Raw genomic sequence first — 72,089 nt, forward strand, 5'->3', positions numbered from 1 at the left:
CGTGGCTGTAATGCGCTCGAGCACAGTTTTAAAAGCTGTAAAACGGATGTTCGCCAGATGCACGAAGCACTTTGAGGTTTTGGCCACCAGATGGCACTAATGTGCACTGTGTCATGAAGCTTCGAGTAATGAACCATGTTTTGACACAGTTAGGAGGACAGATTCAAAGCTTCAGAGCTTCACAAAGCTTCGGTTTGCCATCACTGTCTCAGCTCTGCTCGCTGTAAAATGTCTGAATGTTTGTGTCCAGAGACAGAGCCGGTTTATGAGGAGCCTGGCCACTCCTTATTCCCCCCGTTATATCAAAAACAGGATGGCTAACCAGCAGAGGGCGCCCGCGAGTGAGTGCTCAATGAATGGAGCTCAACGGTTAAAAACGAAAAGTTAAAATAGTTTTTAATCTCTGAACCAGAACATTCCTTTAATTTTAGAGAGTAGGAGGATGGCTTTCACTAAAAAACTAATAAATCTCACCTATTTATTCCCTTTTTTCTACAGCAAACGCCTTTTTGGCAGCAGAAGGCGGGCTTTACTGCTAGAGCGTGATGATTGATTGGCGAGCAGAGCAGCTCATTGGCTGTTTTCGCTCACTGACGTCATGAACGTACACGAGGCACTGTTTTAAACTCTATAACTCGAGTTTAAAAGCTCTTAAAAATATAACAGCAGTGTTAAAATGTTTTATGCTGCTCTGTGTTCTGGGTATGAATGAATTCTGTTACATTAAAAATGTTTAAGCATTTATAAACTATGATTTGGCTCAAATGCTCCATATGAACCCGTTCATTTTGGACTCGCTCGGGAGCGCCCTCTAGCGTTGGAGAAAACCGAAAGACATTGCAGTGCGGTAATTCTCCTCTTTACAAGTTCTTTGGCGCTGTCCTCTCAGACCGGAACATTCCTCTCTCAAACATCAGGATCTTCTCCCAAACATTTTGGCACAAAATTAACTCCATAGGACACAGACAGACAACATGGAGCTCCATTTAAACACCAGCTATCATTCACTCTCTCACTGGGACTCTAGATGACTGACTGTCCACATTGCGGCTGTGTAGGATCCCAAAGTGTCCAACACTGGACTCTTCACTGTCTGACTGGAGGAGAGTCTGAGCTGAAATAGCTGCTCCAGCAGATCTCTGCCCACTACTCACCTTAAGAGTGACCACAGCCTGTTTCAGCTCCCGCAGCTTCTTCTCTTTCTGCTGGAGTTTCCTTTGAACCTCCTGTAACTGATTTCGCCGCCATTTTGGGGCGGTCAACATCGCTGCTGGACTGCATTCAGTACCATCACAGAGCGGCAGTTTAAGAAAGATACTGTCCAAAATTACACTATTTCAAGAATATTGCACTCAGAAAGTGTTATAGGATTATATAACAGAGGGAACGCAGTGATCCACACTCATGTCTGTGTGATGTTTATGTAGATATGGCCGTGTGGTTAATGAGGCACAGAGAACCTGTTGATGTGATTGTGTTTTCCTCTGGTTTTATATTAAGCTTATTTCATTTAATAGTCTATTCAGGATCTAAACTTTATGTAGTAGTTATTTATTTACAGTGATGGTTAAAGCTTTGTAGCTCGGTAAGTTATAGCATTCCTTAATCCGTGTAGATATTCATAATAGATTAGCGTTAGCACCTTCTCACACGAACCTGAAGTCAGATTCTTATTCGCCAGCTTCTTGTTCGAATTTTCCTGTTCCACCTTAAATGGTGCAGCTTCAGGCATTAGAAAGTGACTGCTGCACCATTTAAGGTGGAACGGGAAACCTCGAACGAGAAGCTGGCGAATAGGAAGCCAACTTTAGCTTTGTCCTTCTTACTGTGTTTTGGGGGTTTATTTTATTTCTATGTGTATTAAGATTAGAAGTGATTCACACACTGATGGATTTGCTGATGTGTCTGATTGTGTTTCTCGCGCTAAACTCTGTTTTTAGCGTCAGGTGCAGACTGAATACTTTCCTGCTGGTCTGGACGGCTAATTAGCTCGATCAGTTATTAAAGTAATAAAAGCTACCGAGAGCAGATCCGTGCAGCCTGGATTAATCTGTGTCTGAGGATTATAACAAAACAAACGTGGTGAAAATCGGTTGAGTAATAAGGAGGTTGTGGCTGATTTAATCCTGAGACTCTTCGTCTCTCAATACAAGAGAATTTGTTCACAAGAGGATCTTGACCTCTCCAACATGGCGGACGCTCAGACGTATCGTCTCAGATAGAGAACAACAGACAACGCGGCATCTAGGAATGTGTATCTGTGGCTCCCTCTGCTGGTCGTTTATGAAACTCCAGCGCTACAACAGCGGCCTAATGTTTGCGTTTCCATGGTAACAGTGTAGCTCCGCCTAGCGGGCCGTGTGGAGTAACGCAGCGCCGAGGCTGGTCTGATATTTGTGTTTACTAGTTATATATTACAGTATATTATTTACTGTTTACTGACATCCACTAGCAGTTTAGATATGTCTCGAGCTCAAGCCGAAAGCGTTATTAAAAACATAATCCGTGAAATCGCCCAGCAGTGCGCGAGCAAAGGACACACCGTGTCTGAAACACTGGTGGCGTTTATGGTAAGAGTTTCTCTCCGTAGTGTTTTTATAAATGACTACAAAAAAGTCTCTTCATTACTTCATCTTCCTCTCTGTTTTCAGTTTAATTTTCAGTTTTCCTGCTTTACATGCAATCTGTTGCCCGAGCAGTTTAAAAAAAATAACAAACATTAAAGGGGAGCTCCACCGATTTTTCAAAAAAATCTACATCAATAAATGGTTAAGATGTAAACAGAGTCGTTCAGAGTGGTTTGGTGTGAAACGCTCTGTTCTAGAGAAACTTACAGAGTCAGAACTGTTCACAGTGGTGGTGATAGGAACCAGAGGTCCTCCTCTAAAAGCTCCCTCACAGAAAGTTACTGCATGAAATGGTTATGAATTCACTGCCTGATGACTGAGACACTGTTTGACAGTTTTTTTGATAAAGTGTTTGCCCTAAAATATATTTTTATCAATTTATTTTATACATTCTTGACAAATGGATACATGCAGAGTGTTGTGAGGTGAGAAAGTCCCAGAAGAAAACATATTTTTTCAGATTTTCCACTGTTTTTCCATCAGCAAGTTTCCATATAAACTCAGAAGACTTGTGTAGGTTCACCGGTGGTTCTGAATAGTAAATAAAATGTCTATATCTGTGTTATAGTCATGGCGACACCTGGTTCCTATCACCACCACTGTAAAGACATCTGAACCACTTCACACCAAACCAAGTTTTATAACTCCATATTTTTGGTTGGTGGACTATTCCCAGTCCAGCAGCGACACTGAGGTGTTTAAAAACTCCAGCAGCACTGCTGTGTCTGATCCACTCAGACCAGCGCACCACACACTAACACACCACCACCACGTCAGTGTTACTGCGGTGCTGAGAATGACCCACCACCCAAATAATACCTGCTCTGTGAGGGTCCATGGGGGTCCTGACCACTGAAGAACAGGGTAAAAGGGGGCTAACAAAGTATGCAGAGAAACAGATGGACTACAGTCTGTAACTGTAGAACTACAAAGTGCACCTATACAGTAAGTGGAGCTGATAAAATGGACAATGAGCGTAGAAACAAGGAGGTGGTCATAATGCTATTCCTGATCGGTGTATATTCACATACATACATAAATATGTACATATATATATTTGAGGCGACTTGTTTTCACATCTTACTTTTAGGTGAAAGCTGTTGTTTTGGACCCCAGGAATCTCTTCAATGTTGACAGGACTCTTACAAAGCAAGATGTGCAAAAACTTATAGAGGTAAGTTTTCTGATCAGTCCTCTGTTAGACTGAACCACCTTTTTCATCATGAATTCATTCAGGTAAATCATTGGAGTGAAGCAAATGTGCTGCAGAGTGTGTATTGTTTCTGGTCTCAGCTGTGTGTGGACAGACTGCTGGATCAGACGAGTCCTACTTTGGACACCATTAAGATGCAGGTGTACTTTGACATGAACTACACGTCTCGCCGTAAGTTGTATTTTCCTTGCTGCGTTTTTTCTGTCACTTCTGTATTGAAAGTGGACGAAGTACCAAATATCTGTCCTTCATTAAAAGTGGAAATACGCTTAGTAAAATATTAGAAATACAGAAGCACATGAGCATCGAAAGTAGAGGTAAAAGTGCAGTTGTGTTGATTTATTTTGTTAAGGGGAGCTGTGTGGCTGCAGACTGTAAACTCTTCCTGTCTGCAGCCACTCAGCTCTTCTTAAAGGGCGTATGTGATGGAAGCCTGATTTTTGTAAGTAAGTAAGTAAGTAAGTAAGTAAAGTTTATTTATATAGCGCTTTTTACAACAGGTGTTGTCATTTTTGTGCATAGAGCAGTTTAATTGAGTGTATAAACACTGGTAAATTTCCAAAATGTACAATTCGATACAGTCCATGTGTGGAAATTAAGCTGAAAACAGCTTGTTTTGAATTCATTGTTTTTGTGATGTCACAAAAAACAGCACATATATTTACATATTTACATATATCCACCAGTTTAGCCTACGGCCTGCCCACTCATGCTGAAGTTATAGGAAGTGTTTCAGCCTGCACTGCTTTCTGAATGAGGCACAATACAAGGCAGCCAATCAGGACAGAGCTCATTCACATACATCAGCCTTAAAGGCAAAGTAACAGAAACAGCCTGATTAAGAGAGGTTGGAAAACGCTAATGTGGAAATGAATTATGACCATTTTTGCTACGTAAAGCCACACAAATGTCATAATTGGACGTCAGGTAAAAAACAATTTCTTGAAAACGTTAAAGTTTTAATATTTTGAGTGCTAATTCTGCTTTCATCGCTGCTTCTCGAACTGCTAACCCAGCTTAAGCAGATGAGAAGGAAAACGCTCTGAATATAAATACAGGAATAATACGTTTAGTCTGAAAGCCGTTCACCTCTCATCAGGCGAGTTTATAGAGGAGCACCAGAAGGTTCTGCAGGCTCGCCTGCTCCCCGTGTGCCGCGAGATCACGGACAGCCGGGCCAAGACCCGAGATGACCTGGAGAGCCTTTACCGCAAGATAGTGAGCTACGTGATTCTGTGCTCCGGCCTCGGCTCGGCCACCGACATCTCCACCGTACGAGAGGCCACAGGTGAGCACATCGGCTGAAATTTAGGTCCAATGACATTTCTTATTTAAACCCTAACCCCTCGTCTTTGAGTGTTAACTTGCCCCTTGGAACTGAGTTACAAGGGGTAGTGGTTAAAATCTTCTCTACGAAATGAGACCCTCAAAAAAAAAGAACATTACTTCATTAACAGCTACTAGATGGTTCTCTCTCCCCCATCACTTAGAACAGTGCGAGCCAGCACAGTTGTCTGTTAGCTGTTAGCTTTAACCTACTACAAATTATTCTGCAAGTACAACACATTGTATGAGTTCTTTAGTCATGAGAGAGAGGCATTGATTTGTGGACCCACAGTTGTTTCCTTAGAGCCTGACAGGTTATAATACATGACTGTGTGTGTGTTTTATAGCTGCCCTGCAGAGTGTGTTCCCGCAGACAGAGCTGGCCACCTTCATGTCTCTGCTCAAACGGGACAAAGAGCAGCAGCTGAACGAGCTCACCATGATCATCACAGGGATTCAACTCTTCAACAAGGACAGCGGCAAAGGAGGAGAGGGCATCGAGGACCGTGAGTCAGTCTTAAGGCTCATTTAGGCTCATCCTTTAACACGGACACGGACACGATTCCGTTCGTACTCTGCGTTCGTTTCGTCTGTATTTGTGCACGTTCTCCAAAAGCTTACGGATACGGACGAAGTGGAGCAGCACCACCGGAAGCTGTGGGGGGGGGCAATAGTTCACGTGATACACAGTGCCAAATATCGCTCATTTAGTGTGTTTACCAGCACTTAATAATCCGATAACTGCAAAAAATCAGATTTTGTCAGTAATCCAATCAGCGCGTTTACATGCACTTGAGTAATCAGATAATGGGGAAACTTCAGGTCTACATGAGTCAGACAGTAATCCGATTTCTGCTTTACAACCAGCCAATAAACTTATAGATGAAGTCGTGACGTGAACGTAATGTAAAACTCAAACTTCATACCGCAGCTTTGAAAAAAAAACAAAAACACATCGGACCACTTTATCTGAAAATATGAACAAACATCATCAGAAGATAAAGAATATTTAAATCCTTAATTTCATCAGGCATGTAGTTGGTTTCAGTGTTGCTCCAGTGGCAACGCTGCTCACTTATTTCCAGTACCGCCGTCTGGTTTTGGACATTTACAGATGGAGAAATCTGAAAGAAGTCAGAGTAAGAGTTTACATGTACTGAGAAATCTGATTATGATTGGATTATTGAGTGCTTGTAAACACACTCCTTGGCAATATAAGTGAAAAGAGCGCTCCTTCCACATGTCACCAAGTATTTAATGACCTCACACAGACACCACAGTCTACACTGGGGCCTCTTTCATCTTTTTCGTAGTTGGTACATTATTACAACCTTCATCATCATCTGTTGTTGTCAGGAACAGTGGATGTGCTGCTTAACATCCATGCCAACTTAAAGGGCGCATGGAAGTATGTGGGCAGTGATGGTTTCATTGTTTAAAAATGGATGTGTTCCTTTTTGTATGTAAAGGTAGTAGAAATGAGCCTTTACTTCCATCCTTCTTCAGTTCTGATTTCCATTAGCGACTAACTTTAGCTATGAAGGCAAATATTAGTTGGATATTTGGTCAGGCGGGGTTGGAGGTTTGGAGTTGCTATATATAAAATATAATGCAAATAGAGTTATATCACTCACAATCGTCTGCTGAAAGGTCATTACCAGCAAGCTAACTATACATGCTTACCAGCACCATCTGCTGGACAGAGAAAAGAAAGAAAACAGAAATAAAAGCTTAAAGGTGAACTGTACAGATATTTCTACTTTTCCGCACAATTAAATGCTTAAGATGTAAATAAAGCCGATGCTCCATTCTAAGGAAACCAACTGAGTCAGAATTGTTCACAGTGGTGGTGATAGGAACCAGACGTCCACCTCTAAAAGCTCCCTCACAGAAAGTTATATAAATAAGTTGCCCAGAACATTGTTTTATGATAGTTTTGAGAAGTGTAAAATTATTTTAATATGCCTTTATGGTGGAGATGTACATGCAGAGTTTTTTAAAGAAAAAATAGTTTGCAAAGAAAACTACAGATTTACCACTGTAAGCATTACTTTAAACAACTCTACTCTAACTGTAGGTTCACTGGTGGTTTTGGATAGTAAAAAATTGGGTATATTTCATCACCACCAGAAGTTTGTCTACAGTTAACCATTTCACATTAAACCATTCTAAATAACAGAGAGAATTCTCAACTATACAAATACAAATTTTGGAAAATAGGGTGGAATCCATCTTTTAAAAGTTTGAACCAAATAATCCAAAACAATCTTCTCACAACCATCTGAAACCAACATCTTGTCACATGTGTAGTGCCTGCCATCCTCAACGAGACTCTGCCTGCCGCTAGCAGAGAGATAGAAAGTGAACTGGAAGGGACCCAGAGGTTAGCCTGGCAGTACACCGCCCTGCTGGAGAGCTTCTCTGACGGTGCAGTGCATCCTGACCTGCTTAAACAGGCTCTCTACAACGTACGCCAGCATGAAGCCTTCCTCAAACTCATACTGGTGAGACCAACACCACATCACCAGACAGATGAGCAAATCTGATTGTTTCATGCCCAACACAGCTCACTAGCAGAGTGCCTGCATACTGTATACCAGACCAAAGCATGCAATTGCACAACCACTGTAATAGAAATGGTCCTGATTACTAGTCCACACGTAACTGAAACCTGTGCTCGTAGCTTGAGTTATGTACAGTGTACGATGTTACACATTTTAAGGGATAACTGTACAGTAGGAGACTAAGGCCCAATCCCATTTCACCTCTCGCCCATACCACTTAACCATACTCCTCTATTTTGTGTGGTCACGTCTAGGGGTGGGGTGTCCTGATTCTAGTTGCAATAGAGGGGGACAGCAAAGTGTTAGAGCTACTTGACCCTCCAAACGAAGGTTTTTCAAGATGGAGAACAAGAGACCAAAGAAACCCACAAACATGAGATTTTTTTCTGTTAACAATTACAATAACCATCGTATTATCTTAGTTTAATGCTGTTTCAGTATATTATGGTCCTTTTCTTCATAACAGGCATAAAAAATCACTTGTAGTTTGCTAATGTCTCGGTAGCTAGCAGCTAAATTTCCTGTTCCACCTTAAATGGTGCAGCAGTTCCGACGCCTGAAGCGCCAGAATGTAACTGCTGCACCATTTAAGGTGGATTGGAAGAATTCGAACAAGAAGCTGGTGAATATCTGACTTCAGCTTCATATCACTGAAGAATTAGGGGTGGGTGATAATAAATAATTGCCCCCCCTCTTTGAAGGCATATAGTGCCCTAAATGTATCTAAAGCCCAGCAGTGAGGAGCTGAACTTTACCCTCCTCTGCTGTCACTGCAGACTGGCAGGGTCGCCTACAGAGCAGCGCTGGTAGCTGTTAATGAAGTGATGCTCTTTTTATTAGAGGGTCCCATTTCAGAGGGAAGATTTCAACCACTACCCCTGTAACTCAGTTCCAAGGGAGCAAGGAGACACTCGAAAACAAGGGGTAGGGGTAAAAATAAGAAATGGGACTGGGCCTAAATATGCATGTATGGCGTGTATGTCTCCACCAGGCTGATGTGATCCTGTGTGCAAAGCAAGTGGAGATTTTACAAACTGAGCTCACAGCCAGGATGAGGGTGTTGAAGGCCACAGTTCACTCCAAAACTGCCGTACCCACCTCACAAGTGTTTGTAAGTGTCTGTTTTCTGAAATCTAAACTTTGTCTGGTTTTGAACAAGTATAGAATCTCTGTTATATTGCATTATTTGTTGTAATTCATGCATATCTGGAGGCTCCTCTCCTCTTGCACATACCCAAAATCTTATTTTTAGTAATATGGTGAAAAGAGGTGCATTAAACATAAAATTGTGTTTTGTCTGTTCACTGATAGTAAAAGAAAGTGATGCACTACATTCAATCCAGGATGAGGATTTTTTTTACACTGACCAATATTTTGTTTTCTAAAAATTTTGTCACAAGAAGGAAATATCCTCTCATATCTGTCATATCAGTGACAAAGTATGAAGGAAAATATGAAAAATAAAGCTTCTCACTGGAAATGAGGGTGCGGTTATACTCGTAGTTCGGTTCCTTTGGTCCGTTTAGTCGTCTTTGGTCTGTGTAGCATTCTGTTTCAAACAAACCACACCAGAGTTATGAAGCGAACCGAGACTGACCTGCTTAGGGGGTCTCAGTCTGCTTATTTGGTGCACCAGCGTTCTGCTCTAACTGAATTTGGCCATCATTGCTCTGCTTTTTTAAGTATAGTATATAGTTTGCTTGTATTTTATATCTATTACTAATAAATATATCAATTAATGTCTGCCATCCTTCCCATCAGCCTCATTTCACAACGCTGGCGAAGCTGTGGGCGGGGCTGCAGGATGAGATGCTCCTACTGAGCATGCTCAGTAACATGGTGACCAGTCTGAGGCCGTTCCTGTCAGCTCAGTCCCATTTGCTGGCAGCTGGTCAGCTGGAGCAGCTGTTGGGGGGTGTGACCATCAAAACAGACCTGGAGAGAGTTGCTGAGAGTGCAGGTACACATAAATGCTCTGAACACTGCTCTGAGGTTACAATTAGCTGAAGGCTTTAATCTGACACCTTACAAAAAAACTACGCTTCAACCCCCCCAGGGTCTCTGACCTCATAGAGAAGTAACTGGAAATGAGATGGCTAGCAGCAGCTAAGGGCCTGCAAAGCCACTGGCCTGCATGTTAATTACTTCTTAGAGACACAAGCAGAGAAAGAGAAGTAAAGAGAAGCTGCTTTAAAGGAGAATTTACACAATTTCTGCATGATTAAATGGTTAAGATGTAAACAGAGTCGTTCAGAGTGGTTTGGTGTGAAACGCTCTGTTCTAGAGAAACTTAGAGTCAGAATTGTTCACAGTGGTGGTGATAGGAACCAGACGTCCACCTCTAAAACCTCCCTCACAGAAAGTTCTTAGATGAAATGGTTATGAATGAACTGCCTGATGACTGAGATGTTGTTTAACAGCAGTTTTAAAGGCAAATTAGTCCCTTATATTTTCAGATTTATCATTATTATACCATCAAAATTTCATGTAAAAGCTCAGAAGACACATGTAGGTGGTTTTGGATAGTAAACAAAATGGCTATATTGAGCCTCTACAATTAACTATTTCACACCCAAACCACTCTGAATGACTCTAAAATTGGTGTAAATCCCCGTTTAAATACATTATCCTGCTTCAAAGATTATTAAAATATTATTTCTGTTCTGTTTTCCTGATGGATAGATACATACATATAGTACCGTGTTAAGCATCAGAGACAACTGGACTGCAGTGCAGAAAAAAGTCAGAAATCAAACCAAACCTGTGTTCTTCTAACTGCACTATTCTAATCTATCAATAACTTTACTGAAAACAACACATTCATATTATGCTTTGCCATATTTATGTTTATTTATATCTACTCCAATCTTACTGGCTAAAACACATTTACTGCTGAAGTAAATAGTTGTAAACAATGTTCATTCCTTCTTATAACTTTTGCACTGTACTGCAATAAATACATACAGTCCCAAAGCAGCATTATACACATTATAAACAGACCCACATTGTTGTGCTGTACATACTGTACATACTGTATCCACCCATAGTAACACATAATTATACATCTAATGTAAAAGACATCAAAACAAAACATTCCATAAAATGCTTACATGCTTATATAATGCATACCGTGCATTATATAAATAACCTGTTATTAAACTGCATGGAAATATTCATAATCTTACTTTTGTTGTTTGGCTTGTTTGTTTATTTGTTTGTTTGTCAGAGGAACGGGTTGATCCAGCAGAGATGAAGTCCTGTGAATGGTTTCTGCCTGAGACCACAGCCAACTTCGATAAGCTCCCGCTGCAGTACAGGGGCGCGTGTGGACACACGCTGATAAAGAAGAACGGCCTTTTACTGCCAGGTGGACATGCAAGCTTTTTACACAGCAGTGTGATTATTAGGCACCAATAGTGATGCAGCAGGTGGCTTTTTTCATAATTAAGAGTTTTAAATTCAGTCACATTGAGCATACAGTGCCAGTCACACACCTACTTACAGAAGAGCTATTAATTTCCACATCTGTCTCGCAGAAGAGTTGATGCTGAACACAAGAAATGCCAGAGCAGCGTCTTCAAACTAATGAGTTTCTGGAAACTAAGCAGGAAAGCAGTAAACAGAAAAGGACACTCAGGTTTTTTGTTTGTTTGTATTTTATACTGTCTGACTGCAGTCGTGGGCTGGAGGTTAAGGGAACCAGCCTTGTGACTGGACAGTACGTGACTGAAGTGCCCCTAAGCAAGGCATCTAACCTCCAGCTGCTCCCCGGGCGCTGTGGATAGGGCTGCCCACCGTTCTGGGCAAGTGTGCTCACTGCCCCCTAGTGTGTGTGTTCACTAGTGTGCATGTATGTGGGTGCACGAATGGGTTAAATGCAGAGGTCTAATTCCTCTGTGTGCAAACACAGTTGGCTAATGGTTCTGAATTCTATTCTATTCTATTCTATTCTATTCTACTTACACAATGAAAACAACTGGGGGGAGAGAAAACCCAAAGTTCAACAAAAACTCGAGACCCGAGAGAATACTATTTACCCACTCAGATGAGAGTCGTGCACATGGCAGCATAAACTCTGCACATGGCAGCTCGTCCCTATTCTCTGACTCCTCCTAGTGGTTGGATGTGGCCTAGCAGGAGGCCGGGACGTTACACACAGATGGAGTGACTAAACAGACTCCACAGCCCCCACATACCACACAACAGAGACATACAAAATGCAAACGAGATTCACACAAAAGGCAAAGAAACAGTAAGAAGTTTCAAGAAAAGTTAATAAAAGTTAATAAAAGCAAATAAAGAAAAAATAATATTTAACAATACATTTCCACAAAAGTAGAACAGTTTCTTGTATAATGTCACCAGAGGCACCAGAATATAACTGCGGTATTATTTAAGGTGGAACAGGAAAATTTGAACAAGAACTTGATTCAGTTTCACAACTTTTCAGTGTTTGTCAGTTTCTCATTGTAGATTAAACGTATCAGGAAACCAGCTGGAGTGATTATAAACACTAATAGGTCCATTCGTCTCCAAATTATCGATGTTCATCTTAAATCTCTCTCTTTGCCGTTTCGTAGCTACTAGCTAGGTGAGACTGTTGTCTGTGTTGCTATGGTGACCAGCAGTCTGTGCTGATCTTCAGGGTTAAAGGGTGAATCAGCAGTTCTACATTAACTCCAGAGTTTAAGACCATTTATTGTTAAACTGTGTTGAACGATCAGCAGAGCTTTATTTTACTGTAAAGGAGGATTATTTTATTTTTACTTCCACATCTGATTCTGCTGTGGAGCCACAACAGGGCAGTAAAAGAGCCGCACGTTGCCGACCTCTGGCCTAGTACTGTTAACATGTTTAACATGAGATATGATTCCATAACGTGAGATTTGGTGAATGAAGGCTGGTTTTACTCAGATTCAGTGCAGATGTGTACAGAATGTAGCCATAACTGAAAATCTGCTTATGGAGCTTCTTTTATTCTCTGCTCTTTCTCTCCAAAGGCAACCCAAACATCGGAGTCCTGAAACACAAGGAGAAGTACTACAGCTTCAGCTCCAGACAGGCTGCGTATGAATTTGCCTCCCAGGCTGATGAGTATATTGAGTTTGTGGCAGAGACAGCGAAGAAATCTCCAGAGCTGATCCAGCTGCTCGAGCTCCATCAGCAGTTTGCCAGCGTCACTCCCTACTCCCAGGTACAGTTACTGCGTGATTTCTACCCACTTCCACACGAAAAAGCAAATAATACACTCACACATTGTCTAAACCGCTTATCCTTCTGGGTTGTGGGGGTAAATAATACAAATAAGCTTCTAATATGATTAGAGACGGCTGTAAGATACTGTTATGGTTCATACTCTGAACCTCTCCAGAAAACACTATGAGGATTAGCTAGATAGGTGGACTGGATCCTTATAACCTGCACATCTTCAGAGTTCAGAACGTTCCAGTTCTCCAAAAGTGAGTTTTTAAACACTGTCCACTCACTGTCCACTCTATTAGACACTCCTACCTTGTCAGTCCACCTTGTAGATGCAAAGTCAGAGATGATAGCTCATCTGCTGCTGCACAGTTTGTGTTGGTCATCCTCTAGTCCTTCATCAGTGGTCACAGGACGCTGCCCACAGGACGCTGCCCACAGGACGCTGTTGGCTGGATATTTTTGGTTAGTGGACTATTCTCAGTCCAGCAGTGACACTGAGGTGTTTAAAAACTCCAGCAGCACTGCTGTGTCTGATCCACTCAGACCAGCACAACACACACTAACACACCACCACCACGTCAGTGTTACTGCAGTACTGAGAATGATCCACCACCCAAATAGTACCTGCTCTTTTAAGGTCCATGGGGGTCCTGACCCCTGAAGAACAGGGTAAAAAGGGGGCTAACAAAGTATGCAGAGAAACAGATGGACTACAGTCTGTAACTGTAGAACTACAAAGTGCACCTATATAGTAAGTGGAGCTGATAAAATGGACAATGAGCGTAGAAACAAGGAGGTGGTCATAATGTTATGCCTGATCGGTGTACATTTATATGGCAACACCAATAAACAAACACCTCAGTGTTCCAGCATTCAAACAAAATAAAAAAGTTGAGTGTTAAACAATAAAACAGAGAAAGATGGAGAAACTGAGAGCCTTCATGCACTCCAGGCCGATGAAAGCGTCCAAGCCAAGCTTGTCCACCCGTATCACAACAGGGAAAAGAGTAAACAAAAGTAAAATGGAAACAGCGTATGTGCTGGTGTGTTTTTAATGCATATAAAGTAAAATCAGAGCTCATCTGGTCACACTGGGGATGCTTTTTAGTAAAAAGTGTACCTGAAATTCCTCGAAAGTTTTTCCAGATATAATCCAGATATAAAACACTTGTTAGTGCGAGATGTAAACAGGCTCAGTGTGTCTGAATATAACCTCTGTGTCTGTTCAGATGCAGTCAGGGGAGAGGCTGCTGGTGAAGCCCATCACTAAAAGTGATAGCAGCACACAGACTGACACACACATACTGGAGAGCAACATCGTCAAGTCTTACGAGTGGAATGAGTGGGAGCTCAGGAGGAAAGCCATCAAACTGGTAATCATCTCAGTCTGCATCCATTTATCTGAAGACTCAAATAATTCACGGTTCAAACAATTTTGTGTAGTCTTAACTGGGAGAGAGAGTGTTCACTGTGATGCTCGCTCTGCCATTTAGGAATCATCTTTGTGCCAAGATGCGCATCAGTGCTGTTTTGTTAGCAACATGTTGACTCCGCTAGTCATTACACTATTATTTTTCAATATTAGTAATTTTATGCATATTTCAACATATTATTTACAACCCCATTTCCAAAAAAGTTGGGACAATGTGCAAAATGTAAAGAAAAACAAAATGCAATGATGTGCAAATCATTTAAATCCTATATTTCATTGAAAATGGTACAAAGACAACAAGTGTTGAAACTGAGAAACTTTATTGTTTTTTTGAAAAATATTTACCCATTTTGAATTTGATGCCAACAATACGTTCCAAAAAGGTTTGGATGGGAGCAGGCTGGTAAAGTTGTGTACTACTAAAAAAAACACCTGGTGGTTGATTGGCAACAGGTCAGTAACATGATTTGCTATAAAAAGAGTATCTCAGAGAGGCGGAGTCTTTCAGAAGTAAAGATGATGAGGGTTCACCACTCTGTGAAAGACTGCACAAGCAAATAGTGCAACAATTCAAGAATAACGTTTCTCAATGTAAAATAGCAAAGAACTTCTGCTTTTCATCATATACAGTACATAATATCATTAAAAGATTCAGAGAATGTGGAGAAATCTCTGTATGTAAGGGACAAGGCCAAAAACCAGTGCTGTGATCTTTGGGCCCTGAGGCAGCAATGCATGAAAAACAGACATGATTCTGTAGTGGAAATCACTGCATGGGCTCAGAAACACTTCTGAAAAACACTGTCTGTGAAAACAGTTTGTTGTTGCATCTACAAATGCTAATTAAAACTCTAAAACGCAAAGAAAAAAACACATATGAACAAGATCCAGAAATGCTGCCACCTTCTCTGGGCCTGAGCTCTTTTAAAACAGACTGAGATGAAGTGGAAAAGTGTCCTGTTGTCCAACGAATCAACATTTGAAATTCTTTTTGGAAATCATGGACACTGTGTCCTCCAGGCTAAAGACCACTCAGCTTGTTATCAGTGCACAGTTCAAAAACCAGTATTCATGATGGTATAGGGGGGCATTAGTGCACATGGCATGAGTGACCTGCCCATCTGTGAAGGCACCATTAATGCTGAACGATATGTACATGTTTTGAAGCAAGAAATGCTGCCATCCAGACGACGTCTTTTTCAGGGAAGGCCTTGATTATTTCAGCAAGACAATGTCAAACCACATTCTGCACGTATTACAGCAGCATTGCTCCGTCCAGGTGCTAAACTGACCTGCCTGCAGTCCAGACCTGTCACCACTGAAAACATTTGGTGCATTATGAAATATAAAATATGACAAAGGAGACCCCGAACTGTTGAGCAGCTGAAATCCTATGTGAAGTAAGAATGGGAAAACATTTTACTTTCAAAACTACAGCAGTGTCTCCTCAGTTCCCAAACGCTTGCAAAGTTTTGTTAAAAGAAGAGGCGATGAAAAACAGTGGTAAACAGGCCCCCCATCCCAACTTTTTTGGAACGTGTTGCTGGCATTAAATTCAAAATTTCTCAGTTTCAACAATTGATATGTTGTCTTTGGACTACTTTCAATGAAATATAGGGTTTAAATGATTTGCACATTATCGCATTTTGTTTTTATTTACATTTTGCACATCGTCCCAACTTTTTTGGAAATGGGGTTGTACTTTTTTTTTATTGGCGCAAGACTGTTTAACGCAGTACGTTATCTTGTTGAATGTGCTTCAGGCAAACCTGCGCAGTAAAGTGACCCGCTCGATGCAGACCAACCTGAGCCACATGAGGAGGCACAACAGCACCCAGACGTTCCTCCCCAGAGATGCCGCCTGCCAGACGAAGAGGGACGGTCAGAGCAACGTCCCCAAACCCCAGGTCTACCTGGCTGGACTGAGAGGAGGGGAGACTACGACCACCCACATGATCAAAGTCGATTTGACCAGACCTGTGGATGAATAGCCACTGAATTTAGAACTCTTCACAAATCCATCAGTTCACAGATCAGTTTCAGATACACATTAAATGGCCCGTATCATTGAAAAACAACTTTTATTAAAAAAAAAGCAAGAAAAACAGTTTGATATAATATTTAACATTGCTTATGTTTCAAACTGTACCGTTCACTCACCAGTCCATACAGTCCATATATGGAAAATGTTTTTGTGATGCAAATATATTCAGCTTACAGCAGTTTAGTTCCGCCTGAAGTTATAAGGAGTGTTTCAGCCTGGGCTGCTTTTTGAATGAGGCACAATACAGGACAGCCAATCAGAGCAGAGATCATTCACATATACCAATCTTAATTTTTCTAAATATCTGCATAATTAAATGGGTGAGATGTAAAACAAAATCAATCAGAGTAGTTTGGTGCAAAATGTTTAATTTTAGAGAAACTTAGTAAGTCGGAATTGTTCACAGCTGTAGTGATAGGAACCAGACGTCTGAAGAGTTTAAGGCCTCTATAAGCTACACCACAGAAAGTTATTACTTTATTATGATCATTTTGCCTCAAACCACCCTGACATTGTATACGTTTCACCCACTGAATTAGGTGGACATTTAGTAAAATTGGTGGAATTCCCCTTTAATGACTTGACTCTTTTGACGTTAGAGTTTTTGAAATTATAAATAAAATTAACTAAAACAAGATGTTATGTGGCACAAATGGCTGGAAATGTGTTGAGATAATAAGAGAAAATTCAAAAATGTATATTTTAGTCATTACTTAAAATATATTATAAATCAATTCAAATATTCAGGTTCACTGTTTAATTATTTAACCAGGTATCACGTTTTAAATTATTTTAATTTTTTCACATTGGGTCTCAATTAGTCAGCAGAGAGTCTGTTGCTTTTCCTGCATAATGTGCCCAAAAACTGCCTACTTTGTCAGGCAGAGGCCTGAAAGATAAAACATTTTCCCATTTAAACAATGAAAAACACTGCATGGAAGTGTGTATACACTGATGTGCGGATAACCAATCAGACACCAACTGTAACATAACATAATCCCAGTTTAGTGTGGGAGGTAAGACACACTGTTTCTGTGTGGGAGGAGCCTCTGAGGCTGAGATTAGGCCCCAGTATTTGTCATTTTTCATAAGAGTATGTAAATAACACATGGAGTACCAACATAAAAATCCCAATTCCCAAACCTGGAAGTGCTGACCCTCGCCCTCTGTCCTCTCAGCTTCCGAAAGGACTTCCTACTATTGTTGTGAGCTGTGTTTATGTTCCACTAAATGCTGACAACAAAGTAGCAGCACAGGTAGCAACAATTGGCTAAAAACACGCTAGCCGGATACCTTGAAGGACCAGTGTTTGTCAGGTGAATATCAGATACTCTCCTGCCCAGTGTGTAAATATTCCAACAAGGCTGGATAACATTCTGAACTTCTGCACTGTTAGAAATAAAGGTTCTGTTCAGGTACATTTTTCGTTCATCAAGGTACAAACAGTGTAAATGTTCCCTCAAAGGTGCAACAGTGGTTTTAAGGTCTGATTGTGAACCTTAAATAAGTTTCTCCAGGTGAAAAGTTCGTATTTGTACCTTTTCATAACCGAATGTTTTAAACAGAACAGTAAAATAAAGGCCTGGAGACGAGACGGGGTGTGTGGAGTCAGTACAGCTTAGAACATATCATTTCAGTGGATTATGGTTCAGTTATGTTCCCTGACTAAAACAAACAAGTTCTGATCAGGGCAGAGCACCTGCACCTACATAAGAGATGGATAATACATTGTTCACACTCCCATCAGGGTTGCCAGGTCTGCAGTATTTCTGCCAAATTGGGATAGTTTAAAAAATGCAGATGCAGGAGAAAATTGTACATTTCTAAACATTTAGATTAGCTGTAGATTTAAATTATGTAACTGTGAAATGCTACACAGAACAACTATCTATCTACCTATCTATCTATGTTCTATCTATCTATCTATCTATCTATCTATCTATGTGTCTATCTATCTATCTATCTATCTATCTTTTATAAGCTAATGTCTTGAAGAAGACAAGGCTCTTAATTACTGCTGGATGTGCACCCAGGCAAGACATACGCAAATTGCATGTCCACAAACAAACTATTTATTTATAAAGTTATTTATACATTGTACATGTACAGTGTGTGGTCACAAGTCCAAGATTAAACTAGCCAGAAAGAAAACATTCCTCTGAGCCACTCAGGAAGGAAGGCACTCCTACTCAAATCAAAGAAGTGAAACTGATCTCAGAGTTCTGCTCTCTCTCTCTGTCTTCGAGTGCAGGAAAATGGCAGAGGCCAGTATTTCAGTCGATCAGGACCAGTTCAGCTGTCCAGTCTGTCTGGATCTGCTGAAGGATCCAGTGACTATTCACTGTGGACACTGTTACTGTATGGTGTGTATTAACAGACACTGGGATCAAGAGGATCAGAGAGGGGTCTACAGCTGCCCCCAGTGCAGAGAGACCTTCACTCCGAGGCCTGTTCTACGCAGAAACAACATGCTGGCTGAAGTGGTGGAGAAAGTGAAGAAGACAGAACTCCAAGCTGCTCCTCCTGCTCACTGTTACGCTGGACCTGGAGATGTGGAGTGTGATTTCTGCACTGGGAGGAAACTCAAAGCCGCCAAGTCCTGTCTGACGTGTCTGGCCTCCTTTTGTGAAGCTCATCTTAAACCTCACTATGATGTTCCTGGCTTGAAAAAGCACAAGCTGGTCAAAGCTTGCTCACGACTGCAGGAGAAGATCTGCCCTCAACATGCTGAAGTGGTCAAGATCTACTGCCGTACTGACCAAAGCTGCATCTGTTATTTGTGTATGATGCATGAACACAAAGACCATAATATAGCTGCAGCTGCAGCAGAGAGAACCGAGAAACAGGTATGATTTTCAAATCTTTTAGAATCAATTCAAGGTAATGATCTAAAATCAGTATAATCTTTAGTTAATTAAGGGGCTGATTATGAAAATAAGTGTTGTGGGTAAGTTTTGTGGATATCAAATCAATTTATCGTTACTCAATATTGATAAAAACCAGTTCAGATTAGTTACCAAACTTTTGGCCACCCTGCCTGCATCTTCCAGCAGGTTTACAGCTTTGTAATGCTTGCACTACATGTTAGAACAAGATTGAACTGCAACTTTACGTTGTGAGTGATGGAATCTCCCATGGTTGCAATGGTCAAATGAAGAGGAAAGCAAGAGCTCAGCAAGCGGGGAAACAGTGTTTTGCCCTCTGGAAGGGCAACATATTTATTTACCACAGTAGTACAGTTGCTCAGTCTCAAACTGCTGCTTGGCCCTGTTCACACAGTATCACTGATGCTGAAGTTCCACTCTTTAATATTTGCAACGCTCCAAGGGGTTCAGCCTAAGTGAGGATCGAACTTGGGACCCTTATGTTAATGATCAGGAGCGCTACAGGACGAACCACCTGGCGGATACTAGAGGATGGCTTCAAGTGTAGAGCGACTGAGGTCGAGAGAAAGGTGCAACTCAGAAAAGAAACAAACGGGGCTAAGAGCCGGGAAAACAAACTAGAGAAGGAACAAATTAAACGGGCAACGCGGTAAACAAGGAAAGTAATTGATCACAGTGGGGGATCAAACCCTCAATCACCCTGTTGGTAGGCTAACATGCTATGCAGCGTGCCCCTAAAGGGGATAATGGCTGTGCGAACTAAAGACTTAAACGTATGACCCAAACTAAGAGCTCCCAAAAACTGAATCCAAAAAAACTCCCTTCTTTAATCTCACACTCACTTCTCCCTAAATATGGAGAGTGAGACACACTCAAGAGTTGCTTTTATATACTTACACTGGAGAACAATTTGAGAAAAGCAAAGACCCAAAACCCGAGACACAAACCGAGGTTACCAGCTGAATCAGAGCAACGTGCACATGGCAACATGAACCCTAGACTGAGCAGCGTGTGAGCGCCCCTTAAGTAAGGTGCCCACAGCTGCTATTTCTCAGCCCTAAATACTCCGTCCTGACTCTCCGGCCCCTCCTGGTGGTCGGAGGTGGCCTAGCAGGTTGCCTGGATGTTAAAATAGCACCCTGTTGTTTTTTTCCTTTTTTGTGTTCCTCCACAATCTTGCTAGCAGTTTCTCATAACTGTAATAGTTTACATACATTTTATTTAGTTTTCTCCATTCTAATAATGCACACAAAGTTCCTTCAGCACTAATAACTTTCTCTTAAGCTTGCTAAACCTCTCTGTGTGTGTTACAAGCCGGTCTATGAGGTGCCAAACTAGTAGCTAGGGCCCATATTAAAGAAACATTTTAACTGTAAACATGGCAGGACGCTGTCACAATAATAATTTTTTCCAACTTTCAGTTAATTGCACCAGCGGACTAACTTACATTATGTATGTTATTTTGATGATGTGTTTATGTTTAAGCTCTGCACATGTTGCCGTTTGCTTGGTAACAGATATAACAGTTATCAACCTCCATTGAGTAGTTCAGGATTTCCTAACTTGAGAAAAATGTTTCCTAACTTAAGAAAGGATTTGTTTTTGTAATACACCCTTGTCAGATCTTACTTTATGACAAAAGAAAGAAAGTTTCTGTAATTCATCCCACTTATTTTATATATGCACATATACACGTTTTATATGTTATGCATTTAAAATGACAGACATAGCAGCAGACAGAATGGAGCATATGACAAAAACATAGGACAAAACAGCTGGACAGCGCATATTATCAGCCTCAAGCACAGCAACCTAAAAATTAACAACACAGAACCAACTGAAGCCCATCACAACCAGCCTGTTCAAAAGCACAGTCAGTGCAGAATTTAACAAATACATACATACACACCACACTTTCTAAGTCGCTTGTCCTCCTGGATCGCAGAGGGGTGCTGGAGCCTATCCCTGCGCTCATTGAGGGGAAGGCAGGAAACACCCTGGACAGGTCACCTGTCCATCACAGGGCAGACACACAAACATATAAGCTATTTTCACATTACAAGCCTCGTTACTCAAATTCAATGTTTTTTGCTCAAATCCGATCTCTCTGACTCGATGGTTCACACTCCTTTAGGTAAGTGACTCAAGTCTGTCATTAATGTGAACGAACTGGCGTCCTGAAATGACCCTCATGACCACATCCTACTCAGTAACGTCACGTGAATGAATTACATCATCAGCACAAACTAATGAGTTTCACTGAGAAGATAATTAACTCTGATCAGCTCTCAGCTTCATTATTGGAGCGAGACGAAAGGAGAAAAAGGTGAGATGAGTTGCTTTTCCACCGTTTACAGGCTTTAACTTGTTCGGCGCTGCTGCCATGGTAACGCTGAATAATAGCGCATGCGCAGTGGAACAAAAGCACATGGATTCCGATCTGAGCGTCACATTAAGGTCACATGGCCACGAATCGGATACGTATCCAATCTAGGTCCACATATGAAAGTGGCTCAGGTCGGATTTGAAAAGATCAGATTTGTGTGTCCATACAGCTCTGAAAACATCAGATCTGAGTCACATTAGGGCAGAAAATCTGATTTGTGCCACTTCAACCTGGTAATGTGAACGTAGCCATTCTTTCACACACACACCTTGGGCCAATTTAGCAACTCCAACTCAAGCACTGCAAAAAATACTATCTGGTCAAGTGAAATCATCTTAATTCTAGTCTATCTATCTAATATTTCTTATTTTGAGATGGATGTGCACTTACTATAAAATTATCTAGCTTATTTCTTGACATTTTTTACTCGTTAAGTAATTTTACTAAGTAAATTTATCTCATTATATTGGCATATAATTTCAGACGATTTCTCCTCAGAATCAGCTGAAGGAGGTTCAGAGGAAATTCCCAGCAGAGACTCCAGCAGAAACAGAAGAAGCTGCAGGAGCTGAAACAGGCTGTGGTCACTCTTAAGGTGAGTACTGGGCAGAGATCTGCTGGAGCAGCTATTTCACAGCTCACTCAGACTCTCCTCCAGTCAGACAGTGAGGAGTCCAGTGTTGGACACTTTGGGATCCTACACAGCCACAATGTGGACAGTCAGTCATCTAGAGTCCCAGTGAGAGAGTGAATGATAGCTGGTGTTTAAATGGAGCTCCATCTTGTGTGTCTGTGTCCTAACAGCGCTCTGCACAGGCAGCAGTGGAGGACAGTGAGAGGATCTTTACTGAGCTGATCCGCTCCATTGAGAAAAAGCGCTCTGAGGTAACAGAGCTGATCAGAACTCAGGAGAAGAACCAGCTGAGACAAACTGAAGAACTCCTGGAGAACCTGCAGCAGGAGATTGATGATCTAAAGAGGAGAAACACTGAGCTGGAGCAGCTTTCAGTCACAGAGGATCACATCCATTTCCTCCAGGTAACCATCACTCACCTACAGAGGAACCTGCTCCTCAGAGAGGCTCTACAGTGGATCTCTATAAAAGTTACAGTGAATCTACTTGTCAGAAATGGCACGTTTCTGTCTATGACCTGAGATACTCACATTCCCTTTTATTTCTCCATTCTGTTTTCTCTCTGTAGAGTTTCCAGTCTCTGAGTGTCTCTTCTGGGTGTGAGGACTCCTCCAGCATCACTGTCCATCAACATCCCTCATTTGATGGAGTGAGGAAATCTCTCTCTGATCTGAAAGAGAGACTAGAGGAATTCTGCAAGGAGGAGTTCAGTAAAAGTCTCTCCACATGGTAAGAGGAGCTTCTGCTGGGAAACAGAGGGACAGAAATCTTTACTTCAGTGATAATTCACAAACTACATCCCTGCACATTTTAGTGGTTTCCCTGCACAGTGTGTGTTGCACTCGTCTGAGTGGATCAGACACAGCAGTGCTGCTGGAGTTTTTAAACACCTCAGTGTCACTGCTGGACTGAGAATAGTCCACCAGCCAAAAATATCCAGCCAACAGCGTCCTGTGGGCAGCGTCCTGTGACCACTGATGAAGGACTAGAGGATGACCAACACAAACTGTGCAGCAGCAGATGAGCTATCGTCTCTGACTTTACATCTACCAGGTGGACTGACAAGGTAGGAGTGTCTAATAGAGTGGACAGTGAGTGGACACAGTGTTTAAAAACTCCAGCAGCACTGCTGTGTCTGATCCACTCATACCAGCACAACACACACTAACACACCACCACCACGTCAGTGTCACTGCAGTGCTGAGAATGATCCACCACCCAAATAGTACCTGCTCTGTGAGGGTCCATGGGGGTCCTGACCACTGAAGAACAGGGTAAAAGGGGGCTAACAAAGTATCAGAGAAACAGATGGACTACAGTCTGTAACTGTAGAACTACAAAGTGCACCTATATAGTAAGTGGAGCTGATAAAATGGACAATGAGCGCAGAAACAAGGAGGTGGTCATAATGTTATGCCTGATCGGTGTATTATATCTAAAGTTACAGTGATAGAGTGAGAGACAGAGATTCGGTGTATTATAGAGAACAATTTGATCCATATTCAATAGGAGCAGCTGTATATCTGTTAGCTGCTTCTGTCTTTCTGAGCGAGTGTTTGAGTTTCCTTCATTCATTCTGTTAAAACAGTGTGTTTATGTGTCTCCACAGCTGCAGCAGTTCAGATTTTGTCCTCAGAGCTAAAAACCAGAGCAGATTTTCTGCAGTGTAAGTACAACACACAAGTACACACACAGATAGTGTCTCCTTTAACCACACACGTGCACTGGCAGGAACGGCATGCACAGACTGCACAAACACCTGAGGCTTAGCCTGAGATGAGAAAAATTTAATATAATTTAAGCTGAGAAGATTTACTGTATTGCATAAGTAAAGATTATTTGGTAACACTTTACTGTAGGGCACAGTTCATAAGGCTACATGACATGCACATAAGCTTGCCATGACAGCTGACATAACCCTACATAAATGTTTATAAATGCTTATTCCAATAGGCATCATCTATCATAAAGGCTACTTTAGCTAACCTTGATCAAAATTGGCAAATACACCTTTATAGCAAATGACGTCTGTTGGAATAGGCATTTATAAACATTTATGTAGGTCTATGTCAGTCGCCATGACAAGCTTATGTAGATGTCATGTAGCCTTATGAACCGTACCCTACAGTAAAGTGTTACCGATTACTTAATACCATACCAGCATATATTATTTCCATACTTCCATACAAAGTGAATTTCAACCCCTTAAAATCTCAGGCTTATTACATAATAAGGCTTATTATTCAGTAAGTACAGGAACTTGAATGCAAACTGGCTGAGCTGTTCTTAGGTTATAGAACGGTATCATAAAACCTTGGTCATTTAAGAGGTTAAACAAAGCTGGAGTGTGTTATTTATGGTCGTGTCATGCCTACAGAGAGTAACATGTTTCATCAGTTTTGTGGTGATGTTTTTGTTTGAGGCAGTTTGAGACCCTGTTTCACTGTCACACTCCGACACACCCTTTGTACTTTTCAAAGATACTTTGTATCTTGCCCTGGTTAAGAAATCTTGGTAATACTTTCTATGGTTTTGCCCAAAATTCTCCTCATAATGCTCATTTGGATGTCAAAAAAGAGCCAAAAAGCCCAATAGAGAGGGCCAACACACTTAAAAATGGTGGTCTGTCAAGCGTTCTTTAGTAAAGAAAATGGTTCTATGTAGAATCATGAGCACTCAAGGAACCCTTTGCATGATTAAAGGGGTCTTTGCATCGTGAAATCGTTCTTCAGATTAATGGAGAACGTGCTGTAGAAGGTTCTATATAGAACCTTTTGGAAAAGGGGTATATGTAGCACCAAAAAGGGTTCTTCTATTGTAACAAGCCTGACAAAAAGGGTTCTTCTATTGTAACAAGCCTTTTGGATCGTTTCAGCCTCCTTGACCGTTTTGACCACCATGGAGCTTCACGCTGTACAAAGCTGTGCAAACCTCACCTGCATGAACTGACCCTCCTGCTGCTGCTGCTGCTCAATAACTCAAGCTATCTAATTAACCATTGCTCTGCCTGTTTTTTTCCCTGTTCTGTATTCTAATACTTTATACTAACTTTGTTTGCTGTACGGTGTGGACCAGAGGAGGATGGGTTCCCCTTTTGAGTCTTGGTTCCTCTCAAGGTTTCTTCCTCTTGCTCCGAGTTTTCCTTGCCACTGTCGTCATTGGCGACACTCATGGGACTCAGATTTTTCTGTAAAGCTGCTTTGTGACAACACCTGTTGTAAAAAGCGCTATATAAATAAACTTAAATAAACCCCAGCAACGACCGTGAACCCTGAGCAAGGACAAAGCCCCATGAGCACGGCGGGAAGAGGAGAACCGCAGATGAGTGGAGAACAGCATGCAAGTCCTGAGCCCAGCCCCCAGTCGTCATCAGGGACCGGGGGACGAGTGCAAGCCACAGTGCCATATAGAACCATTTTCAAACAGGTTCTACATGGAACCATCTCCAGCGTATTATCCATCAATCTGAAGAACCCCTTTACGATGCAAAGAACCCTTTAATTATGGATAGATCCATTTTCTTTACTAAAGAACCCGTGAAGAACCATCTTTTTTAAGTGTGTAGTCATGCCCCTGTTTGTTTGGCATGAGACAGACTCTAAAATCTTGCTTGTAGAAAAGTGTAAATATGTCATTATACACTGACAACTTACTTACTTACTGATTATTTTCCATTTTCCTTTAGATTTCTGTCGGCTGACTCTGGATCCCAACACAGTAAATCATGAGCTGGTTCTGTCTGAGAAGAACAGAGTGGTGAAGTACAGAGGAAGAGCCCAGTGTTACTCTGACCATCCAGAGAGATTTGATTCAGTGTCTCAGGTGTTGTGTAAGGAGAGTGTGAGTGGACGCTGTTACTGGGAGGTCGAGTGGAGCAGAGGGCTATTTGGTGTTGTGTACGTATCAGTGGCGTATAATGGGATCAGCAGGAAAGGATGGGGTAACGGGTGCGTGTTTGGACTCAACAATCAGTCCTGGAGTCTGGAGTGTCTGTCTACTCTGTCCTTCTCACACAACAACATTAAGACTGAGCTCTCAGCTCCATCATCCTCCAGAATAGGAGTGTACTTGATGATGTGGTTTAGGCCACAGTATGAAAAACGAACTAAATCATATAGCTGAATTTAGCGGGCAGCCAGATTAGACAGTGTTCCTTTATAAGGTGGCAAAAAACATCAGGTACACTATTAATTTATTAGACAGTAATATATGAGTTAATTGTGTCCTTCAACATAAGCTGAAGTTAGCAAGGTTAATCTACCTGTTACATTAGTGTTTTTAGATGCTACTGTTTTTGGAAATGTTACTATTTTGCCATGAACTAAACAGGAAAGTGGTGCCTGATAGTCAGCTAACGTTATCTAGCGTTTAATAACAGTGGTTAGTGATACATGGCCACTCATACATTCTGAAAAACTAAGAAATGAGAAGAAAATAAAAGGAATTGTACCAAATCTGTTTCATCTTATTTATACTATATTGTTTTTTTGTGTATTGCATATATAATGTGCTTTTTGTGATGACAGCCTCCACACCACTGCAGGAGAAGATCTGCTCTCAACATGACAAACTGATTGAGATCTACTGCCGTACTGACCAAAGCTGCATCTGTTATTTGTGTACGATGCATGACCACAAAGGCCACGATACAGTTGCAGCTGTAGCAGAGAGAACCGAGAAACAGGTGAGAAATAGAAATATTTTAGAATCACTCTCACACACACACACACACACACACACACACACACACACACACACACTCTCACATACACTGATTCTGTTTCTGTACTGTTGCTTTATTCTTGTATGAAGTGGATAAGAAAGTGGTAGATTACTTTGCTGCAAAACTAGTTGTAGTCCATAAACATTTTGCCAGCCGACACCCGTCTTTTAGCCTCTCTACAGACTAATAAAGAGCACACAGTCTCAGAACTGTACAGAACAATATGAACCCTTAAGTCTTTTGCTACTATTACTATTCAAATGCTGCAATTATAGTTTGGTTGATATTTTTGCCTCTAGTCTCAGCTGAAGAAGATTCAGAGGAAATTCAAGCGGAGACTCCAGCAGAAAGAGACGAAGCTGCTGGAGCTGAAACAGGCTGTGGTCACTCTTAAGGTGAGTAGTGGGCAGAGATCTGCTGGAGCAGCTGTTTCACAGCTCACTCAGACTCTCCTCCAGTCAGACAGTGAGGAGTCCAGTGTTGGACACTTTGGGATCCTACACAGCCACAATGTGGACAGTCAGTCATCTAGAGTCCCAGTGAGAGAGTGAATGATAGCTGGTGTTTAAATGGAGCTCCATCTTGTGTGTCTGTGTCCTAACAGCGCTCTGCACAGGCAGCAGTGGAGGACAGTGAGAGGATCTTTACTGAGCTGATCCGCTCCATTGAGAAAAAGCGCTCTGAGGTAACAGAGCTGATCAGAACTCAGGAGAAGAACCAGCTGAGACAAAGTGGAGAACTCCTGAAGAAACTGAAGCAGGAGATTGATGATCTAAAGAGGAGAAACACTGAGCTGGAGCAGCTTTCAGTCACAGAGGATCACATCCATTTCCTCCAGGTAACAATGACTCAGCTACAGAGGAACCTGCTCCTCAGAGAGGCTGTAAAGTTGGTCTAAATGCTCTGCAAATCTGCAAGAAATACATCTCTCTTTGCTCTGTTTTCTCTCTGTAGAGTTTCCAGTCTCTGAGTGTCTCTTCTGGATGTGAGGACTCCTCCAGCATCACTGTCCATCAACATCCCTCATTTGATGGAGTGAGGAAATCTCTCTCTGATCTGAAAGAGAGACTAGAGGAATTCTGCAAGGAGGAGTTCAGTAAAGTCTCTCCACATGGTAAGAGGAGCTTCTGCTGCAAATGACACATTTTATCCCACTTTAATCATCATTTTAAAGTTTTTTTCTGATCTTTTTAATCTTCTTCGTTCTGTTCAATCAGTGTGTTTGTTTGTCTCCACAGCTGCAGCAGTTCAGACCATTTTATCCTCAGAGCCAAAAACCAGAGAAGATTTTCTACAGTGTATGAACAACACACTCACACACACACACACACACACACACACACACACACACACTCACACACACACACACAAACACAGATACACGCACACAAACACAATACATACACACAGAAATACACACACACACACACACACACACACACACACTCTCTCACACACACACACACATATACACACACACACACAGATACACACACTACAAACACATACACACTCACTCACACATGTTAATTTAGACAATATAATTTCCCGATATGATGTTTGGAGGTTTAAATGTGATCACAGCATTTTTCCCTTGTTGGTCATTAGACAACAATCAAAATACTCTATATTTGTATTTCATATTTATATTATATTTATATTTTTGTAACAAAATAGAAATGTAGAAATAACAACTGAGAAGCATATTTTATTCATCATGAATTAATTCTGTGAATAAACCAATGAAATGTGTTTTTGTTATTATTTTAGATTTCTGTCGACTGACTCTGGATCCCAACACTGTAAATCATAGACTCAGACTGTCTGAGCAGAACAGAGTGGTGACGTACAGAAGAGGAGGGCAGCGTTACTCTGACCATCCAGAGAGATTTGAGTACTGGAAACAGGTGTTGTGTAAGGAGAGTGTGAGTGGACGTGGTTACTGGGAGGTCGAGTGGAGTAACTGGGTGTCCATATCAGTGTCATATAAAGGGATCAGCAGGAAAGGATGGGGTGATGAGAGCAGGTTTGGACTCAACAATCAGTCCTGGAGTCTGTTCTGTTCATCCACTCTCACTTTCTGTCACAACAACATTAAGACTGAGCTCTCAGCTCCATCATCCTCCAGAATAGGAGTGTATGTGGATCACAGTGCAGGAACTCTGTCCTTCTACAGCGTCTCTGACACAATGACCCTCCTACACACAGTCCACAGCACATTCACTCAGCCGCTCTACGCTGGGTTTGGGCTCGGTGTTGGTCTGTTTGTTGGTGGATCTGTAAGATTATGTGATCAGAAATGAGTGTCTGTTTTATATGACGGATACTTTTCAGGTAGATTCATAAACAATTTACATCAAACCAATGAAATTATCAAAATACTTTTCTAGTTGTGATGTAAACATGCTGCAAAGGACTGAGTTGTCCTGTATTTTAGTGTGAATTACTGGCCACCTGTTAAAATGTAATCTGTATCTTAATCCAAAGAATTATTAATCTAAACTAATCAAATCTGATTAATCTCTTACTTTTGGACTGTTTGTCTTCTAAACCGTATGTTGTGTTCAGAGGAAAACAGCTTCATTAAGATGAATCTCATTGTGTTTGTTAATAAACAGTGTGTTGTCTGTATTAAGAGGACTTGTGTGTATTTAGAGACGCCCTTTTTATCAGGATTGTCTTTTCCTGTAAGATTCTCCACAAGGGGGAGCTATTAGCACTCAAGTAAGTTTTAGTGGTAAGAAACTAATGGCTGTATACAGTCATATAAAGGGCTGGTTTGGGCTGTAGAGGTTGCTGATGACGTCACTATAAACACACTGACGACACTTGATCACCATATTAGTAAACACTGTACTGTAAAACGAATGATCGTCTATGGACGAAATATCAACATCCCCAAAAATACAGATATAACTATAATATGCTGATGTGTTCTGAGTTTTCCTGAAACAGTATCCAATTTATGGTTTGTGGTAACACATTTAAAGTGTAAATATCCATGTAAAACTTTTCTTTTTTGATATAACCTAATCTAGGCTATGTATTTCATAGGGACCCCCACAGGACCCTCACAGAGCAGGTACTATTTGGGTGGTGGATCATTTTTAGCACTGCAGTAACACTGATGTGGTGGTGGTGTGTTAGTGTGTGTTGTGCTGGTCTGAGTGGATCAGACACAGCAGTGCTGCTGGAGTTTTTAAACACCTCAGTGTCACTGCTGGACTGAGAAACAGCCAACAGCGTCCTGTGGGCAGCGTCCTGTGACCACTGATGAAGGACTAGAGGATGACCAACACAAACTGTGCAGCAGCAGATGAGCTATCGTCTCTGACTTCACATCTACAAGGTGGACTGACAAGATAGGAGTGTCTAATAGAGTGGACAGTGAGTGGACACAGTGTTTAAACACCCCAGCAGCACTGCTGTGTCTGATGCACTCAGACCAGCGCAACACACACTAACACACCACCACCACGTCAGTGTATGAATTAAAGAAAGTTATAAAAAAACATTCACGGCATGATTTTGGGTTTATGTCCAAGCAAAGGGGAAACGTTGTGTATTGATGTGATGTCATTACGTAAGCTGTGGTTGCTGTTTGTTCACATCTGTGACTCGTGTTTGTTTTATACTGTCTGGGCTGGAACAAGCTACAGGCAGAACAATATGAACGTGGTGTTGTGTGGGCCGGATTTACACACTGTAAAAATAAAATAACATTAAAAAAAACTATTTTACTGTCTCATTCTTCAGTAAATCAACAAAAACAAACAAAAACGAATCCAAATCAATAAATCAAATTTTAAAAAACTAACACTGAGCTGGCAGATCCATCTAAAGCCTAAAAAACAGCATAAAAAATACAAAACTTTTAGTTTTTCTTTACCGTTATGCTACGTTAACAGCCTAACGGTACAGTGACCACAGAGCTGGATTATGAAGAGTCTGGTCACTTCCTGTTTCTCCAATTGTATCAAAAACAGGACTGCAAAACGCCAGATGTTGGCGAGTGAGTCCTCAATGAACGGAGTAAATGGAGCCAAACGGCTAAAAACTAAAAATTAAAATAGTTTCAAATCACACAGAACTTTCCTTTAGTTTTAGAAAGTAGAAGAAAGAATTTCACTAAAAAAGCAACGAAAACTGACCTTAGTTTCCTTTTCCTACAGCAAACAGGTTTGAGCAGCAGGATGCTAACATTACTGCTACTGAGAGCTGATCGGTTAGTATTACTGCTACTGAGCGCTGATTGGTTAGCATTACTGCTACTAAGCAATGATTGGTTAGCATTACTGCTACTGAAAGCTGAGCAGAACAGCTCATTGGCTGAATGGCTGAAATGGCTGAAAGCGGTTTAAATATTTCTGTTTAAATGTTTTAAGCATTTTCAAACTGTGATTTTGCTCAAATGCTCCTTATTAACCCATTCATGTTGGACTTGCTCGTGCGTGCCCTCTGGTGTTTGAGAAGCCCAAAAGACAATATACACATTCTACACATTCTCTAGTAATAACACAAAAATGATAAGGAGGCCCCCTGGTGGCCACAGGCCTCCATACAGCTGCATATGCCTGTTATCAAAATTAATAACACTGTTTAAATAGACTTGAAAAGAGGTTTAAAAACAAAGCACCAAATAACAGACGCTGCAGTCAGGAGGAGGCAGAGAGAGCTTAGTATGATTTTAACAGTATTCTAAAAGCTAACAGATGTGCTCGTACATTTAGGCTGTTTAATCTGATGATTTTATCCTGAAATGATAGTGGAAGGTTCGGGTACACCTGCCACAGTAAAAACATCCATCTTTTTACTGGTTATTTTCATGTACACTGCTGTTCAAAAGTTTAGATTCACTCCTTATATTAGTCATTTTTGTTATTTTATATACAATAACAACTTACATAATGTACATTTACATATTATAAATGACTCACCCAAAGATATTTAAGATGTTTAATTTAAGATATTTTGAGCATTAGAATCAACAAAATATTATTAAATGATTAATCACAAACATTAATTCTGAGTCAGGTTCTTCAAATTTTAACACCACTTGTGAAAAACGACACATCTGAATATTAAATTATTACTGGATATTAAATGATAACGTAATTCTTGGTGCTATAGATCTTTCTGAGTGATTTCACAGTGCTGTTCAGCTCTGTTGGTCATTCTGGAAACATCAAAAAACATCTTTTTAACAATTTAGTGTCCTAATAATTATGTGAGATTTGTGATGTTGCACTGTTCTAACACATCAGAATCATTTCATCAATTTTTGTTCAGGAAATAAGTTTTACTGGGGAAAAGAAAATCTGTCAGTGTTTGTGAGCAGCGTTTAAGCGTCTCCTCTCAGCTGCAGAGGATTCAAACAGCACCGTCATCGTGAGAGAAGCTGAAGCTACGTTAGCAGCTCTGAGGTAAATTCAAACATGTCCTAAATGAGGTGCAGCTACACAAAAACATCAGGTACTGTATTTATTTATTAGACAGGGATGCATCAGAGACTATTAGCCTTCAGCAGGAAGCTAAACACAAGCTACAGTGAGCACTGTTAAAATAGCTATTAGCCTTTAAGCTAGCGCCATGTTAACTCTGGTGTTTTGAGATTTTTTCTCTCTTTCACTTTTTATAGCTTTGCTTTGACAATTTGATGATAACTGAATTAATCTCTACCATATTTGCTGCAGTTTCTTAGAAATGTTAATGTTTGTGCCTCGTATTCAGCAAACTAATTAAGGTTAGCTTCCTTAGCTGGCTAACCAACGTTAGCTTCCTTAGCTAGCTAACCAATGTTAGCTTCCTTAGCTGGCTAACCAATGTTAGCTTCCTTAGCTGGCTAACGAATGTTAGCTGACCATAGATATTCATTCCTGGATGCCGCGTTGTCTGTTGTTCTCTATCTGAGGCAATACGTCCGTGCGTCCGCCATGTTGGAGAGGTCAAGATCCACTTGTGAACAAATTCTCTTGTATTCAGAGACGAAGAGTCTCAGGATTAATTCAGCCGCAACTTCCTTATTACTCATCCGATTTTCACCATGTTTGTTTTGTTATAATCCCCAGACACAGATTAATCTTGGCTGCACTGACTGCTCTCGGTAGCTTTATTACTTTAATAACTGATCGTGCTAATTAGCCATCCAGACCAACAGGAAAGTATTCAGTCTGCACCTGACGCTAAAAACCGAGTTTAGCGCGAGAAACATAAACACACATATCAGCAAATCCATCAATGTGGGAATCACTTCTAATCTTAAAATAAAATATAAACCCCCATAACATAAAATAAACCCCCAAAACACAGTAAGAAGGACGGAGCTAAAGTTGGCTTCCTATTCGCCAGCTTCTTGTTCGAGTTTTCCTGTTCCACCTTAAAAGGTGCAGCTGTCACTTTCTGCTGCCTGAAGCTGCACGATTTAAGGTGGAACAGGAAAATTCAATCAAGATGCTGGCTGATGCACCAATTAAGGTGGAATGGTAAAATTCGACCAAGAGCTGTCAAATAAGAAAATACTAACAAATGTTGGCTTACTTTAGCTAGCTAACAAGTGTTGGCTTACTTTAGCTAGCTAACAAATGTTGGCTTACTTTAGCTAGCTAACAAATGTTAGCTTACTTTAGCTAGCTAACAAATGTTGGCTTACTTTAGCTAACTAACAAATGTTAGCTTACTGTAGCTAGCTAACAGGCTAGAAAACCAAGAAATTCCTGAATGGGAATGCTGAAACTGGAAAATTAAAAACTCGCCTCCTTGTAACATCTGTTTTATATGTAAAGTTTTTTTTTTTGTATATGTGCTGTTTGTGTTATTGTTAAACTGGATATGTTACACACCACATATATGGACTGGTAGGAGGGGCATGCACAGACTGAGCAAACACCTAAGGCTTAGCCTGAGATGAGAAAATTTTCATATAAATGAAGCTGAGAAAATTTACTGTATTGCATAAGTAAATATTATTTAATGCAATACCAGCATATATTATTTCCATACTTAAGAAATATGTCTATTCATATAGCCAGGTAGGAATTTACCACCTTTGACACCTTTAACTTGGCACCTTTAATCTGAACTCAACTAACTCAACTCAACTAGGGAGGAAAGTGAATTTTAATCCCTTATATTCCCAGATTTATTACATGCTAAGGCTTATTAAAGCAATAAGCCAAGAGAGGCTGTGCATTATGGTCTCAAGTGGCTTATTGCTTTTATAAAATGGTGGCCAACATTAACTATGATAAAATACATACCTTTTCAGACAATAACTTGAGTTATTATCAATAATAATCAACATAAACAAGTATTCAGTCGCCCCTCGCTGTATATTGCAGTGATTTTATAAACTTTTTAACCTTTTGTTGTATAACAATGAACATATGATAACAGAACTGTTTAATGTAAAAACTTTCACTTATAAGTAATTGTTGGTTACCGAATCACCACCGTGAGTCTTATTTGGCTCCCTGCTCCCTACATAGTGCCCTACGTAGTAATTTAAATACTGGATCCTGCAGCCCAACAGTGAATAATATAGCTGAGATTCAGCAACATTCATACTCGATAAATGACGCACTATTTGGCTGTAGAGGCTAGAATTTCTAAACTTTCATAGCTAGAAGACTATTTAGGGAGGACAGAGCCGTTTGGGATTCAGCCTGGGTTTGACGTGACTTCTGACTGAAACACGAACATTTGAAGTGTGTAAAACACTGAAGTGACGTTTTTAGGTTTTATACTGCCGTTTTACAGTTAATCAGACTGTAATTACTTTTATTTAAGCCTGTGATGTTAATGATGGGGTTGTTGTGTTATTTATGGTGGTGTCATGCCTACAGAGAGTAACATGTTTCATCAGTTTTGTGGTGATGTTTTTGTCACCATTGTTATTTTTAGCTGTACGCAAAGTTGCACTTTGAAATGTTAACAGTGTCCTCTTAAGTTTTGGTGATGTTGCACTCACAAGTAAACTTCATACACACACACATTTTCTAAGTCACTTAACCTTCTGGGTCGCAGACGGGAGCTGGAGACAAGTAAACAAACTAGTATGAAATCAAATTTGAGGCATTTTCACTGTCATGCTCTGATACACCCTATGCACTTTTCACTGTCTTGCCCTGGTTGAGAAATCTTGGGAATACTTTCTATGGTTTTGCCCAAAATTCTCCTCAAAAAAGGGCCAAAAATGATGGTCTGTCAAGGGTTCTTTAATAAAGAAAATGGTTCTATGGAGAATCATGAGCACTCAAGGAACCCTTTGCATGATTTGCGTGAACCCTTTGCATGATTTGCGTGAAATCGTTCTTCAGATTAATGGAGAACGTGCTGTAGAAGGTTCTGTATAGAACCTTTTGGAAAAGGGGTCTATGTAGCACCAAAAAGGGTTCTTCTACTGTAATAAGCCTTCTAGACCGTTTCAGTCTACTGGACCGTTTTGACCACCATGGAGCCTCATGCTGTATAACCCTGTGCAAACCTCACCTGCATGAACTGACCCTCCTGCTGCTGCTGCTGCTGCATAAACTCAAACTATCTAATTAGCCATTCCTCAAACCTGTTTTTCCCCGTTTTGTAGTATAATATTTTATACTAATGCTGTTTGCTGTCTGGTGTCGACCAGAGGAGGATGGGTTCCCCTTTTGAGTCTTGGTTCCTCTCAAGGTTCCTTCCTCTTGCTCTGAGTCTTCCTTGTCACTGTTGCCATTGGCGACTCTCATGGGGGCTCAGACCCAGATTTTTCTGTAAAGCTGCTTTCTGACAACAACTGTTGTAAAAAGCGCTATATAAATAAACTTTGGCACGCACCCGTCCTCCGGGCTCCGACGTCGACCACAAGACCGGCAGGAAGGTGGGGCCCGAACTCTGAGCGAGGACAAAGAACCATGAGGATGGCGGGAAGAGGAGAACCGCAAGTGAGTGGAGGACAGCGTGCGAGTCCCGAGCCCCACCTCCAGTCGTCATCAGGGCCCGGGGGAAGAGCGCAAGCCACAGTACCATATAGAACCATTTTGAAAAAGGTTCTACATGGAACCATCTCCAGCGAATTATCCATCAATCTGAAGAGCCCCTTTACGATGCAAAGAACCCTTTAATTATGGATAGATCCATTTTCTTTACTAAAGAACCCGTGAAGAACCATCTTTTTTAAGTGTGTAGTCATGCCCCTGGTTGTTTGGCATGAGACAGACTCTAAAATCTTGCTTGTAGAAAAGTGTAAATATGTCATTATACACTGACAACTTACTTACTTACTGATTATTTTCCATTTTCCTTTAGACTTCTGTCGGCTGACTCTGGATCCCAACACAGTAAATCATGAGCTGGTTCTGTCTGAGAAGAACAGAGTGGTGAAGTACAGAGGAAGAGCCCAGTGTTACTCTGACCATCCAGAGAGATTTGATTCAGTGTCTCAGGTGTTGTGTAAGGAGAGTGTGAGTGGACGCTGTTACTGGGAGGTCGAGTGGAGCAGAGGGCTATTTGGTGTTGTGTACGTATCAGTGGCATATAAGGGGATCAGCAGGAAAGGATGGGGTAACGGGTGCGTGTTTGGACTCAACAATCAGTCCTGGAGTCTGCAGTGTCTCTCTACTCTCTCCTTCTCGCACAACAACATTAAGACTGAGCTCTCAGCTCCATCATCTTCCAGAATAGGAGTGTATGTGGATCACAGTGCAGGAACTCTGTCCTTCTACAGCGTCTCTGACACAATGACCCTCCTTCACACAGTCCACACCACATTCACTCAGCCGCTCTACGCTGGGTTTGGGCTTGGACCGGGATCGTCCATTAAACTGTGATACAAAATGCTCCATATCAGCTTCTGTCTTGCTGTTTATTTCATCTGCACCAGCTGTCAGTCCTGCCCTACATTCATCTCAGTATTTTAGCAAACCCTGTTGTGTTTTAGATGCTTGTATGATAGCCAGCTGCTCTAGAAGCTGTAGTGCTGATCACCAGCAAAGCCAGCATATTGTCGCTGTTGTGCAACAACCTTTGTATTTTTATATAATTTGAAAACTCCAGTTGCCCTTTGCATTGTATTCAAATTTCATAATGAATGGACCAATAGGAATAGGGCAATATTACTTTGAATTGACTGAGAAAGGGGAACTACGTCAATTTTGGCAGCCCCCGGTGGTGCAGTTGAATGGCCACACTAACGTTGTGTCCGTTTGCTCGTGCGATGGTTCGAATCCCGCTCTGGCTTGGATCGGATGTGGTCTGGCCCTTCCTTGCGAACCGTGGTGCTGTTTTTTTTTTGGCTTTTTGGGGATCAGTCGTGGGCTGGAGGTTAGGGAACCAGCCTTGTGACCGGAAGGTCACTGGTTCGATTCCTTGAGCCAACAGTACATGACAGAGATGCCCTTGAGCAAGGCACCTAACCCCCAACTGCTCCCTGGGTGCTGTGGATAGGGCTGCCCACCACTCTGGGCAAGTGTGCTCACTGCCCCCTTGTGTGTGTGTGTGTGTGTGTGTGTGTGGTGTTTCACTGCACGGATGGGTTTAATGTGGAGGTTAAATTTCCCTGTTGTGGGACTAATAAGGGTCACTTAATAATAATTAATTTTGCAAAATTACTTAATCATTCAGTGGTTTAGATGTAAACTAAATCATTCAGAGTAGTTTGGTGTGAAATGTGCAATCCAAAATGACCAGTGAACTCACATGTGTCTGATAAGGGTTTATATGTCACAGTGATGGTAAAATAGTGCTAAATTAAAAAAAAACTTGTTTCGATTCGTTTTCTTTGGGTACTATTTTTTTCTTACAATGCCCTGCATGTATCTCTCCGCCCTGCATGTGTTTTGTGTTGTTTGGGTTGGCGGCGTTGCGTCGCACAGTGTCAGCAAAACTGCTTTTGTGAGTAACATTATTCACCAGAGGAGCTGCGATAGATCACAGTTGCACCTCATGCAGAGTAGAGTATTTTGAGATCAATGAGAATTTATTGAATTAAAAAACATATTCAAATTTTCTGTTTCTCAAGATTTATTGTAGATTTTCAATTAGGGATTGTGGATATTGATTTCATATCTTCATTTTTGATTATTCATCAACAAATCTTTATTAATCTGGATATGTCTAAAATGTTTCCTCTTAATTGTTTCAAATTCTGTGAAGTTGCAGTAGTTTATTAGAATCACTTCATATTTCTGCAACAAAATTGAATTTTTTTGAAAACATTGACTCCTGTCTTTTGAACAGTGGAGTACAATTCTAAAATATTGTGTGTATTCCACTGTAATCTATCCATATTTGAGAGGAGCGATCACTGCAGGAGGGGGTTAATGACAATATGAGAGAAAACTGCACCGTCATCATATGAGAGAAAATAAACTCAAATATAAATATTTTGGTGAAATATCAAACTCACACAACTTGCCACTGACCTCTGATGAGGGCTAGTCGATCAGCTCAGACGTGTTTGGTGTCCAGCTGTTGCTTTTTTTTAGTTTAACACTGCAGCTGTGAGGCTGACGTTGATATAAACATTAGAAAACATGGAGATCAGTAATCAGTTCAATCTTTTCTGTAACTACTTCAACAAAACTTCTCTCAACCCACTCAAAGCTACATCCAGGTCTTCATTAAGGCCTCAGACTTGATGATGTGGTTTAGGCCACAGTATGAAAAACGAACTAAATCATATAGCTGAATTTAGCGGGCAGCCAGATTAGACAGTGTTCCTTTATAAGGTGGCAAAAAACATCAGGTACACTATTAATTTATTAGACAGTAATATATGAGTTAATTGTGTCCTTCAACATAAGCTGAAGTTAGCAAGGTTAATCTACCTGTTACATTAGTGTGTTTAGATGCTACTGTTTTTGGAAATGTTACTATTTTGCCATGAACTAAACATGAAAGTGGTGCCTGATAGTCAGCTAACGTTATCTAGCGTTTAATAACAGTGGTTAGTGATACATGGCCACTCATACATTCTGAAAAACTAAGAAATGAGAAGAAAATAAAAGGAATTGTACCAAATCTGTTTGGTCTTATTTATACTATATTGTTTTTTGGTGTATTGCATATGTAATGTGCTTTTTGTGATGACAGCAACCCCCCCTCTCTCTTCACCCTCCCCCTCTCTGTCTATGACACATTAACAAACAGAGAAGCAGGAAGTCATTCCTACTCTGTTCAGAGGAAACGAAACTTATCCCAGAGTGCTGCTCTCTCTCTCTTCTCTCTCTCTCTCTCTCTCTCTCTCTCTCTCAGTCTGCGAGTGCAGGAAAATGGCAGAGGCCAGTATTTCAGTAGATCAGGACCAGTTCAGCTGTCCAGTCTGTCTGGATCTGCTGAAGGATCCAGTGACTATTCACTGTGGACACTGTTACTGTATGGTGTGTATTAACAGACACTGGGATCAGGAGGATCAGAGGGGGGTCTACAGCTGCCCCCAGTGCAGAGAGACCTTCACTCCGAGGCCTGTTCTACGCAGAAACAACATGCTGGCTGAAGTGGTGGAGAAAGTGAAGAAGACAGAACTCCAAGCTGCTCCTCCTGCTCACTGTTACGCTGGACCTGGAGATGTGGAGTGTGATTTCTGCACTGGGAGGAAACGCAAAGCCAGTGAGTCCTGTTTGGCCTGCATGGCGTCTTACTGTGAAGCTCATCTTAAACCTCACTATGATGTTCCTGCTTTGAAAAAGCACAAGCTGGTCAAAGCCTCCACACGACTGCAGGAGAAGATCTGCTCTCAACATGACAAACTGATTGAGATCTACTGCCGTACTGACCAAAGCTGCATCTGTTATTTGTGTACGATGCATGACCACAAAGGCCACGATACAGTTGCAGCTGTAGCAGAGAGAACCGAGAAACAGGTGAGAAATAGAAATATTTAGAATCAGTTCATGCTGATTCTGTTTCTGTACTGTTGCTTTATTCCTGTATGAAGTGGATAAGAAAGTGGTAGATTACTTTTTTTTTCAGCAATGCTGCAAAACTAGTTGTAGTCCATAAACATTTCACCAGCCGACACCCGTCTTTTAGCCTCTCTACAGACTAATAAAGAGCACACAGTCTCAGAACTGTACAGAACAATATGAACCCTTAAGTCTTTTGCTACTATTACTATTCAAATGCTGCAATTTTAGTTTGGTTGATATTTTTGCCTCTAGTCTCAGCTGAAGAAGATTCAGAGGAAATTCAAGCGGAGACTCCAGCAGAAAGAGACGAAGCTGCTGGAGCTGAAACAGGCTGTGGTCACTCTTAAGGTGAGTAGTGGGCAGAGATCTGCTGGAGCAGCTGTTTCACAGCTCACTCAGACTCTCCTCCAGTCAGACAGTGAGGAGTCCAGTGTTGGACACTTAGAGATCCTACACAGCCACAATGTGGACAGTCAGTCATCTAGAGTCCCAGTGAGAGAGTGAATGATAGCTGGTGTTTAAATGGAGCTCCATCTTGTGTGTCTGTGTCCTAACAGCGCTCTGCACAGGCAGCAGTGGAGGACAGTGAGAGGATCTTTACTGAGCTGATCCGCTCCATTGAGAAAAAGCGCTCTGAGGTAACAGAGCTGATCAGAACTCAGGAGAAGAACCATCTGAGACAAAGTGGAGAACTCCTGAAGAAACTGAAGCAGGAGATTGATGATCTAAAGAGGAGAAACACTGAGCTGGAGCAGCTTTCAGTCACAGAGGATCACATCCATTTCCTCCAGGTAACCATCACTCACCTACAGAGGAACCTGCTCCTCAGAGAGGCTCTAAAATGGTTCTTCATTAAAGTAATATACCAGCATTTTTGAAACTGCTGCATCTAGATTGTTCTGTCGATTATCACAGATAATAATATTGACGTTTCCCTGTATATCAAAAAGAACAGAACACACAGACTCTAAACTCATTCATAGTAGAAGCCGGTCAGCAGTTGCTGAACTGCTTGAATAAATAAATATGAGGCAAATTCCAAACTTACACCATTATGCTTTATCAGTTGAGGTGTCAGGTTGAGGTAGATGGAGAGAATGTCTGTACTGACTGAACTCAGCAACTGATGGAGAGAATAAATATCAAAGTAAAACAAGAATTAATCCAGTAAGGTCTTTATCTGCATTTTTAAATTTAATTGTAAGACGAGTATCTTGGAGATTGAAGTCTAATTTGGTGTGAGATCATCTTTTACTCTTGTAGACCTTCATCATTCTGTTGTGTCTCTGTAGAGTTTCCAGTCTCTGAGTGTCTGTTCTGGATGTGAGGACTCCTCCAGCATCACTGTCCATCAACATCCCTCATTTGATGGAGTGAGGAAATCTCTCTCTGATCTGAAAGAGAGACTAGAGGAATTCTGCAAGGAGGAGTTCAGTAAAATCTCTCCACATGGTAAGAGGAGCTTCTGCTGCAAATGACACATTTTATCCCACTTTAAACATCATTTTAATCTCCTTCATTCATTCTGTTAAATCAGGGTGTTTGTGTGTCTCCACAGCTGCAGCAGTTCAGAAGATTTTATCCTCAAAGCCAAAAACCAGAGAAGATTTTCTACAGTGTACGAACAACACACACACACACACACACACACACACATTAATTTAGAGAGTATATTTTCCTGATTCAATGTTTCCTTTTAAATCAGAATAAACCTTAAACAGCCAGGAAGACGCAGCATTTTAGGTCACTGATGACAAAATGATGTTTGGAGGTTTAAATATGATCACAGTATTTTTCCCTTGTTGGTCATTAAACAATCAAAATACTCTACTATTTATATTATATTTGTATTTATGTAACAATAAAATGTAGAAATAACAACTGAGAAGCATATTGTATTCATTCTGTGAATAAACCAATGAAATGTGTTTTTGTTATTATTTTAGATTTCTGTCGACTGACTCTGGATCGTAACACTGTACATCAGTACCTCAGTCTGTCTGAGCAGAACAGAGTGGTGAAGTACAGAGGAGGAGAGCAGCGTTACTCTGACCATCCAGAGAGATTTGAGCACTGGAATCAGGTGTTCTGTAAGGAGAGTGTGAGGGGACGCTGTTACTGGGAGGTCGAGTGGAGTGGTTGGGTGTCCATATCAGTGTCATATAAAGGGATCAGCAGGAAAGGACGGGGTAATGAGAGCAGGTTTGGACACAACAATCAGTCCTGGAGTCTGCAGTGTTCTCCCCTCACTTTCTGTCACAACAGCATTCAGACTGAGCTCTCAGCTCCATCATCCTCCAGAATAGGAGTGTATGTGGATCACAGTGCAGGAACTCTGTCCTTCTACAGCGTCTCTGACACAATGACCCTCCTACACACAGTCCACACCACATTCACTCAGCCGCTCTACGCTGGGTTTGAGGTTGATGATGACTGGTTTATTATTGGAACTGTGAGGTTGTGTGATCTGAAATGAGTGTCTGTTGTATTTGATGGATACTTTTCAGGTATATTCATAAATGATCTACATCAAACCAATCAAATGATAATCCTTTTCTAGTTGTGATGTAATCAAACTACAAAGGGCAGAGTTGTACTGATCACCTGTTAAATGTAATCTGTATCTTAATCCAAGGAATTATTAACCAAATCTGATTAATCTCTTACTTTTGGACTGTTTGACTTCTAAACCGCATGTTGTGTTCAGAGGAAAACAGTTTCAATAAGATGAATCTCATTGTGTTTGTTAATAAACAGTGTGTTGTCTGTATTAAGAGGACTTGTGTGTATTTAGAGACGCCCTTTTTATCAGGATTGTCTTTTCCTGTAAGATTCTCCACAAGGGGGAGCTATTAGCACTCAAGTAAGTTTTAGTGGTAAGAAACTAATGGCTGTATACAGTCATATAAAGGGCTGGTTTGGGCTGTAGAGGTTGCTGATGACGTCACTATAAACACACTGACGACACTTGATCACCATATTAGTAAACACTGTACTGTAAAACGAATGATCGTCTATGGACGAAATATCAACATCCCCAAAAATACAGATATAACTATAATATGCTGATGTGTTCTGTGTTTTCCTGAAACAGTATCCAATTTATGGTTTGTGGTAAGACATTTAAAGTGTAAATATCCCTGTAGAATTTTTCTTTTTTGATTAATACAACCTAATCTAGGCTATCTATTTCATAGGGACCCCAACAGGACCCCCGCAGGACCACCACAGAGCAGGTATTATTTGGGTGGTGGGTCATTCTCAGCAATGTAGTAACACTGACGTGGTGGTGGTGTGTTAGTGTGTGTTGCGCTGGTCTGAGTGGATCAGACACAGCAGTGCTGCTGGAGTTTTTAAACACCTCAGTGTCGCTGCTGGACTGAGAATAGTCCACCAACCAAAAATATCCAGCCAACAGCGTCCTGTGGGCAGCGTCCTGTGACCACTGATGAAGGACTAGAGGATGACCAACACAAACTGTGCAGCAGCAGATGAGCTACAGTCTCTGACTTTACATCTACAAGGTGGACTGACAAGGTAGGAGTGTCTAATAGAGTGGACAGTGAGTGGACACAGTGTTTAAAAACTCCAGCAGCTCTGCTGTGTCTGATCCATTCAGACCAGCGCAACACACACTAACACACCACCACCACGTCAGTGTTACTGCAGTGCTGAGAATGATCCACCACCCAAATAGTACCTGCTCTGTGAGGGTCCATGGGGGTCCTGACCATTGAAGAACAGGGTAAAAGGGGGCTAACAAAGTATGCAGAGAAACAGATGGACTACAGTCTGTAACTGTAGAACTACAAAGTGCACCTATATAGTAAGTGGAGCTGATAAAATGCATTATGATCAAACGGGCAGCCAGATTAGACAATGTTTCCTTTATAAAAAACATCAGGTACACTATTAATTTATTAGACAGTAATGTATGAATGTTTTTGAAAATGTTACTATTTTGCCATGAACTAAACATGAAAGTGGTGCCTGATAGTCAGCTAACATTAGCTAGCGTTTAATAACAGTGGTTAGTGATACATGGCCACTCATACATTCTGAAAAACTAAGAAATGAGAAGAAAATGAAAGGAATTGTACCAAATCTGTTTGGTCTTATTTATACTACATTGTTTTTTGGTGTATTGCATATGTAATGTGCTTTTTGTGATGACAGTATTCCACCCCCCTCTCTCTCTCTCCCTCTCTCTCTCTCTCTCTCTCTCTCTCTCTCTCTCTCTCTCTCTCTCTCTCTCTCTCTCTCTCCACCCTCCCCCTCTCCGACTATGACACATTAACAAACACAGAAGCAGGAAGTCCTTCCTACTCTGTTCAGAGGAAACGAAACTTATCCCAGAGTGCTGCTCTCTCTCTCTCTCTCTCTCTCTCTCTCTCTCGCTCTCGCTCTCGCTCTCGCTCTCTCTCTCTTTCTCTCTCTCTCTCTCTCAGTCTGCGAGGCCAGTATTTCAGTAGATCAGGACCATTTCAGCTGTCCAGTCTGTCTGGATCTGCTGAAGGATCCAGTAACTATTCACTGTGGACACTGTTACTGTATGGTGTGTATTAACAGACATTGGGATCAGGAGGATCAGAGGGGGGTCTACAGCTGCCCCCAGTGCAGAGAGACCTTCACTCCAAGGGCCTGTTCTATGCAGAAACAACATGATGGCTGAAATGTTGGAGAAACTGAAGAAGACAGAACTCCAAGCTGCTCCTCCTGCTCACTGTTACGCTGGACCTGGAGATGTGGAGTGTGATTTCTGCACTGGGAGGAAACGCAAAGCCAGTGAGTCCTGTTTGGCCTGCATGGCGTCTTACTGTGAAGCTCATCTTAAACCTCACTATGATGTTCCTGCTTTGAAGAAGCACAAGCTGGTCAAAGCCTCCACACGACTGCAGGAGAAGATCTGCTCTCAACATAACAAACTGATGGAGATCTACTGCCGCACCGACCAAAGCTGCATCTGTTATTTGTGTACGATGCATGACCACAGAGGCCATGATGCAGTAGCAGCTGTAGCAGAGAGAACCGAGAAACAGGTGAGAAATAGAAATATTTTAGAATCAGTTCATGCTGATTCTGTTTCTGTACTGGTGCTTTATTCCTGTATGAAGTGGATAAGAAAGTGGTAGATTACTTTTTTTCAGCGATGCTGCAAAACTAGTTGTAGTACATAAACATTTCGCCAGCCGACACCCGTCTTTTAGCCTCTCTACAGACTAATAAAGAGCACCCAGTCTCAGAACTGTACAGAACAATATGAACCCTTAAGTCTTTGCTACTATTACTATTCAAATGCTGCAATTTTAGTTTGGTTGATATTTTTGCCTCTAGTCTCAGCTGAAGAAGATTCAGAGGAAATTCCAGCAGAGACTCCAGCAGAAAGAGACGAAGCTGCAGGAGCTGAAACAGACTGTGGTCACTCTTAAGGTGAGTAGTGGGCAGAGATCTGCTGGAGCAGCTGTTTCACAGCTCACTCAGACTCTCCTCCAGTCAGACAGTGAGGAGTCCAGTGTTGGACACTTAGAGATCCTACACAGCCACAATGTGGACAGTCAGTCATCTAGAGTCCCAGTGAGAGAGTGAATGATAGCTGGTGTTTAAATGGAGCTCCATCTTGTGTGTCTGTCTCCTAACAGCGCTCTGCACAGGCAGCAGTGGAGGACAGTGAGAGGATCTTTACTGAGCTGATCCGCTCCATTGAGAAAAAGCGCTCTGAGGCAACAGAGCTGATCAGAACTCAGGAGAAGAACCAGCTGAGACAAACTGGAGAACTCCTGAAGAACCTTCAGCAGGAGATTGATGATCTAAAGAGGAGAAACACTGAGCTGGAGCAGCTTTCAGTCACAGAGGATCACATCCATTTCCTCCAGGTAACAATCACTCACCTACAGAGGAACCTGCTCCTCAGAGAGGCTCTAAAATGGTTCTTCATTAAAAGAGTAAGCCAGTAATTTTCAAACTGCTGGATCTAGATTGTTCTGTCGATTATCACAGACAATAATATTGATGTTTCTCTGTATATCAAACAGAACAGAACCCGCTGACTCTAAACTCATTCATAGTAGAAGCCGGTCAGCAGTTGCTGAACTGCTTGAATAAATAAATATGAGGCAAATTCCAAACATACACCGTTATGCTGTATCAGATGAGGTGTCAGGTTGAGGTAGATGGAGAGAATGTCTGTACTGACTGAACTCAGCAACTGATGGAGAGAATAAATATTACTTTGGAAAATATCAAAGTAAAACAAGAATTAATCCAGTAAGGTCTTTATCTGGATTTTTAAATTTAATTGTAAGACGAGTATCTTGGAGATTGAGGTCTAATTTGGTGTGAGATCATCTTTTACTCTTGTAGACCTTCATCATTCTGTTGTGTCTCTGTAGAGTTTCCCGTCTCTGAGTGTCTCTTCAGGATGTGAGGACTCCTCCAGCATCACTGTCCATCAACATCCCTCATTTGATGGAGTGAGGAAATCTCTCTCTGATCTGAAAGAGAGACTAGAGGAATTCTGCAAGGAGGAGTTCAGTAAAGTCTCTCCACATGGTAAGAGGAGCTTCTGCTGCAAATGACACATTTTATCCCACTTTAAACATCATTTTAATCTCCTTCATTCATTCTGTTAAATCAGTGTGTTTGTGTGTCTCCACAGCTGCAGCAGTTCAGAAGATTTTATCCTCAGAGCCAAAAACCAGAGATTTTCTACAGTGTAAGAACAACACACACACACACACACACACACACACACACACACTCACACACAGACACACATACACACACGCACACATACACACACATACACACACACACACACACACACTCACATGCACACACACTCACACACACACCTACTCACACATACACACACACACACACACACACACACTCACTCACACATACACAGACACACACTCTCACACACACACACACACACTCACACATACACGCACACACACACTCACTCACACATACACAGACACACACTCTCACACACACACTCACACACACACTACAAACACACAGACACATTCGGACACTCACACATACACACACACTATCTCACACTCATACACACAGATACACACTGACACAGACTCACTTTCATACACACACACACACAAATAAACACACACACTCACACTCACTCACACACAGACACACACACAGACACACACAGATACACACACTCACACTCAAATACACACACATTCACACACTCACTCACACACATACACACACACACACACAGATATTAATTTAGACAGTAAATTTTCCTGATTCAATGTTTCCTTTTAAATCAGAATAAACCTTAAACAGCCAGGAAGATGCAGCATTTTAGGTCACTGATGACAAAATGATGTCTGGAGGTTTGAATATGATCACAGCATTTTTCCCTGGTTGGTCATTAAACAATCAAAATACTCTACATTTGTATTTTATATTTATATTGTATTTGTATTTATGTAACAATAGAAATGTAGAAATAACGACTGAGAAGCATATTTTATTTATAATAAACCAATGAAATGTGTTTTTGTTATTATTTTAGATTTCTGTCGACTGACTCTGGATCCCAACACTGTAAATCATAGACTTGTTCTGTCTGAGCAGAACAGAGTGGTGAAGAACAGAGGAGGAGAGCAGCGTTATTCTGACCATCCAGACAGATTTGACTACTGGAATCAGGTGTTGTGTAAGGAGAGTGTGAGTGGACGCTCTTACTGGGAGGTCGAGTGGAGTGATTGGGTGTTCATATCAGTGTCATATAAAGGGATCAGCAGGAAAGGTTTGGGTGATGAGAGCAGGTTTGGACACAACAATCAGTCCTGGAGGCTGGACTGTTCTAACTTTCTCTCTTTCTGGCACAACAACATTAAGACTGAGCTCTCAGCTCCATCATCCTCCAGAATAGGAGTGTATGTGGATCACAGTGCAGGAACTCTGTCCTTCTACAGCGTCTCTGACACAATGACCCTCCTACACACAGTCCGCACCACATTCACTCAGCCTCTCTACGCTGGGTTCTGGGTTGGTAGAGGAGCTGTGAGGTTGTGTGATCTGAAATGAGTGTCTATTGTAAGTGATGGATACATTTCCGGTTGATTCATAAATGATTTACATTAAGACCTTCAGACCAAAGCAATCAAATTGTGTTGATGTATATATTTTTCATGGATTTGACAATATTGCATGTAAAACTCATGAGAGTGAGCGAGAGAGCGAGACAGAGAGAGAGAGAGAGAGAGAGAGAGCTTGATCTGACTTTTCTAGTTGTGATGTAAACATGCTGCAAAAGACAGAGTTGCCCTTTATTTTAGTGTGAATTACTGGCCACCTGTTAAAATCTAATCCGATCTTAATCCAAAGATTTATTAATCTAAACTAACCAAATCTGATTACTCTCTTACTTTTGGACTGTTTGTCTTCTAAACCGTGTGTTGTGTTCAGAAGAAAACAGCTTCAATAAGATGAATCTCATTGTGTTTGTTAATAAACAGTGTGTTGTCTGTATTAAGAGGACTTGTGTGTATTTAGAGACGCCCTTTTTATCAGGATTGTCTTTTCCTGTAAGATTCTCCACAAGGGGGAGCTATTAGCACTCAAGTAAGTTTTAGTGGTAAGAAACTAATGGCTGTATACAGTCATATAAAGGGCTGGTTTGGGCTGTAGAGGTTGCTGATGACGTCACTATAAACACACTGACGAGACTTGATCACCATATTAATAACCACTGTACTGTAAAACGAATGATCGTCTATGGACGAAATGTCAACGTCCCCAAAAATACAGATATAACTATAATATGCTGATGTGTTCTGAGTTTTCCTGAAACAGTATCCAATTTATGGTTTGTGGCAACACATTTAATGTGTAAATATCCCTGTCAAATTTAATTTTTTTTTATAAATATAACCTATCATCTATCTATAATCTGGGTTTTATGATCCATTATTTCATTATTTGACTTTTTTACATACTCAAAATGGGCTGTATGAATTTGTAAGAACAAATCCCAAATCAGAGAACACTAGTGAACGTCACAATCTCTGTGAAAACTGCGTAAGTGGGTTTTAAGAAGAGATTTCTTCTTAGGATCGGTTGGTGAATGAGGCCCATTGTTGCGATCATTAGTGAGCTAACTAAATTAGCTTTTAATAACTTAGTTATTGAAAGTTAGCTTGGTAAATTAACTTGGTCAAATTAAACAGGATTGTGTGATTATGTGTGAAAATAAATGCACTTCTACAGGTGCTGATATCCAGTCATGGACAGTAGTGAAGAAAATGTAATTCGTTGCTGTACTTAAGTAGTTTTTTCGTGTATCTGTACTTTACTGATGTTTTTCCATTTTGGCTGACTTTTTACTTTCACTCCACTACATTTCATAGTCAAATATCTTACTTTTACTCCGCTACATTATGAGAAATCTGTCGTTCCTTTTGGTTTATGTGTGTATAAAAACGTAACGTCAAAACGAAAGAAGCGTGAAACAAGAACACCAATCAGGGCACAGCGCACTGTGTTTTGAGCTTGTTTTGACCTGTTGGTCATACCGACCCAGTGCAGCACACGGTTCAACGTCAGTGCAGCAGCGTAAAATTTTGGGAGAGTCTATTCAACATAAATGATGAACTAACCTAACTTTGTGTAAACAGACCACAATATAGAAATATGTACACATATGCAGTTGTGACTGAGGTCTTTTTTCTGAATTTATACAAACACATTTCATTTTATAGTAAATTAGTTTTGTCCAGTTTATGTTTATGAACCGAGACCTACAGATGCAGTTTAGTAAAGGAAACTCATTTGTGAATCTGAGTTTAAAGTTTTTATTAAACTTAAACTTGAAAATAAATCTTAAACTGAAACTTCACAAAAAGGTTATTTCAGAGCCACTCAGTTCTACCTGATGGAAACTGTTTGCCTTCAGTGTTTTGTGTTTATGATAATTTTAATAGACATCAGCGTCACTAATTAATGACTCTATTAAAAGACTGGTTTACCAAGAGAGACACTGGAGTATTTTTACCTAAACTGAGTTAATGAAGCGAGTCTTGTTATTAAAATGATAACAGGACATCAGAGCCATAATTAATCTTTTAGTACTTTTACTTTTGATACTTAAGTACATTTGAAGGCAAATACTTTTGTACTTTTACTGAAGTGGAGGTCTAAAGGGAGTAACTTCTACTTTTGCTGCAGTAATATTTTACCTTGGGTATCTCTACTTTAACTCAGGTACATGGTTTGTGTACTTCGTCCACCACTGCTGAATTAGCAGAGATTTGATAATAGACCTTGTGTGTGAAATGTGTCCTCAGTAGTGCCTCCCTCCATGTGAGATTCAGCAGCCAATCAGTGCACAGCGAACGAATCAGGCCCAGTCAGCTAAGTGGAGGTTGTAGTTACGTGGATCTTTCGGAGGAAAAGCAGATCTGGATTGGGGTCCCTATTCCTCTATCTGGGTATCTCTAGTGTTAGCTTTAGCATTAGCTCATCTAAAGGAGCGATCCCTTTCACTCAAAGCCTCCTCATCTGACCTGAAATCCTGCCGTTAAAGTCCAGCTAACATTGTTTCTACTATGTTTTTGGTGTAAACTGGTGTTAAACTGGCTAACGGTCGTACTTTCTCAATTCTTAGATGAACATCAGCACTGAAAGTTTTATGAATCCAGTTTGTTTTTGAGCAATAATAAAATGTTTAAACTGTGCTCCTCTGGACATTAGTCTGTTCCTGGACGTTAGTCTGTTCCTGGACGTTAGTGTGTTGACATAACTGCTATGGACACTATGCACTTTTATCTATATTTTGTCTCTGCCATAAAGCTTTATACCCAAAAGCTCTAAGCCACCACTGATTTATCTACAGCATCTCTAACACAATCACCCTCCAACACACAGTCCACACCACATTCACTCAGCCTGTCTAAGAAAAACACACCTCCTTGAAACAAATGTGTTTTATTCATAATGTATTGTATATTGATCTGAATGTATATGCTATGTACATGTGTTTGTGTAATTTCTTATAATGGAGATTTTACTGATCTTTTTACAGTTTACTCTCTCTCTCTCTCTCTCTCTCTCTCTCTCTCTCTGTCTATGACACTTTTGCAAAAATAAAAACAGGAAGCCACTCCTAATATGTCCAAGGAAAGTGAAAACGATCTCAGAGTGCTGCTCTCTCTATCTCTCTCTCTCTCTCTCAGTCTGTGAGTGCAGAAAAATGGCAGAGGCCAGTATTTCAGTAGATCAGGACCAGTTCAGCTGTCCAGTCTGTCTGGATCTGCTGAAGGATCCAGTGACTATTCACTGTGGACACAGTTTCTGTATGGTGTGTATTAACAGACACTGGGATCAGGAGGATCAGAGGGGGGTCTACAGCTGCCCCCAGTGCAGAGAGACCTTCACTCCGAGGCCTGTTCTACGCAGGAACAACATGCTGGCTGAAGTGGTGGAGGAAGTGAAGAAGAAACTCCAAGCTGCTCCTCCTGCTCACTGTTACGCTGGACCTGGAGATGTGGAGTGTGATTTCTGCACTGGGAGGAAACGCAAAGCCATCAAGTCCTGTTTGGTGTGTCTGGCGTCTTACTGTGAAGCTCATGTTCAGTCTCACTATCAGTCTCCAACGTTTAAGAAGCACCAGCTGGTCAAAGCCTCCACACGACTACAGGAGAAGATCTGTTCTCAACATGACAAACTGATGGAGATCTACTGCCGTACTGACCAAAGCTGCATCTGTTATTTGTGTACGATGCATGACCACAAAGGCCACGATACAGTGGAAGCTGCAGCAGAGAGAACCGAGAAACAGGTGAGAAATAGAAATATTTTAGAATCAGTTCATGCTGATTCTGTTTCTGTACTGGTGCTTTATTCCTGTATGAAGTGGATAAGAAAGTGGTAGATTACTTTTTTTTCAGCGATGCTGCAAAACTAGTTGTAGTCCATAAACATTTCACCAGCCGACACCCGTCTTTTAGCCTCTCTACAGACTAATACAGAGCACACAGTCTCAGAACTGTACAGAACAATATGAACCCTTAAGTCTTTTGCTACTATTACTATTCAAATGCTGCAATTTTAGTTTGGTTGATATTTTTGCCTCTAGTCTCAGCTGAAGAAGATTCAGAGGAAATCCCAGCAGAGACTCCAGCAGAAAGAGACGAAGCTGCTGGGAGCTGAAACAGGCTGTGGTCACTCTTAAGGTGAGTAGTGGGCAGAGATCTGCTGGAGCAGCTGTTTCACAGCTCACTCAGACTCTCCTCCAGTCAGACAGTGAGGAGTCCAGTGTTGGACACTTTGGGATCCTACACAGCCACAATGTGGACAGTCAGTCATCTAGAGTCCCAGTGAGAGAGTGAATGATAGCTGGTGTTTAAATGGAGCTCCATCTTGTGTGTCTGTGTCCTAACAGCGCTCTGCACAGGCAGCAGTGGAGGACAGTGAGAGGATCTTTACTGAGCTGATCCGCTCCATTGAGAAAAAGCGCTCTGAGGTAACAGAGCTGATCAGAACTCAGGAGAAGAACCAGCTGAGACAAACTAGAGAACTCCTGAAGAAACTGCAGCAGGAGATTGATGATCTAAAGAGGAGAAACACTGAGCTGGAGCAGCTTTCAGTCACAGAGGATCACATCCATTTCCTCCAGGTAACAATCACTCACCTACAGAGGAACCAGCTCCTCAGAGAGGCTCTAAAATGGTTCTTCATTAAAAGAATACACAACAGAGACAGTGTCTTGCCAGTAAAGAAGCCATTCCACTTCCTTTGCCTACTGTCTAGAATCCATGGTGATCCTTTGAAAGAAGCACTCATCATTACACGGGTAATGAATTACCACTAATTCCTCTTTGTGAAGAACTCGCATCTCTGAAAGAATGAATTATACAGATTTACAGCTTCATTTATGAAAACTGGAGAATTTGGTAAAATGTGTACAATTAGAACTGTTGTCAAAGTGTGTATTTGTAAAGTCCAGGCCAATAGAAGGGAGCAGAGAGCCAGGAATGAGTAATTAGAGGTAAGCAATTGCACCTTACTTAAGGGGTGCTCAGACACTGCTCACTGCTCAGTCTTGAGTTCAAGTTATATTGGTATCTGTTTTGTTTTTCGAGTCTTTGTTTTCTCTAGTTGTTCTCTAGTGCAAGTATAAAGAAAAAGAAAAAAAATGTTTAAATGTACTGTCTGTGGTAATGCACTGCAGATGCAAAGAAAACTACTGGAGTAAAGCAATAATTAATCCAGCAATGTCTATATCTAAGTTTTTTTTATTTACTTCTAAGAGGCGTGCCATGCAGTTTCACTTTCATATGTGGTTTTAGTCTAATTTGGTCTGAGATCGTCTTTTACTCTTGTAGAATTTCATCATTCTGTTGTCTCTCTGTAGAGTTTCCAGTCTCTGAGTGTCTCTTCTGGATGTGAGGACTCCTCCAGCATCACTGTCCATCAGCATCCCTCATTTGATGGAGTGAGGAAATCTCTCTCTGATCTGAAAGAGAGACTAGAGGAATTCTGCAAGGAGGAGTTCAGTAAAATCTCTCCACATGGTAAGAGGAGCTTCTGCTGCCACATTGTACACATTTTATCCCACTTTAAATATAATTTTTAAGTATTTTTCTGATCTTTTTAATCTCCTCTTCATTCTGTTAAATCAGTGTGTTTGTGTGTCTCCACAGCTGCAGCAGTTCGGACCATCTTATACTCAGAGCCAAAAACCAGAGAAGATTTTCTACAGTGTATGAACAACACACACACACACACACACACACACACACACACTCACACACACACACACACACATACACACTAACACAGATACACACACACACACACACACACCACACTCACACACACACACACACACACACACACACTCACAATCACACACACATACATACACTAACACGCACACACACATACACAACAAACAGAGTACACACACACAAACAGACACATACAGTACACTCACACACACACAAACACACACACACACACTCAGAATAAACCTTAAACAGCCAGGAAGACGCAGCCTTTTAGGTCACTGATGACAAAATGATGTTTGGAGGTTTAAATATGATCACAGCATTTTTCCCTTGTTGGTCATTAAACAATCAAAATACTCTACATTTGTATTTTATATTTATACTGTATTTGTATTCCTTCATTCATTCTGTTCAAATCAGTGTGTTTGTGTGTCTCCACAGCTGCAGCAGTTCAGACCATCTTATCCTCAGAGCCAAAAACCAGAGAAGATTTACTACAGCGTATGAACAACACACACACACACACACCCACACACACACACATACACACACACATACACACACACTCTCACACACACACTCACTCACACACATACACACACACTCACACACTCACACACACCACACACACTCACACACACATACATACACACACACATACACACAAACTCACACAAACAAAAACACACTACACACACATACAGTACACACATAAACACACACTCACATACAGCACACTCACACACACAAACACACACATACACTCACATACAGTGCACTCAAAAACACACTCACACACACATACACTCATACGCACTCACACTATGAACACACATACACACACACTCACACACACACACTCACTCACACACATACACACACACTCACACACACATACACGCACACACATACACACACACTCACACAAACAAAAACACACATACACACACACGCACACACCCAAACACACACACACACACACACACACACCGACACACAAACACTCGCACACACACTCACACACACACACACACTCGGAATCTACCTTAAACAGCTAAGACGTAGCATTTTAGGTCACTGATGACAAAATGATGTCTGGAGGTTTAAATATGATCACAGCATTTTTCCCTTGTTGGTCATTAAACAAGCAAAATACTCTACATTTATATTTATATATATTTGTATGTTTGTAACAAAATAGAAATGTAGAAATAACAACTGAGAAGCATATTTTATTTATCATGAATTCATTCTGTGAATAAACACCTGAAATGTGTTTTCATTATTTTAGATTTCTGTCGACTGACTCTGGATCCCAACACTGTAAATCATCAACTCAGTCTGTCTGAGCAGAACAGAGTGGTCAAGTACAGAAGAGGAGAGCAGAGTTACTCTGACCATCCAGAGAGATTTGACTACTGGCCTCAGGTGTTGTGTAAGCAAAGTGTGAGTGGACGCTGTTACTGGGAGGTCGAGTGGAGTTACTGGGTGTCCATATCAGTGTCATATAAAGGGATTTGCAGGAAAGGACGGGGTGATGAGAGCAGGTTTGGATGCAACAGTCAGTCCTGGAGTCTGATGTGTTCATTCTCACTTCTCACTTTCTGTCACAACAACATTAAGACTGAGCTCTCAGCTCCATCATCCTCCAGAATAGGAGTGTATGTGGATCACAGTGCAGGAACTCTGTCCTTCTACAGCATCTCTGACACAATGACCCTCCTACACACAGTCCACACCACATTCACTCAGCCGCTCTACGCTGGGTTTGGAGTTGGTAGAGGAGCTGTGAGGTTGTGTGATCTGAAATAAGTGTCTGTTGTATATGATGGATAATTTTCAGACAAATTCATAAATGATTTACATTAAGACCTTCAGACTAAAGCAATCAAATTATATTGATGTATATATTTTTAATGGATTTGACAATAATGCATGAAAACTCATGAGAGTGAGCGAGAGAGCGAGAGAGAGAGAGAGAGAGAGAGAGAGAGAGAGAGAGAAGAGAGCTTGATCTGACTTTTCTAGTTGTGATGTAAACATGCTGCAAAGGACAGAGTTGTCCTGTATTTTGGTGTAAATTACTGATCACCTGTTAAAATGTAATCTGTATCTTAATCCAAAGAATTATTAATCTAAACTAATCAAATCTGATTAATCTCTTCCTTTTGGACTGTTTGTCTTCTAAACCACATGTTGTGTTCAGAGGAAACAGCTTCAATAAGATGAATCTCATTGTGTTTGTTAATAAACAGTGTGTTGTCTGTATTAAGAGGACTTGTGTGTATTTAGTGACGCCCTTTTTATCAGGATTGTCTTTTCCTGTAAGATTCTCCACAAGGGGGAGCTATTAGCACTCAAGTAAGTTTTAGTGATAAGAAACTAATGGGCTGTATACAGTCATATAAAGGGCTGGTTTGGGCTGTAGAGGTTGCTGATGACGTCACTATAAACACACTTGATCGCCATATTAGTAAACACTGTACTGTAAAACGAATGATCGTCTATGGACGAAATGTCAACATCCCCAAAAATACAGATATAACTATAATATGCTGATGTGTTCTGAGTTTTCCTGAAACAGTATCCAATTTATGGTTTGTGGTAAGACATTTAAAGAGTAAATATCCATGTAAAAGTTTTCTTTTTTGATTAATACAACCTAATCTAGGCTATGTATTTCATAGGGACCCCCACAGGACCCTCACAGAGCAGGTATTATTTGGGTGGTGGATCATTCTAAGCACTGCAACGACACTGACATGGTGGTGGTGTGTTAGTGTGTGTTGTGCTAGTCTGAGTGGATCAGACACAGCAGTGCTGCTGGAGTTTTTAAACACCTCAGTGTCACTGCTGGACTGAGAATAGTCCACCAACCAAAAATATCCAGCCAACGGCGTCCTGTGGGCAGCGTCCTGTGACCACTGATGAAGGACTAGAGGATGACCAACACAAACTGTATGTTTCCTTTTACTACAGCAAACAGGTTTTGGGGAGCAGGACGCTGACATTACTGCTACTGAAAGCTGGTTGGTTGGTGAACAGAACAGCTCATTGGCTGAATGAAGCAGTTTGTGGTCAGTGAAGTTGTGAACACACAGTAAGCGCCGTTATAAAGTTCTACTATAACTTCAGTTCAAAAGTGCTCAGAAATATAACAGCAGTATAAAAATGTTTTTGTTGTTCTGAGTTCAGACAATTAATATATATTTCTGTTTAAATGTTTTAAGCATTTTCAAACTATGATTTTGCTCAAATGCCCCATAGTAACCCATTCATGTTGGACTTGCTTGTGGGTGCCCTCTAGTGTTGATAAACACAAAAAACAATACAGAGTGGCAATTCTCCTCTCTATACATTCTCTGCTAATAACTCAAAAATGATAAGGAGGGCCCCCTGGTGGCCATAGGGCTCCATACAGCTGCATATGTCTGTTACCAACATCAATAACACTGTTTAAATAGACTTGAAAAGAGGTTTAAAAACAATGCACCAAATAACAGACGCTGCAGTCAGGAGGAGGCAGAGAGAGCTTAGTATGATTTTAACAGTATTCTAAAAGCTAACAGATGTGCTCGTACATTTAGGCTGTTTAATCTGATGATTTTATCCTGAAATGATAGTGGAAGGTTTGGGTACACCGGACACAGTAAAAACATCCATCTTTTTATTGGTTATTTTCATGTACACTGCTGTTCAAAAGTTCAGAATCACTCGTCATATTAGTCATTTTTGTTATTTTATGTACAGTAACAACTTACATAATGTAGATTTACATATTATAAATGACTCACCCCAAGATATTTAAGATGTTTAAGTTATTTAACATATTCAAGCATTAGGATCAACAAAATATTATTAAATGATAAATCACAAACATTAATTCTGAGTCAGGTTCTTCAAATTTTAACACCACTTTTGAAAAACAACACATCTGAATATTAAATTTTAAATATTATTACTGGATATTAAATTATAATGTAATTCTTGGTGCTATAGATCTTTCTGAGTGATTTCACAGGGCTGTTCAGCTCTGTTGGTCATTCTGGAAACATCAATAAACATCTTTTTAACAATTTAGTGTCCTAATAATTATGTGAGATTTGTGAAGTTGCACTGTACTAATACATCAGAATCATTTCACCAATTTTTGTTCAGGAAATAAGTTTTATTTTACTGGGGAAAAGAAAATCTGTCAGTGTTTGTGAGCAGCGCTTTAAGCGTCTCCTCTCAGCTGCAGAGGATTCAAACAGCACCGTCATCGTGAGAGAAGCTGAAGCTACGTTAGCAGCGCTGAGGTAAATTCAAACATGTCCTAAATGAGGTGCAGCTGCACAAAAACATCAGGTACTGTATTTATTTATTAGACAGGGATGCATCAGAGACTATTAGCCTTCAGCAGAAAGCTAAACACAAGCTACAGTGAGCACTGTTAAAATAGCTATTAGCCTTTAAGCTAGCGCCATGTTAACTCCGGTGTTTTGAGATTTTTTCTCTCTTTCACTTTTTATAGCTTTGTTTTGACAATTTGATGATAATTAAATTAATCTCTATCATATTTGCTGCAGTTTCTTAGAAAAGTTAGTGTTTGTGCCTCGTATTCAGCAAACTAACCAATGTTAGCTTCTTTAGCTGGCTAACCAATGTTAGCTTCTTTAGCTGGCTAACCAATGTTAGCTTCCTTAGCTGGCTAACCAATGTTAGCTTCTTTAGCTGGCTAACCAATGTTAGCTTCCTTAGCTGGCTAACCAATTAGCTTCCTTAGCTGGCTAACCAATGTTAGCTGACCATAGATATTCATTCCTAGAATGCGTTGTCTGTTGATCTCTATCTGTTTTGTTATAATCCTCAGACACAGATTAATCCAGGCTGCACGGATCTGCTCTCGGTAGCTTTATTACTTTAATAACTGATTGAGCTAATTAGCCGTCCAGACCAACAGGAAAGTATTCAGTCTGCACCTGACGCTAAAAACTGAGTTTAGCGCGAGAAACACAATCAGACACATCAGCAAATCCATCAATGTGTGAATCACTTCTAATATTAATACACATAGAAATAAAATAAACCCCCCAAAACACAGTAAGAAGGACGGGGGCTAAAGTTGGTTTCCTATTCACCAGCTTCTTGTTCGAGTTTTCCCGTTCTACCTTAAATGGTGCAGCTGTCACTTTCTGGTGCCGGAAGCTGCACCATTTAAGGTGGAACGGGAAAATTCAAACAATAAGCTGACTGATGCACCATTTAAGGTGGAACTGGAAAATTCGAACAATTTTTTTTTTTGTGTATGTGCTGTTTGTGTTATTGTTAAACTGGATATTTTACTGAACTTTTTACACACACACACATACACACACACACACTCACACACACACAGATGTGTCTCCTTTAACCACACATGTGCACTGGCAGGAGGGGCATGCACAGATTAAACAAACACCTAAGGCTTAGCCTGAGATGAGAATATTTTCATATAATTTAAGCTGAGAAAATTTACTGTATTGCATAAGTAAATATTACTTAATGCAATACCAGCATATATTATTTCCATACTTAAGAAATATGTCTATTCATATAGCCAGGTAGGAATTTACCACCTTTGACACCTTTAACTTGGCACCTTTAATCTGAACTCAACTAACCAACTAACTCAACCCAACTAGGGAGGAAAGTGAATTTTAACCCCTTATAATCCCAGATTTATTACATGCTAAGGCTTATTAAAGCAATAAGCCAAGAGAGGCTGTGCATTATGGTCTCAAGTGGCTTATTGCTTTTATAAAATGGTGGCCAACATGAACTATGATAAAATACACACCTTTTCAGACAATAACTTGAGTTATTATCAATAATAATCAACATAAACAAGTATTCTGCCAAGAAATGTAGTTCCTATAGAGTACAGTACCGCTGCCAAGCAACCATGGCCTGCTGAATGAGAACGTTCGGTCGCCCATCGCTGTATATTGCAGTCATTTCATAAACTTTTTAACCTTTTGTTGTATAACAGTGAACATATGATAACAGAACTGTTTAATGTAAAAACTTTCACTTATAAGTAATTGTTGGTCACCAAATCACCACCGTGAGTCTTATTTGGCTCCCTGCTCCCTACATAGTGCCCTACCTAGTAATTTAAACACTGGATCCTGCAGCCCAACAGTGAATAATATAGCTGAAATAGTCATTTGAGATTCAGCAACATTCATACTCGATAAATGATGCACTGTTTGGCTGTGGAGGCGAGAACTTCTAAACTTTCATAGCTAGAACACTATTTAGGGAGTACAGAGCAGTTTGGGATTCCGCCTGGGTTTGACGCAACTTCTGACTGAAACACGAACATTTGAAGTGTGTAAAACATTCAAGTGACATCTTTAGATTTTATACTGCCGTTTTACAGTTAATCAGACTGTAATTACTTTTATTTAAGCCTGTGATATTAATGATGGAGTTGTTTAGGACAGTACTCTGTCCTTCTCACACAACAGCATTCAGACTGAGCTCTCAGCTCCACCATCCTCCAGAACAGGAGTGTATGTGGATCACAGTGCAGGAACTCTGTCCTTCTACAGCATCTCTGACACAATGACCCTCCTACACACAGTCCACACCACATTCACTCAGCCGCTCTACGCTGGGTTTGGAGTCGGTCCGGGATCGTCCATTAAACTGTGACTCAAAATGCTTAATATCAACTTTTATATCACACTTTTATGCTGTCTTGCTGTTTATTTTATCTCTACCGGTTGTCAGCCCTGTCCTACATTCAACTCAATATTTAGGCATATTCGTCATAATGGCCACAAGTGTTAGCATTACATCAAGGCATGTTTCATGACATTATGGTTTCCACACTGGTGAAATGTTCAGTAAAACTAGAGTGTCTGTGGCTCTTTTTGGTGTATTAAACAATGAGAGGGCTGCACTGTTCAGCAAAAAATCTGATTTACAAAATCTTCTACTTACCCAGATATTTGGTATCCAAATTTTGCTTGTTTGGTTTAGCGCTGGAGCTGCAAAGCTAATGTTGATTAACACTAGAAGCCAAAGTCATTGAGATCTTTTCTGCAAATACATCCCCAGTACATTTCTCAGCCTGCTCAAAATGCATGCGGGCCTCAATTAAGGACGCACAGAGTTGTCAATGTGGTTTAAGACACAAACATTGTGAACTTAACCTAACCCTAGCTGAATTCAGCAGGCAATATTCCTTTAATAAGGTGGCAAAAAACATCAGGTACAGTATTCGTTTATACAGTAATGTATAAGACCAGTGTGCAAAATACTCCTTGGTTTTTGGGGGGTCCCATGTTGGCTGACTACTCCAGCGTTGACTAACTGCTAACTCACTTGCCCTAGCAGCGCTGATGCTTCATTGGCACCAAAATGTTTGGTTCAACAGTTCTTCTTCTGCAAATGCTCTTTTCTGGTTTGGTATCCTGCTCTTCCACACATTAACTAAGATCTTACTCATCTCTTCTAGTGTCTTTGGTTTGAGAAATGAATAATAATTCACTCTTTCTACCAAACTCTTGCGAAATTGGGCAGGTTTTCAGATTTACAAATATGCTACGGCATGTTGTACGGTTTTTCAGAGGTGTCCCGGGCATGTTTACAGTTGCTAGGCTATGAAGGACCAACAGGGTGAACTAATCTGCTACAGCGCCACCCTGAGGCTGACCAGGGCTGCATGGTTAGGAATATTAATTGTGAAGTAGGATGAATAATGACCTTTCCTGAATTTGTATTTGAGTGTCTATTTTACCCTAACAAACAGCATAACTTCATAACAAGTTTGTTTTCAGGGAACCCCCTGTATTTTGATTTTGAGACAGTCAGGGGTTCCAAAACGATAGCTATCATTAACTGACAGTGGCTAGTTATGCAGATCACTTGCACCTTTTTTAAAAAACCAAGACATGAGAAAGGAATAAAAGTAGTTGTAACAAATTTGTTTTGTCTTATTTGTAATGTATTGTATTTAGTCGTATAGTATGTGTGTGTTTTTTCCGTGATGTCAGCCATTCCTTCTTCTCCTCTCTCTCTCTCTCTCTCTCTCTCTCTCTCTCTCTCTCCACCCTCTCTCTCTTTACCACACTTATAAACAAACACAGAAATGGGAAGCCACTCCTACTCAGTTTGGAGAAACGAAACTGATCTCAGAATGCTGCTCTCTCGCTCTCTCTCTCTCTTTCAGTTTGCAGGAAAATGGCAGAGACCAGTATTTCAGTAGATCAGGACCAGTTCAGCTGTCCAGTCTGTCTGGATCTGCTGAAGGACCCAGTGACCATTCACTGTGGACACTCTTACTGTATGGTGTGTATTAATAAACACTGGAATCAAGAGGATCAGAGGAAGGTCTACAGCTGCCCCCAGTGCAGAGAGACCTTCACTCCGAGGCCTGTTCTACGCAGAAACAACATGCTGGCTGAAGTGGTGGAGAAAGTGAAGAAGACAGAACTCCAAGCTGCTCCTCCTGCTCACTGTTACGCTGGACCTGGAGATGTGGAGTGTGATTTCTGTACTGGGAGAAAACGCGAAGCCATCAAGTCCTGTTTGGTGTGTCTGGCGTCTTACTGTGAGACTCATGTTCAGTCTCACTATCATTCACTAACGTTTAAGAAGCACCAGCTGGTCAAAGCCTCCAAACGACTACAGGAGAAGATCTGCCCTCAACATGACAAACTGATCGAGATCTACTGCCATACTGACCAAAGCTGCATCTGCTATATGTGTTTGATGCACGACCACAAAGGCCACGATACAGTTGAAGTTGCAGCAGAGAGAAAAAAGAAACAGGTAATGAATAGAAATTGATTCAATTACATTGCTGATCAGTTGTATTAGTCAATTACAATGTTTAAGCTGTCGTATCAATTGAGTTCAAACAATTGATTATTAAATAATTTGTAGGCAAGGAATTGTTAAAGAAATGTATTGTTCAGCTCAGCACTGGTGATAAAAAAATAAACCTTTGACCAGCCAACACTCCAGCAGTTTGACCCCTGTGTAATGCTCACATGACAATGCATAAACTCTGTAGAACAAGGGTTAACTTGAACTCTTAAGTACATACAATTTTTCCCCTCTCAGAAACAGCTAAAAACGAGGAAGAAGGAATCCCAGCAGAGACTCCAGGAGAAAGAGAAGAAGCTGCAGGAGCTGAAACAGGCTGTGGTCACTCTTAAGGTGAGTAGTGGGCAGAGATCTGCTGGACCAGCTGTTTCACAGCTCACTCAGACTCTCCTCCAGTCAGACAGTGAGGAGTCCAGTGTTGGACACTTTGGGATCCTACACAGCCACAATGTGGACAGTCAGTCATCTAGAGTCCCAGTGAGAGAGTGAATGATAGCTGGTGTTTAAATGGAGCTCCATCTTGTGTGTCTGTGTCCTAACAGCGCTCTGCACAGGCAGCAGTGGAGGACAGTGAGAGGATCTTTACTGAGCTGATCCGCTCCATTGAGAAAAAGCGCTCTGAGGCAACAGAGCTGATCAGAACTCAGGAGAAGAACCAGCTGAGACAAACTGAAGAACTCCTGGAGAACCTGCAGCAGGAGATTGATGATCTAAAGAGGAGAAACACTGAGCTGGAGCAGCTTTCAGTCACAGAGGATCACATCCAATTCCTCCAGGTAACCATCGCTCACCTACAGAGGAACCTGCTCCTCATAGAGGCTCTAAAATGGGTTTCCATAAACATTAATTAAAGGAATACTCCAGGATTTTTCAGCCTAATCTGATGAATCTGTTTCTTACTGTTGTTACCATGGACAATAAATTTGACATGTTTGCCTTTACTTGGACAAGAACAGTCAACCCACTGACTCATAGTTGTAACTGAAGCCAATGGGCACATGCTGAATTCCAGTATTAAATATTTGAAATATGTAAGTATATATATATTCAGTTTGGAAATAAAACCGTTATACTGTAAAACTAGCGTTGTAGTCAAAACTGCTAGATTGGAGTCCGAGTCTACAAGACTTTTAGTAATCAAGTCCGACTCAAGACCAAGGCCAGGAGTGACTGAGACAAGTAACATCTAACTTACCTAAAGTCATCTGAACATAAACTACATCCATTTTAATTATTCAGTGAAAACATAGTAATAATAACCTTCCTATCTGCTCTCAGGGAATGTTTTCATTTTTGAATGAACATAAAAAAAAAACAAGTAATACTTAGTTAAGCCATCATGGAACGAATCAATTAGATTCTGAATCAACAGATTTTATTGAAAGATATACAACAGTGGTTTTCAACCGTCGGACAATGCACATTTAACCTAACATAACTTTAAACATGCCAAATATTGTTGATTATGTGCAAAAATAAAAAATATTTATATCAAGCACATTGATTGCTCTGGCAAAATGCAAAATAATTTATATTTTTAGAAGTGAATACATAGCGCTGGGCTCCAAGACCAGACTCGAGTACTACAACACTCGTAAAGACTACCACCCACACCAGACAATGTTGCACAGCAGATAGTAAGAAGTGCAGCTATACCACATAGAATGTGTTCCAGTGAGTTCACATAACTCAAGTTCATTTTACACTCTACTTGTTTATATTTAGTGGGATGAAATATGCAATTATTCACTGGAGTGAATTGGTATCAGCTAACTGACTCTTCACAAACTTTAGTTCGTGGCTTATTTTACTCAGTTGTTGGTATATTTCGTTCAGTTTTTGTCATATTCCACTCAGCCACTGCCAAGTTTCACTGTAGGTAGGCTTTTAGCAAACACTGTTTGCCTAGCTAGTTAGCCAGCTACTGACCATGTTACAGTACTGTACTATATTTAACTCCACAATAATCCATATTAGATCTTTTGTGACAAAGTTTACACTGAAGGGTCTGTCAATCTAAAGTCTTAAAGGGAAACAGACAAATGCTAATCATCTGAAACCTCAGCTATGTTAGCCTAGTCACAGCATAACTTGCGTCACCTTCAACTTTTAGCTAGAAAACAGCTCATTTGTGAAGAGTTAGTTAGTTAGCTGATACCAAACCTGATAAATCCACTAAATGCTGTTGATTATTTAATTAAATCTACATGATCACAGTATAAAATGAGCCTGCTCCAATGGAAAACATGTATGGACATATATTTTTGTATATGTGAAATACATGTCAAATACATTGCAATCCACATCAAAATACATTCCAAACACTAAAATATATTTCAGAATATATTGCCATATTAACCAAATATATCGCTGTTGTCGGAACAAAACCTCGTGTCTCCATTTTTGTTGATTTTCATTTTTTGACATAATTTGAAAATGCATGTTGGCCTTTATATTGTGTGTAATTTCATGAAGGATGGACCAAAATAAATGCCCAAAAATGACTTGGAAATAAGGTCTGGTTCCATTGACTTCTTTTTCCTTCTCCTGTAACGTTACCATTTTGGAGATACGAGGTTTTCTTCCAACAGCAGCAATATTTTAAAATGTATGGGGAAATATTACACCTATGAATGGACCATATAAAAATAAATGTATGTAAATGTATTTATCAAATACATTTGAAAATGTATGAAAATAGCCGAAATACTTGTCTTATGCACTTTACTGTTTGATACCTTTTGAAATAAATTTGTAATCCAGTATTTTGATTTTAAATATTAGCAAATAAACCTTTAACATGACAAAAGCGAGTGTTGTAGATATTGAAAAAATGGATACAATATATAATGTAAATTACAAAGCAAAACACAGAAGTCAGTACCAATTAGTTATATCTGTGTCTTTGTTAAAACTACATACAATTGAAAAAAAAATGTATTATAACAAATACAAATAAATGCATTTAAAAATATATTTAACTAATATAATTTTGGGGCCATTTACATACATTGCAAAAATCTATTTGATAAATACATTTGGAATATATATTTTTTTTCTTATTAGTGGGCTTGATGTTTATCTTCGCTCTCACTGCGATGCTTCCTAATGTTGCGTCCAAACAGTTGAATGAGACTTTTCTCTCTGCTTTCCTCCATTTTGCTCTGGTCTTTGATCTGGTGGTCATGTAGATCCACATGATGGTTAGCTCTGCAAACCTATTTAGTGAGGACATGGGCTACAGATTAGCCAAAATCAAAGAAAACAGGTACGAAAGGAAGATTCATTCAATATTCAGAAACAGCCTAGACCAACCCTGCCACAATGTTGGACTGCCCATAAGCCACTTCGCCACCGTGCCGCCTTAATGGCAAACAATAAATATAAATATTGTTTACCTGTATCTTATCTCCAACCCTGCATGCCTGGTCCACTGGTATCTAATGCAGCTTACTACACAACTTGCTGATGCTGCACTGTAAAAAAATGCTATCTTGTCAAGTGAAATTATTGTAAATATGATACAATGTCTGTCTAGTCAATATATCTAATATCTCTCATTTTAAGATTGTTGTAAGCTTATTATAAAGGTATTTTACATATTTGTAGACATTTTTTGCTTGTTCTAAGTCATTTTATTAAGTAAAATATCAGTATATTGGCAGATAATTTTGCTTGGTTTAAGAATATTTCTTAAAATAAACAAAATTATCTGCCAATATACTGACATTTTACTTAATGAAATGACTTAAAACAAGTATCATCTGCCCAAATAGAGCGAGACTATCTATATTATGTTTTGGTCTAACTTGGCCTGAGATGAGATCATCTTTTACTTTTGTAGACCTTTATCTTTCCTCATTCTGTTGTGTCTCTGTAGAGTTTCCAGTCTCTGAGTGTCTCTTCTGGATGTGAGGACTCCTCCAGCATCACTGTCCATCAACATCCCTCATTTGATGGAGTGAGGAAATCTCTCTCTGATCTGAAAGAGAGACTAGAGGAATTCTGCAAGGAGGAGTTCAGTAAAGTCTCTCCACATGGTAAGAGGAGCTTCTGCTGGGAAACAGTGACAGACTAATGAAAATATACATAAACGATAATACACGAACATGTACACACGCTCACACACTCACACACACACTCACACACACACACACACACACACACACACACACACACACACACACACACACTGAAATCTTGCTATAATGGGGTGAAAGTCAGTCAGCAGTTTTCTGAAGCTGCACAGAAATTATGTAATATGCCTTCGATAGTCTTACTGAGAGAGAGAGAGAGAGAGAGAGAGAGAGAGAGAGAGAGAGAAAGAAACTTTCTACAAAACATTAACTGATCCCAAGTCCTTTATTTATAGAATATCACTCTTTATGTTGTGATAATCATTTATTTTTTTCTTATCTTTTTTCTGTATTCAGCTCCTTCATTCATTCTGTTAAATCAGTGTGTTTGTGTGTCTCCACAGCTGCAGCAGTTCAGACCATCTTATCCTCAGAGCCAAAAACCAGAGAAGATTTTCTACAGTGTATGAACACACACACAGACACTCACACACACACCCACACACACACACACACAGATATGCACAAACATACACACACACACATACACACACACACACACACACGCACACACACACACTCACACACACACCCACACACACACACACACAGATATGCACAAACATACACACACACACATACACACACAATTCACACACAGACATGCACATTCACAAATACTAGTTTAATGAAGTGATACGCACAGACTTTGGCTGTGATGTTTCAAAGGGCATTTTGTGGGGGCACTCCTGAGAAATACATTAGACAGAGACTGAAAATATTTTTCCCCCCTTTTTTAGATTTCTGTCCACTGACTCTGGATCCCAACACAGCAAATAATGAGCTCAGTCTGTGTGAGGACAACAGAGAGGTGATGTGGAGAAGAGAAGAGCAGTGTTACTCTGACCATCCAGAGAGATTTGACTACTGCTGGCAGGTGTTGTGTAAGGAGAGTGTGAGTGGACGCTGTTACTGGGAGGTCGAGTGGAACGGATGGGTGTCCATATCAGTGTCATATAAAGGGATCAGCAGGAAAGGATGGGGTGATGAGTGCACATTTGGATTTAACCATCAGTCCTGGAGTCTGCACTGTTCCCCTCTCATTTTCTGTCACAACAACATTCAGACTGAGCTCTCAGCTCCATCATCCTCCAGAATAGGAGTGTATGTGGATCACAGTGCAGGAACTCTGTCCTTCTACAGAGTCTCTGACACAATGACCCTCCTACACACAGTCCACACCACATTCACTCAGCCGCTCTACGCTGGGTTTGGGGTTGGAGGGCTTTTGCTTGGTGGTCTGTTTGGGATTGTTGGAAGTATACGCTTATGTGATGTGAAATGAGTGAATGTTGTACTTTCTGGATACCTTTGCGGAGATTCATAAATCATTGACACTGCGTTTTCTGTTAACACAGACTCCCAACCTATCAAATATCCTTCAAAAACTATTTTGTCTCTACTTATTATTATTTGGTTGTTCTATACTATTATTTTCTAATTGCCTTGACAATATTACATGCAAAGCAGAGAGAGAGAGATATGACCTGTCTAGCGATTATCTTGTAATCTACAATCACTGTAAAGGGCAGGACTGGGAGAGTTACAGAGATTTCTGATCAGCTGTTAAAATGCATAATACAACAATACACAGGCATAACATTATGACCACCTCCTTGTTTCTACACTCATTGTCCATTTTATCAGCTCCAATTACTATATAGATGCACTTTGTAGTTCTACAGTTACAGACTGTAGTCCATCTGTTTCTCTGATACTTTGTTAGCCCCCTTTTACCCTGTTCTTCAGTGGTCAGGACCCCCATGGACCCTCACAGAGCAGGTACTCTTTGGGTGGTGGATCATTCTCAGCACTGCAGTAACACTGACGTGGTGGTTGTGGTGGTGTGTTAGTGTGTGTTGCGCTGGTCTGAGTGGATCAGACACAGCAGTGCTGCTGGAGTTTTTAAACACTGTGTCCACTCACTGTCCACTCTATTAGACACTCCTACCTTGTCAGTCCACCTTGTAGATGTGAAGTCAGAGACGATAGCTCATCAGCTGCTGCACAGTTTGTGCTGGTCATCCTCTAGTCCTTCATCAGTGGTCACAGGACGCTGCCCACAGGACGCTGTTGGCTGGATGTCTTTGGTTGGTGGACTATTCTCAGTCCAGCAGTGACAGTGAGGTGTTTAAAAACTCCAGCAGCACCGCTGTGTCTGATCCACTCAGACCAGCACAACACACACTAACACACCATGTCACCACCACCATGTCAGTGTTACTGCAGTGCTGAGAATGATCCACCACCCAAATAGTACCTGCTCTGTGAGGGTCCATGAGGGTCCTGACCACTGAAGAACAGGGTAAAAGGGGGCTAACAAAGTATCAGAGAAACAGATGGACTACAGTCTGTAACTGTAGAACTACAAAGTGCACCTATATAGTAAGTGGAGCTGATAAAATGGACAATGAGCGTAGAAACAAGGAGGTGGTCATAATGTTATGTCTGATTGGGGTATACAAATAAAGTTAAGAGAAATACAATTTCAATGAGACAAATTTTACTGAACAAAACAACTATACTGCTTTAGAAAATGACATGTATGAAGCACACCTACATGTAAGAAACTCCATGTGTCCTTACTGAATTTTCTGGCAGCGTAGACTCACAGATTACATTTTACAAATTAAAGCACAACAGATTATAAAATTTTTCATCTGATAAGGCAAACTGAATTTAAAGGATTATTGATTGTACATTAAAAATAGTGGGTGGTGTCTGTATTAATATTAGGCAAAGGCAACTTCATTTATATATCACCTTTTATAGACTGTGGTCATTCAAAATGCTTTACCAATGAAAAAATACATATATAATTTAAATACAAATGACCTATCTTTATAAAGAGAACACCCTTTTTTTTTACCATAGATATTCCTTATATTCTCCACAAGGGGGAGCTGTTAGCACTTAAGTAGGTTTTTGTGTGTGTCACTAAAAGGGAATATATCATATTCCCCTATAGGGTGAGGGTTATATCAAACATTTGATCCCAAAATGCTAGAGGGCACCCTCTAGTGAGTTCTCAGTGAATGGAGGTAAATGGAGCAAAACGGCTTAAAACAAAAAATTAAACCTGTTTCTAACCGTTTATCAGGGACTTTCTTTTATTTTTGGAACGTAGCTGGATGTATTACATTTAAAAAAAAAGTAAGGAAAATTGATTTCTGTTTTTCTACAGAAAACAGGTTTTTGGGCTAGCATTACTGCTACTGAGTACTGACTGGTTAGCATTACTGTTACTGAGTACTGATTGTTTGGCATTACTGCTACTGAGTACTGATTAGTAAGCATTACTGATACTGAGTACTGATTAGTAAGCATTACTGCTACTGAGTGCTGATTGGTTAGCATTACTGCTACTGAGTGCTGATTGGTTAGCATTACGATAGTGAGTGCTGATTAGTAAGCATTACTGCTACTGAGTGCTGATTGGTTAGCATTACTGCTACTGAGTGCTGATTGGTTAGCATTACTGATACTGAGTACTGATTAGTAAGCATTACTGCTACTGAGTGCTGATTGGTTAGCATTACTGCTACTGAGTGCTGATTGGTTAGCATTACTGCTACTGAGTGCTGATTGGTTAGCATTATTGCTACTGAGTACTGATTAGTAAGCATTACTGCTACTAAGTGCTGATCGGTAAGCATTACTGCTACTGAGTGCTGATTGGTTAGCATTATTGCTACTGAGTACTGATTAGTAAGCATTACTGCTACTGAGTACTGATTAGTAAGCATTACTGCTACTGAGAACTGATTAGTAAGCATTATTGCTACTGAGTACTGATTAGTTAGCATTACTGCTACTGAGTGCTGATTATTTAGCATTACTGCTACTGAGCTGATTATAGCATTATGCTACTGAGTACTGATTAGTTAGCATTACTGCTACTGAGTGCTGATTATTTAGCATTACTGCTACTGAGGGCTGATTATTTAGCATTACTGCTACTGAGCGCTGATTCGTTAGTGCTACTATATATATACTACTATATATACTACTGTATACAGAATTTTTATCCACTTAATTATAGAAGGACCAAATCCACTGGACTCTATCAAACGCCTTTTCTGCGTCCAGGGAAACGGCCATAACTGGTACATCCACTGATGTATTAAGCCATAAAATACGTAACAGTCTTCTCATATTGTCAGTAGAGGTGTGGTTACGAATAAAGCCCACTCGGTCAGGGTGTGTGTATAACTGTTGGTACTAGGGGTTACACAACTTCAGATGTTTTGAAGTTGACAGTTATGTGATGAAAGTCAAGTCAATGTCGACTAATCATTGATGACATCATAAATAAAACCACAGGAGAAGGGAACACTTTGGAACAATCGACTTTAAAAACCCCTGACTAAGCCAAACTCCACACGTCAGTAGAGAGTGATATACCCTTTCCAGTGAGCCCTGGATCGCACTGCTAGCCTTCAGGGAATGAGAAATACAGACCCTGGAATCTTGCCAATTTGTATCAGGTGCACCGTAGGCGGCATTGCGGAAATGCATGACCTTTTATTGTAATCTTTGGGAAACTGCAGATAATGACGTCCAATATCTGATCTTTGAAGCACTGTAGATCAGTGGAAAAATGTTGGAATGAAGTCAAACCCAACAGGTAAGTAGAGTATGATGTGCTCTTTCCAACAAGGATGGATTGCAATTGCTAGCCTTCAGAAAACCAGAGATACAGACCCTGAAATCACCAGACTTGTCTTGTCTGAGGCATCCATTGTTGTTAGGGCCATGAACACATGATCAGCCACATCGACATCAAGTTTGAAGCATCACCGCCGAGCAAGTTGACTGGTCTGCACAACCCCTAGTTGGTAGTACTTTTCCACGCGTGTGGCCAAGAACTTAGTTAGACTTTTAGAATCCACATTTATTAAGCTAACTGGTCTAAAACTGGCTTGGGCAGGACGGTCTTTATCTTTTTTGGTATCAATGAAATCAAGGCTTCTGAGGTGTATTTAGAAGAGTGGCTTTGTAAAATAAGGTAAAAAAACACTCTTAACTTCTAGTATACGTTGAGGTCTGAAGTCCTCTGTGTTATCTGTTTTTGCAGGGTTCGGAATGTTTATGTTAAGGGGCCCCCCTGGTCCAAAGGCCCCCTGGTCCAAAGGCCTCTCTCTCTTAGTTCCAAATAGATGAGATCATTTTAAAAAGGACCATATGTTTTGTTCCCTTTTTCATAAACAAGCACCGTATATAAGCAGCTGGATATTCTGTTCTAGAGGGGACACTTTAGAATTGGCACGGATCCCCTCTCAGGTACTTTATAGTGCTTGATATGATACTGTTTTACTTTGTAATAAACATCTTATACAAGGAAGATGGTGTCAGCGGAATCACATCATCGCTATTTAAATAAACAACACTTCCTTAAAGGTCAT

At 40.6% G+C, this 72,089-nt stretch overlaps 4 protein-coding genes and 2 pseudogenes across 6 annotated transcripts in view; all 6 read left to right on the top strand.

Annotated features, from left to right (window-relative positions):
- The first annotated feature begins 2,365 nt into the window (after positions 1-2,365).
- On the top strand, positions 2,366-16,580 carry cfap206 (cilia and flagella associated protein 206). Its single transcript, XM_036564181.1, has 12 exons — positions 2,366-2,570; positions 3,718-3,801; positions 3,921-4,011; positions 4,940-5,128; positions 5,514-5,672; positions 7,477-7,670; positions 8,722-8,841; positions 9,492-9,690; positions 10,957-11,097; positions 12,731-12,924; positions 14,162-14,305; positions 16,128-16,580. The coding sequence occupies exons 1-12, from the start codon at positions 2,463-2,465 to the stop codon at positions 16,353-16,355; spliced, it is 1,851 nt and encodes a 616-aa protein (XP_036420074.1). The 5' UTR covers positions 2,366-2,462; the 3' UTR covers positions 16,356-16,580.
- Positions 16,581-18,386: 1,806 nt separating this feature from the next.
- On the top strand, positions 18,387-37,092 carry LOC118803705 (tripartite motif-containing protein 16-like). Its single transcript, XM_036564180.1, has 7 exons — positions 18,387-19,132; positions 26,876-26,997; positions 27,336-27,431; positions 27,641-27,874; positions 27,991-28,150; positions 28,275-28,334; positions 36,319-37,092. The coding sequence occupies exons 1-7, from the start codon at positions 18,664-18,666 to the stop codon at positions 36,837-36,839; spliced, it is 1,662 nt and encodes a 553-aa protein (XP_036420073.1). The 5' UTR covers positions 18,387-18,663; the 3' UTR covers positions 36,840-37,092.
- A 2,118-nt stretch (positions 37,093-39,210) lies between these two features.
- On the top strand, positions 39,211-42,982 carry LOC118803702 (tripartite motif-containing protein 16-like). Its single transcript, XM_036564177.1, has 6 exons — positions 39,211-39,872; positions 40,170-40,265; positions 40,475-40,708; positions 41,210-41,369; positions 41,476-41,535; positions 41,864-42,982. The coding sequence occupies exons 1-6, from the start codon at positions 39,282-39,284 to the stop codon at positions 42,391-42,393; spliced, it is 1,671 nt and encodes a 556-aa protein (XP_036420070.1). The 5' UTR covers positions 39,211-39,281; the 3' UTR covers positions 42,394-42,982.
- Positions 42,983-44,264: 1,282 nt separating this feature from the next.
- LOC118803704 lies at positions 44,265-48,437 on the top strand (annotated as a pseudogene).
- A 2,693-nt stretch (positions 48,438-51,130) lies between these two features.
- LOC118803697 lies at positions 51,131-56,540 on the top strand (annotated as a pseudogene).
- Positions 56,541-61,900: 5,360 nt separating this feature from the next.
- LOC118803696 (tripartite motif-containing protein 16-like) overlaps positions 61,901-72,089 on the top strand; it is a 14,179-nt gene continuing 3,990 nt past the window's right edge. For 2 of the 3 annotated variants that reach the window (XM_036564165.1, XM_036564167.1), the window contains exons 1-5: positions 61,901-62,491; positions 62,786-62,881; positions 63,091-63,324; positions 66,429-66,588; positions 67,029-67,088. In XM_036564165.1, the coding sequence (XP_036420058.1) occupies positions 61,901-62,491; positions 62,786-62,881; positions 63,091-63,324; positions 66,429-66,588; positions 67,029-67,088 (1,141 nt within the window). Of the gene's footprint in view, positions 62,492-62,785; positions 62,882-63,090; positions 63,325-66,428; positions 66,589-67,028; positions 67,089-67,424; positions 68,076-72,089 lie in introns of those variants that run through there. The other variant, XM_036564166.1, reaches the window with a different exon arrangement.

Source organism: Colossoma macropomum, unplaced genomic scaffold (assembly GCF_904425465.1).
Source record: "Colossoma macropomum unplaced genomic scaffold, Colossoma_macropomum, whole genome shotgun sequence".
Taxonomy (NCBI): Eukaryota; Metazoa; Chordata; class Actinopteri; order Characiformes; family Serrasalmidae; genus Colossoma; species Colossoma macropomum.

Coding starts and splice junctions, on each gene's coding strand:
- LOC118803702 (XM_036564177.1), top strand. CDS start 39,282: ATGGCAGAGGCCAGTATTTCAGTAGATCAGGACCAGTTCAGCTGTCCA. Junction 40,709..41,209: donor ATCACATCCATTTCCTCCAG/GTAACCATCACT, acceptor GTGTCTCTGTAG/AGTTTCCAGTCTCTGAGTGT. Junction 41,370..41,475: donor CAGTAAAATCTCTCCACATG/GTAAGAGGAGCT, acceptor GTGTCTCCACAG/CTGCAGCAGTTCAGAAGATT.
- LOC118803705 (XM_036564180.1), top strand. CDS start 18,664: ATGGCAGAGGCCAGTATTTCAGTCGATCAGGACCAGTTCAGCTGTCCA. Junction 19,133..26,875: donor GGAGAAGATCTGCCCTCAAC/ATGCTGAAGTGG, acceptor TCTGCTCTCAAC/ATGACAAACTGATTGAGATC. Junction 27,432..27,640: donor AGGCTGTGGTCACTCTTAAG/GTGAGTAGTGGG, acceptor GTGTCCTAACAG/CGCTCTGCACAGGCAGCAGT.
- cfap206 (XM_036564181.1), top strand. CDS start 2,463: ATGTCTCGAGCTCAAGCCGAAAGCGTTATTAAAAACATAATCCGTGAA. Junction 4,012..4,939: donor CATGAACTACACGTCTCGCC/GTAAGTTGTATT, acceptor ACCTCTCATCAG/GCGAGTTTATAGAGGAGCAC. Junction 9,691..10,956: donor GAGAGTTGCTGAGAGTGCAG/GTACACATAAAT, acceptor TTTGTTTGTCAG/AGGAACGGGTTGATCCAGCA.